The sequence below is a fragment of the Protopterus annectens genome, chromosome 5.part0 (assembly GCF_019279795.1).
Source record: "Protopterus annectens isolate FY-2018-M chromosome 5.part0, PAN1.0, whole genome shotgun sequence".
NCBI lineage: Eukaryota > Metazoa > Chordata > Ceratodontiformes > Protopteridae > Protopterus > Protopterus annectens.
In genome coordinates, this window is record NC_056735.1 from 830215299 (window position 1) to 830287387 (window position 72089).

The following is a 72089-nucleotide window of genomic DNA, read 5'->3' on the forward strand; positions in this document are numbered from 1 at the left end:
TCTGTAAAACCTGGCAGAAAACCAAATCTCTTACCCTACTACAAAATTACAGAAAAATCAGAAACATTACCAAAAAACACATTTACCAGGATAAGAAAAAACTTCTATAACACAGCACCATTTAACCACTTCTCCAACCCTAACAAATGTTGGTTCACTATCAATAACATTATTCACCCTGGTAACCCAATAACCACAAATCCCTTCCCTAATAACTTACCGCTGGAGACTGCTACACTAATTAATAAATACTTCATTAACACTATCCACAGACTCACTCAGACCATAACACCAACCCCCAAATACTTCCACTTCTCCTTCTCATAATATCAAAAATCCCTTATCTCTGAAACCTGTCCCTACCTCCTATACCAAATATCTTCTTCTTAAACTTAAACCCTGCTCCCAATCTGCTAATAAACTACGTCCCCTCTTTCTCAAGCTTGCTACTGAATCTATAGCCTTCCTGATTTCTATACTAATAAATAGATCTATTCTAGAATGCACAGTTCCAAACACCAGGAAATATTTCTACACTATGCCACTGCACAAAGGAGGTAACTGCACAGACCCATCTAAATTTAGACAAATAGCCATTCCATCACTACTTTCAAAAATTCTTGAAAAGTGCATCCACTCTCAACTACTTAAATACCTAATCCATGAATGCTTCTTAACCACTACCCAATTTTGGGCAAACCATAGTATTGCAACTGCCCTCTTATCTTTTATTCATACAGTTTCTGAGGCCAGAGATAATAATCAACTATTGTCCTTTCTCTTTGTTAACTTATCTAAAGCATTTGATACAGTGTCTCACTCTAAACTACTAACAAAGCTAACTGATCTTAACCTCTCTGCTCCCACTTTGCAGTTATTCTCCAGCTACCTTACTAATATACAACAGTCAGCCTGATGACTCAGCTCTTGCTCCCACTTCTTGCCTGTAAATACATAGGTCCCCAAAGATCTATTCTAAGCCTCCTTCCATTCAATATATTTAGCAACCACCTCTACTGTTCCTGTGGGCACTCAACTCTTATCCAATATGTGGAAACTCAATCATCATCACCAACTCTGACAAAATTTCACATCTCCACTCACTTACACAAAATACACTCCTCACTGTAGAACAATGGCTTAATGAAAACTAGCTTATCCAAACCTAAAACAAATTAAACTCTTGCTCTTCCTACCAAAATCACTCTCACACCACAAATCCATCGTTTCCATCTCTTCTATAAACAAAACAATTATTAAAGTTGATACACATACTAAACTCCTGGGCACCATAATAGATGACCAGCTAAAATTTGATCAGCATATCAATCAGTGTATCAATAAGACACAACAAAAGCTGTGATTACTTTATAGAAACAAAAAAATTCTTACACCAGATGCCAAGCTATCCATAGCTAGGGATTTCCTCCTACCTTGCCTCCTCTATACTGCTCCCATTCTAGCAAACTTACAATCCCATTAATCTCCCAACATGAACAAACATACAATAAAATCACCAGATTTGCGACAACCAACCTTATAAATCACACCATTGCATTGCACTAAAAACTAAAATGGGCAGAATTCACCCATTAACTTCTTATCTCACAACTACAAGTCACACACTCCATCCTATATAAACCTACTGCCTGCCCCTCCCTCTCCTCCCTCATTTCCTTCTACACCTCCACTAGATTTCTCACAAGCTCTGACCAACATCTCTTTGGCATACATAAACACAACAAAAACATTGGTAAACTTCTCTATAATTGCAATGTGTCTATAGCCTGGAACAAACTTTCAAACTCCATTAGAAACATCCCAAATACAAATCAATTCAAAAACCAACTAAAACTTTATTTCATTAGCTGATGGATCTGCCCAGGCCAGGAACCTACATATCTCCAACCTCTTGCAACTTTCTTTAACTCACTTTTCTTCCTCTCTAATAATGTTAGGGCTACTTTCTTTTTCTTTTGAATCTACCTTTCTCACAATTTTAGGCAGCTATACTCATATAGGAATGTGATTACTATTTATCCATCACAACTATAACAATGTAATTATGTTATCTAGTTTATCTATTTTTGTAGTTACTGACACTCTTAGAGGACTTTTACGCCACTCTGCCTTGAATTTATACATTCCATGCCTCATCTGTCAATAATTATTGTGCATATTTGAAACTGCCTGATTCTGATACATTAGCCTCATTCTATTTGCTTATTGTAACTGTTTATTGTTTATCTTTTTGCCATAATCCATGTTTTTCTTTTGTATTTTTACTATATTGTATAACTTTTAATAGATTTCTCTGCTTTATGAATATTTGTATGTAATGTCCAGGAGCTTTTCTCCTCGGGTCTCCACTGAAAATGGGCTTCTATCTCAATTGGACCAACCTGGTTAACAAATGTCAAATAAATAAATAAATAATATGCTAGAAGAGGTTAAAGAGGGGAGTGGAACTAAATTCTCACCCATTGTAGGAACGGGTAACAAATATAATGACCCATATAATGCAAATAGGGAAGATATGACTAAACAAGATAATAATGGTATTATTGGGACTCAGTGCTTCAGCAATGCATATATGAATTACAATTCATATTCTTAAGGATATTATATCAAGAAACTGGAATATGTTCACTAAGATTTCAGATCTTCTAGGAGTTTTCACAAAAACTATAGCTTTTATTTTTAAAAGTGGAGAAAATATGAAAGACATTTTGGAAAGTAAAAATAATTTACTGCCTTCAAGTATTAATAAGAACATTGGTGTATATAAATGTGGGTTTTGTGCTCAATGTTCATGCATAGCAAATGTAGATTATATTTGTGTAGTAGCTAGGAGCAGATATATATATATATATATATATATATATATATATATATATATATATATATATATATATATATATATATAGATATATATATAGTATATGTGGGTCTATATTAGATGATCGATATTTTACTACTTTGAATCAGTAAACATCGATCACTACTGATCGAAGTACTAAAATGTTGAATCATCATGAAAAGTATTTTTAAAACAAAAAAGAAAATAAAACAAAGGGGTGTAGACAGGGGGGCAAGACCCCCTGCAACCCCCACACCCCCCGGCTACTTAAATATACCAACTCTGAGATCGCACTTTAACAGAGTACAGTGCGGAAAGGGAAGATTTCCCTTTCCTACACTGTAGCGCAATCTCAGAGTTGGCATATTTAAGTAGCAGGGGGTGTGGGGGATGCAGGGGGGCTTGTCCCCTGCTTTAACCCGTAAAGGTAAATTTTTCATGTTTATTTATTTTTTTTTTAATTTCACAGTTATTGAACTTTGATCATATGGTGTTGACAATATGGTATTCGATGTTCCGTAACTTCAAGATTATAATATAGAGACCCATATACATGTATATATATATATATATATATATATATACATATATAACTAACAACATTATAATTGTAATAGTAATTGCGTAATTTGCATCACTTTATGTAGTAAGTGTCCTGCTTTTTATATAGATGAAACAGAGGGGTCTATATTATATATGCAAACCCCACAAATTGAGAACGCTCATAATATCGAACGTACTGGATCTCGAACTTCCTATTGTGGGGGGCTGCACCCCCACCCCCCACTAAATATATATTCCAACTCTGAGATTGCACTACAGAGAGGAAAGGGCAAATATCTCATTCTTCACTGTACCGCAATCTCAGAAAAAGCACTTGAAGGTCTGGTACGTTCGATATTATGAGCATTCGCAATTTGTGTGATTCACTCATATAATATATTGAAATGGAGTGCATGATAAAGAAAAGAATTTACAAACATGTTTATGATATTAAAAAGACAAAAGATACAAATGCTGTTTATAGACATAAATTAGAATGTGAGGATAATAATTACACATTTTTGTAATAGAGGAAGTTATTAAGGATCTAAGAGGGGGTCCATGGGAGACTAAGATAGAATATAAAAATGAGACTATCAGCTTACCTTAGGTGCTGGTAGAACACCAGGTCTGAGTGATACTATATCTATATTCCCTGTTCTTAAATTAAGCACAGCTAGATTATGAAATTGTTAATTTTATTAATTTCATTGATTTTATAACTATGTGTACATAGTGGGGTATGTTTTAGCTATGAATATTGGCTATGGTGGTTTATAAGATATCAGTATTAGAGCTGTCAACCTTCTCATTAGTTTTTATGCTAGATGGTTAATGTTTTCCTGGATTGTATTTAAAATATTAAAAATATTTGCTTCAATACACAGGTTTATTTATACAAATTTATTTATATCCAAATTAACTTAGTTAATTGATTCAGAACAGGCTATTTTTTAGTGTTTATAATATAACATTTGTGTATTTTAACATTTTTATGTTTATGTTATAGGATGTTACTACTAGCACTGTTTTTATTCATGTTTGTCTTAGTTTAGAATTTTAATTTGCTACACTTTTAGATTAATTGGCCATTATATTAGATAACTGAAATGACAAAGACATGAAAAGCTATTTAAGTGCAAACCAGAGTGAAATGATTTGTTCTGATGAAGTCCTCGTGGGAGGATGAAAATGCTGAGGTTATTATTGCATTAATTCCATTTTTTGAGTTTTATTATTTTTTTGTACTATTCAAATAAAGTTTTTTAATTTACACTTTATGGCTACAAATGATCAAGGTGTTCCTGCCATAGCATAAACATACACATCATATAAGCAGTTTGAGGAGGAGTCATTATAGTAAAGTTTTGGTGATTTGAATGGTCATGTAGGTTTTGCGAGTATGCAAATTACTCATTTTTGGCTCAATAAACTAAACAGAACTTAAATAAATATCCACAGTGGAAGGTACAAGGACCTGGTTTCTACCTTACCTTGCTAAGTGAAGATCTGAGAAAGTATGGTTAGTGAGCAGGAAAAATAAACAAATACAAACAACCTAAAGCAAGTAATTATGGCAACAGTTACAATGATCTGTCCTTTTTTCTTTCCCACTGCTAATCAAATCTCAGAGAAAACTGTAGCTAGCCAGTAAGGAAAATAAATAAATAATAAATTAATACACACCTAATACAAGTGTAGGCACTAGCAATAGCAGTAGTAGGTATATAATATGGGAGTGCATGGTGCACGCGCATGCACGTGTGTGTGTGCCTGTGTGTGTGTGTGTGTGTGTGTGTGTGTGTGTGTGTGTGTGTGTGTGTGCACGCATGTGTCAGTACATGTGTGATGTGGTATGTATGTGACTTTCTGTGTGTATGTATATCTGACTTTCTATGTATCTGTGAGAGACTGTGTCTCTCTCTGTTTCTGTGTCATTCTGTTTGTGGGTGTCTATATGTATATACATACATATATCTATTTATCTATCTAGCTAGCTAGACATCTATATATGTGTGCATGTGTGCATGTCTGTGTCTCTGTGTGTGCAAATGCTATTAAATACTTACATAACTTACATATTATGCATAAAGTACTTCCTCCAACAACATTTACATGTCCCACAGTAAATATGAATCATTTGAATCATTTGACAGAGGAGGTGGAGGAACTATTTTATACAGTATATATATATATATATATATATATATATATATATATATATATATATATATATATATATACAGAAAGCAAGAGAGATATTAATAATAATAATAATAATAATAATAAGAATAACAGTAAAACAAATACAAAACAATTTAGCAGACAGCTCATTCATTCTGTGTGTTAGGGCTGGATAAAGGTAAGACAGTGTATACTGCCTATCATCATCTGGCCTAGGTTTTTGACAAAATCCTTCATGCAGGTATCAGTGAAAAAACCTCCAAGCTGGTGATTAAGCCTTACAACAGTTGATGGGTAACCAACTGGCTCATTGACATAACACATCATGCGAAAGTTGGTGAATCAACCTGTAGCACTAGAGCTGTCACCATAGGCAAACCTCAGGGATCTGTGCTTGGCCCTTCACTGTTTGAACTCTATTTCTCTACTTTGGAGCCTAAAGTATATGGCCTTTAGCTTACCAAGTTTGCTGATTCTTGCATATTGTGTGCAATCATTGAGTGCATCAATGGTGATAACATAGTACAGGAGGAGCTAACACACACAACTGAATACTGACAAAGACACACAATCTATAAATAAATACAAAAATGTGAGTTTGTGATGTTGTCCACCTGAAAAGTAGAATTCCATGTTAATCACATCACAGGCAATAGTTCTTCTATGCAGAAACCAAGTGATGCAAGCGCTGGGAACACATGTAGATAGCAATCTGAACTTTGACTACCAAGTGTCCATAGTGGTATTGAAAGCCTATGTTGTGCATACCATAACTCATGCCATCATATTGAGATCTTAGGATTGTATGACAGCAATGTAGTCAGACTTCATAACAATACTAATAGAGTATAATGGTTACTTTTCCATGTACCTCCCCAGACATATATAGCAGCTGGAGAGACCACAAGCCTTTTTAGAAAGTTAACACAGGGCCTACAAACCATGACACGATGACTGTGGACAGATTAAAAGCCATGCCACTGTAATCTTTATTGCATAGGATGAGTTGATATCTGCTGACCCTGTCCTATTGGGGGTACAGCATATCCAAAAATCTGATATAGTTGATAACATCAGCAGTATATGTTAGGGAGAAAATAACAGTGCCCCACATGCTAGTGTAAAATGCTCTCTGTTATGTCAAGCAACAGCTCACAGAAACACACAGTTGTCTGCAGTGAGAATAGAATCTCTATCTATCTAAATACACAGACTACAGAACTCAGTACTTTATGCAAGTGCCACAGCAGAAGTCTAATTTATCCACAACTGCATGTGCACTTATAGTAGATGATATCAGTAGTGCATGATGGAGAGAAGAAGTTGGGAAGCCTACCTGAAATGCATCTGTAGGCATGTGCAAGTATCAAAATAATGTCAATTCATGAAATTGGGTCAGTCACTGATAGACACACACCTATACACAGTTGAATGCAGTGAGAACAGAACTCCTACCTATCTAAATACACAGACTACAGAACCAATAACTTTACAGAAGTACCACAGCAGAAGTCTGGTTTATACATGAATGCAGGTAAACTTATAGTACATGACATCAGCATGCCATGTGGGGGACCACAGGTCGGGAGGCCTGCATAGGCACATAGCTTCATAGGTTCTTATGAGAACATTACCCTAATAGCACTAGGGTGTGTAGAAGCCTAGCTGATTTAAAACACAAGTACCATTATTGAGCATAGTTGGATGGTCATTTTCAGCAGATCAAGTTTGTGAGCAGCATTGAATGGCCTTATCCATGAAAGACATATATATACCAGCCCTGAAATGACTTTACAATCATCCAACCAATTGTCAAGATTACACTTTTACAGGGTCATTGAGAAGCACTACATCACACACAGTTTAAGCCTATAACAGAGGAGTATGAATTGTTGTGGCATATATCTGTCTCCCCAGCATGTCATGTTTATGTTACAGGCTTGGTTGAAAACCATGGGGCAAATTATTCTTGTCCCATTTGAATTCCAGATGTCCATCATTTCCAAAAGGGCAGGGTCTGAGACTGATCTGCAGGGCAGGCATAGGTCACCTTTCAGTAGCCTGCATGATACCTGCATGATATCGATTACAGTGACAGGTATGTCAGTCTTTCCATGTACATCATGTTTGGAGGCTTGGGATTCTCTCAGGCACAACCCTGTGTTTTCTCCAATTGCAGCAAGTGTCTGGTAAAGTACAGACAGATCTGAGCATTGTACTCCATTATTGGTGGGATAAGGGTAGAGTATAGCAGAGGTATGACTACTATGGTCTTGGATGTGATGTTCATATGTATAATGTGTGAAACACAGATTGTGTGTGTCACCACTATGGGCACATAGTGATGAAACTGTAGCGTGCTATACACATGTGTTCCCAAGTTTCACAGCACTGTGTTAGAGCTTTAATCTTCAGTCTGTGAGTTTTTCACCAATCATTAGTCTGCATCAGCCCCTTCTTTAATATGTTACCATCATTTGTGGACTCTATATGAGTGCCTCCAGTTAATGGTCATCTGCAAACCTGGTAAACCACAGGCCATCTATTGTTGATTGTGCTTCAGGGATGTATTTTTCAAACAGTTGAGGGCCCAGCACAGATCTCTGTGGTATTCCACTGGTGAGTGGGCTAGTGGTGGAGGTGCAGTCCTCAACTTTGATAGTGTGTTGGTTCTGTCACTGAGCCAATTGACTATCCATCTAGCACTGTATGGCCTAATTCCCAGATGGGAGATCTTCACTATGACATGAATGAGGGATAGTGTGAAAAGCCTTTAATAACTCAACATAGGTGTTGTGTCCTGTTATCCCTTATCCAGGTCTTTGGAGTCAGTATCCAAGAAGTCCACAAGGGTCAATAAGCAAGATCAATCCTTGACAAAAGCAAAATGGGTATGGTCAAGTGTGTTGAAGGTCACCTATAACCTGTTGCTATGGTCCATGGTGATTTCTGAACTAGCTAGCCTTGCAGATAAGGGTTTTTAGGCATATGGATCACTAGTTGTTTTTCTGCATGTTAAGAGATTGATGTGCATTGCATAGCACACATTTGATATTACATTTTGTAGTGTGGTTGATATATGTATGGGAAAAGTACTGAGACCCACAGGGTTGCAGTGCTTGAGTGGATGCAAACACAGGGTTGTACTGCAAATATGTGACATACTGTTAGATAGGGCCCTCAGTTTGTAATGTTTACAGATGTAATTTCATGTCATACACATTAAATGAAACTAAACAGCAGTAAAACAGCATAATATAAACATTTCCTTAGTGCAGAGAGCAGCAGGTTTGCATGACACATGTTTCCACATAGGTAAACAGTGCACAAACATGAGCCACATTGGTAAAGCCTGACAGTTAGTAGTGAGTCTATGAAATACATCTGCTGCTTAACTTTTACTTTCACACTGTTTGTAAAGCTTTTTAGCTAGATTCACTGTGTGAAAGGTATTAACAGGAAATTTTCTGTACTTGTTAAGCACCTATTTGTTTATTCTGATTTCCTGCCAAGAGTGTATCATATAACTGATTTGTTTGCAGTTAAACGTATTCTGTAGAGTCTCCTGGCTCCTTTATCTGATTAAAACTTTAATTTTGTGGCTCACTGCTGTTCTTCTGCTGTGATAAACATTTCTGTAGTGTTTTCTAAAAGAGTTGTAGGCTAGTAGCTTTAATATTGTCCCAGTTCAGATTTGCTGTCTCTGGGCTTGTTTGCTTTTGCAGAGATTGTTCTGAGCAGATAACCAGGCCATCTTGAATTAGCAGAAGCCTTTGTTTACCTTCATTGCAGGATTGTGTTGATTGGCTGCTGGCTGGTGGGGGGTGGATGGTCTACGGCTTGGAGTAAGTACTCATTGGTTCTTTTGAGCTTTTTTAAAAAAAAAGTTGTTTAAGGTTGTATCTTCTGGTATTTAAGCCCTAACTTTGAGAGGATTTCTGTCTACACACAATGAGCCGAGTGGAGGAGGGGCATTGACTACAACTCTGATATGAGATATATAACAATAAGTATCTTTTTTTTTGCTTAGTTTTACTGGTTATTGCTTCTAGCAATTTATATATAGCACTTTTTATTGCCTGCTGCATACTTTTTACTGTATTTTATTGCTATTAACTAATCTGCATGGTTAAACTAAAATTGTCTGTCTTACAAGGCCTGATAAATAAGTTTTTTACTGTCACACTGTTTGTAAAGCGTTTTAGCTAGTTTCACTGTCTGAAAGGTATTAACGGGAAATTTTCTGTAATTGTTAAGCACCTATTTGTTTGTTCTGATTTCCTGCCAAGGAGTGCATCATATAACTGATTTGTTTGCAGTTAAAAGCATTTTGTAGAGTCTCCTGGCTCCTTTATCTGTTTAAAACTTTCATTTTGTGGCTCATTGCTGTTCTTCTGCTGTGATAAACAGTTCTGTAGTGTTTACTGTCTAAACGAGTGTAGGCTAGTAGCTTTAGCATTGTTCCCCAACCTCCCTGCCTGTTAGTGTCTTGCTGTTATACTTAGTGGATTTGCAGTTGCCTGCCCCTACTGTAAATTTGATCTGAGACACTCCTCCCAGTCTAGTGTCATTAGCTCATTTGACCTAATACAGAGAGAACATTTGAGAAGCCCAACCCACTTAGTTTCCTAACCTTGAGTTATCTTCTGCTTCTCCTCTCTCCCTTGCCTTTACAAAAAAAAACGTTGCTACAATCTCCCTGTGTTCTGCTTAACTATAACAAAAAAGTTACACTTGTTTCCTTCCTTTCTTGTAACTAGTCTAGTCCAGATACAGATTTGCTATATCCAGAACTGTTTGTAAGCTTCTGAGCCCCCCAAGCCTGTCTGTGTTGGAGGGAAGCCTGCTAGCTTATCAGTGGGAGTGGTAAGCACTGGGTAGCCTATCTGCCACATAAGGAGTGGTTTCTGGCCCAAAAATTGTAGTTATTGGCTGTTTGGGCAGTTTTTCTATATCTCTCAACTTCCTGATTTAAAAGCCTGCATTTGCACTTGTTTCCCCCTTCCTGTAACTAGTCTAGTCCAGATACAGATTTGCTGTATCCAGGACTGTTTGTAAGCTCCTGTGCCCCCCATGCCTGTCTGTGTTGGAGGGAAGCCTTCTAGCTTATCAGTGAGAGTGGTAAGCACTAGGTAACCTATCTACCACATAAGGAGTGGTTCTGGACAAGAAATTGTAGTTATTGGCCATTTGGGCAGTTTTTACATCTCTCTCAACTTTCTGATTTAAAAGCCCACATTTGCCCGTGTTTCCCCCCTTTCCTGTAACTAGTCTAGTCCAGATACAGATTTGCTGTATCCAGGACTGTTTGTAAGCTCCTGAGGCTCCAAAGTCTTTCTGTGTTGGAGGGAAGCCTGCTAGCTTATCAGTTTAAGTGGCAAGCACTAGGTAACCTATCTACCACATAAGGAGTGGTTTCTGCCCTGGAAATTGTAGTTACTGGCTATTTGGGCAATTTTTCCATGTCTTTCAACTTTCTTATTTAAAAGTCCAAATTTGCACTTGTTTCTTTCTTGTAACTAGTCTAGCTCAGATACAGATTCTTAGTTTTAGCACTTGAATTTGCTTATTCCTGCTTTGATAATCACATCACCACAGTAGTCAGGAAATCCTTATATGTTGCATACCTCATCACAAAAGGGTTCTCATCCAGGAAAAAAGAGGTCATTGTTCCCATCTACTCGACTCTCATTAGACCCATTATAGAGTACAACACCCCTTTTGGAATGTACCTCACAAGACATCTTCAGCAGCAGGAAAGGCCACAGAAGTACCTCACAAAGAGGATTACTGGCCTCAAACAGATGCTCTACACTGATCGTCTCAAAAAAACTCCAGCTTTACTCCATAGCATATTGCCTACTCCGAGGTTATCTCTGCCTAACATATAAAGCTATGTCAAACCCAGAGCTGTTGGACATGCTACACCTAAAGAAATCCCAATCCCTCTGAGCTACACTCTCTGGGGACCTAAACCTTGTCACCACAATAAACAGGACATGCTGGAGGGATATATTTCTGTCCCAGAGACTTCCCATACTTAAGAACAAGCTACCCATCTATGTCAAGCAAAGATCCTCATTAGCACTCTTCAAGAAAAATCTTGATAAGTGGATGGGAAATAGGAAATACAGCCCGGGGATCACTTCTGTGGCTCTGCTCAACAGGGGCACAGGAAAATAACTTTCTTGGATGGCATAAGCCAGGGAACCTTGTTGGCTAGGCTTACTTAGGCCCTTGGGCTGATAGCCTAGTACCTACCTATGAACCTATTAACCTATGACTCTGTGGCAGCATATGTTAATGCATTGATACATTCCTTTTTTGGCCCAAATGGTACTGGGTTCCAATACAGATGTATCTAATACTTTAAAATACTTTTCATTACAGATTGATAATGCAATGACATGAATTGTTTCTACAAAATGTGTTATTGTATGTTGGCATAGAGCAGTGGTGTTTTGCCATTGCCTACTGTCACTGTGTGATACACACCTCCACACACACATCGAGACCAGAAATCGAAGGGATCCATTGCTTTATCTACTACTTATGGGTGTTGTGTATGATTTTATTTTGACCAGATTAAAGGTGTCAAACTGGGGTAGATAGGAAATTGGTGAAAGGTGAAATGGAGAACAAGCAAAGGGAAGAACAAAGGGAAAGCAATACAGGAATATGCAGGAGGGAGATAGGAAAGAACCATAACCATCCATTTCTTCAACAGTAAAAACTGATCATATGTGCAGAATATTAGCTGAATTTGGATTGTCACCTCAAGAGAGAGGGGTGACCACAACACAATCATGTTATATAACTAATTGGACCGAATCAAGTGTGTCAAAAAGACACATGTGAAATGGAGAGCTATGTATGAATGATTTTTTTTTATTTTGTGTGCGAGATTATTACTTTTTTTTTGAGAGACAGAGAGAGGAATGCTGAAGGGACATAGGAATGTGTGGATGAGGTAAGTTAGGTAGACAAGGAAGCAAATGTAGACAGACAAGACAAACAAGACAAGAGAGAGGAGCAGTGATGGACACAAAAGGTTGGGTGACAACCATGATTGGGGTGAGGGTAGGGACATCATGAACCCATGGTCATCAAGCTGGGTGACAGTGAGAATCAAGTTCTCACCCACTGGACTGTCATCACTGTCACCTCACTTCACCTCTGCCTGGAGTGCCTGACATTTGCATCTTCTCCTAATGGTATTATGTAAAATGAGGGAGACCAGCCTCTCCAGTTGGCTTAGGCATGTACTGATAATGTGGTGAAAAACCCTCCTTACCATCCCTGACAATTCAGTATGGGTGACAGAATCACCACCTCTGCCACTGCTCCTGGAGGTTGAACTGGACCAGCCTCCAGGGCAGGACTACATGAGGGGGCAGGTAGTTCAGGGGCAGCAGATGTAGTGCTGCCATGTTGCCAGATGTGCTGGGCAATGGTACTAGAGTCGGTGGAATCAGGGCAGGCAGATCGTGTGGGGCAGGCCTACCCTGCTGTACTATGGATCATTTAGTGATGTGGTACATGGATGCAATGGACACAATTTGACAACACATAAAAAAAAAAATAATAATAATAATAAAATAAAATAGAAAGAGAAAATAAGGGTTGAGGTGAGAGAAAAAAGAGATAAGATTAGTACCATCAAATGTGACATACAATATACTGATACTAATAATTGACTCTATTATCTCAACTTTTCCTTTTAAGACTACCAGCTCCTAACAGATAATTTTTCACTTTTAAGACTATCGGCTCCTAACAGATGCACACAATATTACAGATTGTAGCAAGTACTCCTTGACAGATGCATATATTAAAACTGAGAGCAGCAAGGCTATAGCTTTCATCTTATATGAGACTGTAAGAAAAGGCTTTTAGGATGTAGAATTTTAAGTAGTTTTTAGTACGTATAAAGATTATTTATGAAAGTGATTTTCAAATAATGTTTAAAGGTTTTTCAAAAAAAAAGTATTGTTTATGTTTAATTATTTTTGTATACAGCACAATAACAATTTTTATGTAAAGATGATGTATAGAGCATTATAATTCAGTTTTATACAGTTGTTGTTGTTTGTCTTTCGGCTTTTCCCGGTAAGGGGTCGCCACAGCGGAACTCCGGTGCATGAGGGAAGACCTGTAACTCTCAGGTATAACACTAAATCAGGAGTGGTAAGGAGAGCTGATGAGACACCTCCCAAAGCCTTTGTAGAAAAAAAATGGTAAAAATGATGACTACAAAGGTGTGCAAGATTTTAAGAAAAGATACCTGGACATTTTGAAACCAGACAAGCATAAGACCACTGGATTCCCCACGTCATAAAGAATACCTCCTTATCATCATCATTTGTAGGCCTGGACCTTCAGAAACCTGATCACAAGAAAGTTGGCAGTTACTGAAAGGTTTGAACTTCTAAAAAGACCTTTAGTCATTCTTGTGGTGATCTTGTTGGATATCACAAAAGGATCCAAGTTAAAGTCAGTTCTAAATATGCTGTCAAATTATAAGGAAAGCAGGATCCTGAGCTGTTACAGTAAGAAAGTCTGTTTCACTGTTCTTTTAACATTTAAGGTGATCGGTTGTTAAACATATATTGAAAGGTCAAGGTGAAATACTCAGACAAAATGCTGTCAGATGCCACAGATGAGATTTTAAAAGAGAGTGTTGAAACTGGCCCAAACTGTCTTTAGAGTAGAGAATAATGTCACTAGATGTGGTTATAATTCTATAGATGTCAGCAGCAAAACCTCTGAGACCACAATCAGCAGTTATGATTGGCTGAATTGTATCCAATGGCAGAGGATGTTAAATGGCAGCCTAGTATGCATACATACACATCTGAATAAGGAGGTAATGAAGGAAATAGAGTTAGTGAAACAGCTGTTTTAAAATCCCATTTCAAGAAATAGTAGAAACCAAGTCAAACAGTAGACTTTTTACAGAAAGCAAAATCAGAGCAAACTGTTAAAGACATTTGAAAATAAACATGTATGGAGAGGTGACAAAGGCACAAGGCAAGAGTATCTCTCTCTCTCTCTCTCTCTCTATATATATATATATATATATATATATGTGTGTGTGTGTGTGTGTGTGTGTGTGTGTGTGTGTGTGTGTGTGTGTGTGTGTGTGTAAGGTCTCTCCCTTTCAGGAGGTAGCCAGTACTGACCATTACTCCTTTCTTTTTTGATTAACTGGACAAATGCTTCCATTCCTCACTCAACTTCCCAATCACTGTTTCACATAAGAAGTTATGGCTAGTGTGATATTTATATCTGTACAGTGGAAGACATCCCTATGTGCAAGTTTTTATCTCTTTCTCATAGCTGTGTAAGTGTGTGTGTGTGTGTGTGTGTGTGTGTGTGTGTGTGTGTGTGTGTGTGTGTGTGTGTATGTGGTGTAAGTGCACATTCACAAAGTCTTTGACTTGCTATTTGCAAAAAGTCGTTTTTATAAAGGATTTGATAATCTAACACTTCAAGCTATTTGTTTCATCCTTTCAAAACTGTCATCAGTTTTAAGTCAAGGAAGCACAGGTGAGGTACATTGACTATGCCTCCAAGTTTTGCATATCTATCTTTTATTTCCTTCTGTACTCCCATCTATATATGTCTTGGTAGGTAAACTATTGACAGGGAGAACTAATTCAGCCTAAATGGATGAGAGACTTTTCTCTAGGTTACATGTTAGAATTCCAAGCAATTCTGCATGTATGGACATTTCTCCAGACCCTCAGGGTGAGTGGTTTTGAGATCTAGGCATGTCATGCCTATGGCATGCTTCTGAAATAGTATTAAGAGGAACAGGGAGAGTGATTAAGAATTTTTTCTCATCCCCAAAAAGGATACACTATGGAGGTGCATTCTGAACCTTTCCAGGCTAAGCAAATGTTTGAAAATGGGAAAATTCATAATGCTGATCTTATCATATTTCCTGTTACTGATACCAAAAATGACATTTACCTGCACATTTCCATTCCAAAGGTCACAGGCATTTCCTCTAGTTCAAAGTGGACAAATTTCAATTCTGTTTTGAACATCACTCAGTTGGAATGCTTATGCCACCAATTTTTTCACAAAGTGCTTTGCTCGAGTATGAAAGGAATCTACATTTACCCCATCTGGGAAAATGACTAATTCACTCCCATCAATGGAAAGGATAAGCAGTTCATTGTTCACAAATATGGATTGTGTAACCAAATCCAGCCTTTCTTTAAGCAGTCGGAAATCAAGCCTACTACAAAAGAGATCAAAAGCATTCCACTGAATTTTCCTGTATACACTGGGTAAGAATTACCTACTCAAAGAAAGGACCCACCAATCCAAATGCTTCTTTGCAGGGATGACAAAGAAATCACATATAAAGTGTATTTATTTTATTTATTTACATTTGATAACTGGGTATTGTCCGACTGGGCAAAAAACAGAAGCCCATTTTTAGCGGAGACCCAGGGAGTAAAGGTCCCAAGTAAAGTTATGAAAAATACAAATACATAACGGTTTTAACAAGTAAAACCCCATACATAGTACAATAGAGCTCATAATGTTCACATAATTACAAGTAAAGATAAAAAAGCAGCTTAACATTTATTTATTTATTATTTTTTTTTAAGGTTGGCAGGCTGAATAATGAAGATGTGAAAGCAATAAGAAAGGAGACAGGAGTAAGAGAAGTCAGGAGCAGGACTAAGGGAGAAGTAAGAGGACACAGGAGCGGGGTAAGGAATCAGCTTAGCCAGAGGAAGTGCAGGAGTATAACCAGTGATTAGAGAAATGTTTTGCAAGGAGTTGTTTGAAGTTATGAGTATTAGGAATAGATAGTAGGTGCTGTGGTAGGCAGTTCCAAGATTTGGCTATGGTATGGCTATACAGAGAATCACCATGGAAGTTGTGGGTTTTGATAACCTTGAGCAAGATTTTATCAGCAGACCTGAGTGAGGTAAGATTAGTGTAGGGTTGAACGAGGTCAAATAGGGCTGGGCAATAGTCAGGTTTAAGGATAACAGAGTGGGCTACAGTTAATTGGTTTAGGGTGAGTAATTAATGATCAATGTACTCTGCACTTCAGTACTCTGAAGATGCCCTAATGCTTTTCAGGGTGAAAGCGCTAAGTAATTATTTCCATATATTTTCAGTTTATTTCTGTTAGTTTCGTTTTGTGTTTTCGGTGGATTGTGAATAAATATATTTTGAGTGAACTACTGAGGAGCCTTTGTCGTGGTTTACCAGTTTTTACAGTTTGTGGATAAACTTATTTCCATGTTTTTACATTGAGGGTATCCATTGGATAACCTGAATAAAATGAAGACTGAGGTACTCAGTCATAGAACAGACAAATTCCAACCAATTTTAGTTAGTGGCTTTACCCCCAAAGTAAAAAATCAAGGGGAGAACACTAAAATGGACTGTGCCTTTGTTATCCCCATTTGTGTGGACTCTCAGGACTTTAGAAAAGCCATTTGCAATAACTGGAAGGTTATTATTGGCAATAGGGATTTGGCCAAGATAACTGGTGACCATCCAACAATTACTTATAAAAAAGTAGCTAGTGTTAAATCCATGCTAGAGACATGGGAATATTATCCAGTGCCCTCCAACTTTAAAGGAGCTGTTGGCACATATCCTTGCCATAATTGTAAACAATGTAGATGCATTGACTCTTCTAAGAGTATTTATTTTCCTCACATCCAAAAATTGATTACTAGTAAAGGCAGATTTAACTGCAAGAGTTGTGGTATAGTGTATTTAGCCACCTGCACAATTTGTCCTAATTTTTACGTAGGCAAAACCATTAGGGCTCTGTATAAAAGAATATATGAACATCATCTAGCCATCAGAAACAAGGACATTAATAATGCCTTAGCCAAGCATGCTATGGAATGTCCTGATTTTAAGAAATGTGTCTTTTTTGTATTGGATTGTATTAATATGACACTGTTTGTTGGCAATTTTAACACTGACTTAGAAATTAAGGAACTTAGATGGCAGGTATTTCTTAATGCAGAAGTATTTCCTGGTTTGAATGGCACTTTGAATGTTAAATGCCTTTTGAATGACAGGCATTATTATTAGATTGTAGTTTTCAGATGGTGTCTTGGTTTAAAATTCTGTAATTGTCACTGCTTGATTATCAATCAATCAACCATTTATTTATATTAAATGTATTTAAATGGAGAATGTTTGTAGTTGTGCTGTTAAGAGTTCTGAAGACATTCGTGTTATTAAAGCGAATGAAAGTGCTAAACTTATTATTTGTGTACTAGCAGTTGATTTTGAGCCTTCCCCTCACATATTTTTAAATAGTTACTTTGTTTTCATGTAGTTGTGGTGTTTTTTTATTTTCTATATTTAATAAATGCTGCACTATTGACAAAACTTGCATACTTACCAAGTGTGTTTATGATACTTATAGAGTATAAAAAGGAATTGATTTCAATTGTTTTCATTTATATGGGGTTCCAGGTTAAATCCAGTGACTAAAGGTGTGTTATATGTTAAAAAAAGTGTTGAGTTTGATAAATCCGGTTGTTTTTGCAGCTTCATTGAATTTATATAAGGTATTAACATGGTTAAAAATAAGTTCTTAATAAGTAAAACAATGAGGGGAAAATACAAAAAATATGGGGTTTGATAAGTAAATTTAGAAGAGAGAAATAAGGTTTGAATGGGAAAATAAACATTTTTAAGGAACATATATGTTATGGAAAATAATGATAGATGATATAGAACATAATAGGAAAGCAGTATTTAATTATACTGAATAAATATTACTATTTTTTTCATTTGGAGAAGTTGGATGGAGAAAAAGTAAAAGCTATACAAACAAGATTATAAAAAATACATGGAATGCAGAGATTTTCTGCGGAGGTGTTATCAATAAAGAAATTAACTATGAAATCAAATATACCATATAAAGGAATACAGGAAAGAACATGCAATTATTGTGGAGAAGTTGAAACAACAAGATGTTTTTTAAATATGAAAGGGTAAAGAAGTTATGTGGGAAAATAAATAAAAAGAATGTCTTGAATGGTATTAAACCAATGAAGGATATCAGCATGGATATGTTGTGATATGGTTATTATACTAATAAAAGAATGGAATATGTTAAAACAAATAGAAAGATATGTTATATAATATGGACTATATGAAATGAAATATTGAATGAACTAAAATTTAATGGGAAATAGATACTGGCAGAGATATTGAAAAAAGTAAGATTTTGGTTATGAAAAAAAAAGATGGGGGTTAGAAAATAATAAAAATAAAAAGAAGAAACTATATGTATAAACTTTATGCAGATTAAGAAAAAGAAGCATAAAAGGATGTAAATAGATGTAAATAACATATAATATGAAAATATTGTAAATATGTTTAATAAAGGACCCCTATTCATTTCAACTGGTGCTATGGCATCTTTTTACATCCATCTGGGCTACCATCTACACAAGCAAATGGGACTTTGGTTTAATGTCATCTGAAGGATGAATTGGAGATTACTACCACACTATAGGTCTCTTCTGTCTGACCTCCCCCAAGGCACTGCTGCCCAATCTCATTGGAGGTACAGAGTTGAGGGTCTAATCTACGTCACAATATTCAACTGGATAATTGTAAACCATCCCTGGTCACCACTGTCAGTGATGCACTAGTGTCTGGTAGGGAGGCAGCATAGGCTTATGATTAAAGTCAACACAGACTGTACAGACCAAGGACAGGTGGGAGAGGTATCCCATGCAATGGCACACTTTTGGATACTTTCTTACCTAAAAAGAATGGAATAATGCAACAAACTACTGCTCTTTTTAAACAAAATATCATTCCTAGTTCTGTGACAGATATAGATGCTAGTTTGTTGGGGATGTCTGCAGGAGATGTGACTGTCAGATTAGAAGAGCAAATATCAGCTTTAGGCAATTAGTTAAATAAGAGAGTTACGCTGCAGTATTAATATATTTTCACACCTCTTGTTAGGTCAGTTACTCACACAACTGTGTTTGATTAAAAGATGAGTTGATAAATAATTATAATTTCTGTTTATATTGTTGTAACTGGGTTTGCCACACTTGACAAGGCAGATTTTCAGAGTGAACAGAAGGAGAAAAGCTCCACAATTTTCACAGTCCTACAGTAAACAAGTGTATCATTTTTTTCATACTAGTATTACTGATGGCTTTAATTGCACCATTATGGCCGATTAGCTTCACAAAGCTACAGTGTGAGATTTCTTTATGCTTCCAAGTTATCCATTACTACAATACAGTTGTATTTCACATTTCCTGTTTTAACGCATATGTATGCAATATTGTGGATTAGTAATGTAGTTATGCATTGTTTTTTATTGCGTTAGATAAATATAACTGAGGTAAATATTACAAAGGTGTGCTATTAGCTGTATAGTTACCATTTGTAAATGACAAATGATCAGTATTCCAAAGTCAATAAGGGATTATTTGTAAGACCACAATGTGTCATATGTCCTGGTCCTGTTTTTCGATTACCCATAATATAAAATGAAAACATCATTAGCTTCAACATAAATCTCATATACGTATTTTATATTAATGCTATGCATTGCTGCAATGCAATTTTGATTGTTTCCAGAAACTGCATTGAAGAAAAACATGCATCTTGGTCTCTAATGTCCTGAAGTCAATCCTGGACAAAAAGTATTTCTGTCTCCCTCAGATATGCTAACGTAAGAAAGGTAAGAAAGGTATCCTCCAGTTTCACATAAACTAAAATCAAATTCTAGGCCCTGAAATTGCTTCAAAAACAAAAGGCCTCTGGATTGGATGGATGACTTTCGTCCCTTTCTTTTAAAGGAAGAAGCTCAATGTTCAATACTGTGAAATTATTTAAAGCTAACTAATTTTTGTCCATTAATATACACTACCATATAAACTAAATTGTTTCTGTGTAAAAATGAACAAGAGCTTGAGGGACAGTAATACAGCTCAACTCATTTAATTTCTCTGCTGTGCAACTTTCCATCCATTCAGGAAGAAGTTGCCTAACCTTTCTTTCATCCTAGGTCATTTCCCAAATGTCTGCCAGCCATGCATTCTGGCTTTACTGTGCAAATTCTGATTTTTCAGGACTTGTACCCATCTCCATCATATGTGATTTTTGTTTAATTTTTGTTGTTTCCTCTTAAATAATTAAAATATTACTTTTCAGGTTTTCAAAACTAAGGCCCATGATTAGTTGTCAGCTGCATCGCAACTTCATAAAAAAAGCTGCTTGCTACTTTGCTATACCATTAAATTACATAATTATTCTGTCGTCTAACTAGAGTTTTACCTGAAATGTGCTAATACGCTAATTTGTCATATTTCTAGAGAATTTTAAGTACACATCTCTGAATTATTTTGAATCTGCCTTTACAAGAAAACTGTTCAGCAGCAGATTGTGGGGTCTATTAAAGTATGGGGCATTCAGTCTATCAACCAGAATGAGTTAAGGGATGGGTACTGGGCCCAAAAAACTTATGAACTGTATGTCATGCAATGCTGGGTCATAATGACAAGCAAGCCATTACAGGTGCAATCTCTGTGGACCTCAAGAGAGCCACTGATTTTACAGAATATATTTTCCCCACCAGCCAGCCTGTAGAGCAGAGAGATGAATTTAGTCTGGTACATTGTCATTATACTATCAGGTCACCAGGATGGTAGAGGTGAAAAGACACATCTAAGGCTTCAGAAGGTTCATTTCTGAGCATTCTAAGCATTCTTCTCATCTCCTTTTTTCATGAATGATTTTTGCTCACAGCTCTCTAGATTCCATGGAACTGTGTATGCAGTTGTCTTTCTCCTACTGAAATGTGAGAAAATTCTTGGTAGTATTCAAAAATCTTTGAAGGAATATTACTATGTATCAATCTGGTTCAAATAGAAGGAGTTAAAGACCAAAAAAGAGAAAATCATGTGATGCTGTTCAGACACCTCAGAGATCAGCCATTAAGGGCTCTGTGTTCACAATGGGCTTACAGGACTCTCATAAGACCAAAAACCCTGAATTACTATATCTGGGAATGTAGTCGGTTCCATCTATTTTATTCAGTTTTCATACTGAGTGGGACATCTGGAACTTACTTATAAATTTAAATAGATTTCGTACTACTGAGGCTTGCAATACTACTATAAAAATGTCATCTTCTGAGATTTGGACTAAGTCATAACAAAAGGCTGCTGGTGTATAAATTCTCTACTTAGCATTGTTTCTAATAAGTGAAATATTAAAGGAAAACATCAAATACCGTCTGGCAGTTGAAGACAGGCTCTCTCACATCCATCTGGTTATCACTTTTTCTGGACTAACATGGACATCTGGCATTCCATGCATGCAGTTGTCACCGCTTGTGGACTACAAATGAGGCCCTGGGGAGTTTGGTTTCTGATCTTCTCCAAAGAGCAGGTATTTCTCCTTATAGCTAGTGAGACACAAGTATGGTCATTTTTCAGTCACAGACACACACACACACACACACACACACACACACACACACACACACACACACACACACACACACACACACGCACACACGCACACACACACACACACACACACACACACACACACACACACACACACACACACACACACATACACACACACACACACACACACACACACACACACACACACACACACAAACACACACGCACACACACACACACACACACACACACACACACACACACACACACACACACACACACACACACACACACACACAAACACACACCCACATACACACACACACACGCACACACGCACACACACACACACACACACACACACACACACACACACACACGCACACAGTACAAAACACACACAAAGCCAAATGCAGTACACATCCTCTACCTTATACTGTACTGAACAGCTGATACAAGAAATGGAAAACACTGACCCTTTACATGAGCTTGAACTTAGGACCTCATACATTCTATACTACTGTGTCAGTGTCCTGACAGTTAGTGCTGAACTGCTAGGAAGCCATAAGTATGATGACTTCTTACACACATAAAATGTAGCATATATCTAGCGCTTAGCATAAAAGGAAAACACTTTTTCTTGTTTGGAAACGGAATGCAGGACTTGGTGCATTCTGTGCCACTACCTCTGGAGTAATAAGGAGTCTCTGGATATCTATATACACGTATCCCTCATCAGTATTTCTTTCTTCTTCCTGTTAGAAAAGCAACCATATGATATTTTATTACATATACACATATCCAAATGCAATACAGATTCTAACTAAGCCTAAATATTATACAGCAATACAAACACAAAAACTGAAAAGAGTTATTTTTTACCCTCCCCTCAGTCACAGAGTGTTACCCCTAAAAGACCAATTTGTTCATTTTCTTCATCCAGGACAGGAGGATACTAGGTGTGAGATATAAGACCCAAGAATCACAGCCATTATCCCACATGAGAAAAGAGGATTTTCCAGTGATGACATGCCTTCCATCTGCTGACCTGCAAGACCATTGTAAATACAAGAAAAAAAATCAATTTAACTTATTCCAAAAATCTAAAATAAAGCTTATTGAATGTAGGTCTTTTAAAAAAATGTTTTGCCAAGGCATTATTACTATTCTTGTTTTTTATAGCATATATGACTTCAGCAATACATTTATTTAATTTTCTAGTCTACATGCCAATTTAGGAATCATCACTGGTAGAACAAGTTAAAATGAAAATGTGAGAGAGACTAGTTTGCATAATGGTTAAGGTCCTTGCCTCCCATACACAAGGTTTAATTCTAACCTCTGGCCAATGCCTGTGGAGTTTGCATGTTCTCCCTGTGTCTCTGTGCATTCCCCCACCTCTAAAATATATGTTGATTGGTTCCATCTCAAACTTTGGGCAGCAGCACAAACTCTACCTGGTCTCCTGTAGGGGAAGAGTTGTATAGATCAACTGTGTAAAATATGTCTCTAGGTGATTCAGTCATATTGACTATTGCTAATGTCACCAAAAAGGGAAGTGGATGACGTGTTGGTATGGAGGTGGAATTGGCTTGGGATTTAGAGTCTACTAGAGAGAAGGAGGATGGCTAGAAATGGTGTTGGAATTGTGGTGAGAGACAAGCTTCAGAAGGTAGTTAGGGATGTCTTGCAGTGTAATGATAGGGCAGTATCCATAAACTCATTCTATGCCCCACAATCTCAGCCTATGCATAACAGCAGTGTTGTGAGAGTGAGGAAAATAGTGCAGAGAGAACTTAAACAAACATTCCTACTACTTTGATATAAAGTCTTTAAGGGAGTGCTTTAAAATGTGAGTGCTTACAGCTTTTATGCAATCATTATAGCAAAATTCTTACATTAATTAAATAAAAACTAATTAAAATAAACTTTTAAACATTAAAGTTTCCAATGAATCCCACTGTTTAGCTGTGAGAGCCTTAGTGTACTGAATAGAATAAAAAATGCACAGACTTCTTATATCTTAATAAAAGATCTATGGAATTACCTCCTTATTATCCAATAGCACTAGTTCCATTGTACTAACATATAGAACAGACACACCCTTACTATTGGGTGGCACAGTGGTGAAGTGGTTAGCATTGATGCCTCATTGCAAGATGTTCTCTGGTTCGATTCTTAACTGGAGTGTCTTCTGTGCAGAGTCTGCATGTCCTATATGTGTTTCTGTGGGTTTCCTCTGAGTGCTCTGGTTTCCTCCCACATTGCAAAAACATGCAGCAGGTAGAGTGGACACTCTAAACTGGCCCTAGGTGTGAGTGAATGTATGGTATGAATTAATTATCGCAGCAGGGCGAGCCACCTGGTGGTATAAACCAAAATGGGAAAAAGGGTTGATCATGGATGGATACCCTTATTATGCACTGTTAAAAATATTCCCGCTGCAGGGTTTTTTGGTGTCCCATTATGATTAAATCTTAAATGTTCTTGTATGCCAAGTTTAAATCTTCTATTGGTCTAATCTGCATAATATTTATTTAAGGTTTAATGTGTTTTATGGGTTAATTGCAGTCCAAAGGAAAGCACTGAAAGTGTATATCCAGATTAGCACAGAAAATATGACAAAGAAAACAACATTTTCTAATGTACAGATTAGTGAAGAATGAAGTTAAGGTTTAACTACTGAAGTAGAAAATATAAGAACAAGGTAGGATGTGAGGTATATTGTACCCTGCATGCATAGGGGAAGTAATGGCAAGGAACGCATGATGAAACCTGGGGTCTGGCAGAAGGATCCTTGAAGTAGAAGAGGATATGTGGTACAATGATGCTCAGACATTAGTTGCTAAGGTGCAACATATTGATGGCTGTCCCTTTAAACTTAAAGAGGCAGGTATTCAGACACTATATTTCAATAGAAGGAATATGTGTTGGAAAAGTAGGATGCTACAAGTAGTGATGCAGGAGGGCAGGGCGGTCATTACTGCTATGATAGAAATGTAGACTAATAACCTGTGAAAGTGGGACATCGATGAGTGTTATTATAAGCTGTTCAGGAATGCCAGTGGTGGTGAAGGGGAATTAGTTATTTACAGAAATAATGGCATGAAGAAAAGAATTTCATCCAAAGGGAATGAGTTGTCTTTAGCTCTCCCACTGAAAAAGAGATAGCTAAACTCCAGCTTAAATGAGTAAGCTGATGTGGTCTAGTGGAAAAGATTGGGTGTTGGGAATCCCCTTTATCTTTATGGCTCACTATAACCCAAGAGGAAACCCTGTTTATCTTTGTGGCTCACTATAATCCAAGACAGAATGGGGCTCGGTGTTCCCATTCTGTAGGCACAGTTTTGGTTTCCCAAGAGTGGAAATGAATAGACCATTTGGGAAAAGGAAGCAGGGATCATTGGGTTAGTCAGTCAAAAAAGGGATAAACAATTTAGATGGAGGGGATAAGTGCTAGTGGATAATGAGAGTACAATGAACCCCATACATGTCATGTAGGAGGATAAATCCAAATCATAACATAATTTGAATATGGGGTACTCACAGCTCTAATGACCATAAAAAAATACAATTTTTGATAACTGACATCATATACAACTAATAAAAAGTATATTTTAAGATCATTATGATAATATAAGATAAATAAGCTTTGTCTGCTATTTTTAGCATCTTCCAAGTCATCAAACATGACATCAGCATAAAAGGTCAAAAAGCATTAATTCCTCACTTAGAAATTCAAAGCAGTGCATACAATATAAGGCATACAGAGCCAATTAAAATACTGCACAATGAAGTCTATCAGATTGCTCCCTAAAAATGCTGCTTGTCATAATGTCAAATAAATACATACATACATACATACATACATACATACACACATAAATAAAAATAAAAAAAAATAACATAACAGCAATGTGCCAGGTAGAAGATGGCTTACTTGATCACATTTGAACAATGACATAACAAACAAAAAACACTGCACACAGTGTAAGACATAGAAAGATAATTAAAACACTATATAATGGAATCCACATACTGACAGAAAGTGGTGCTCACCAGAGAGTCCACATGCATATTGAAAACTGATAGCCCTTTCCATGTCAGTTTAAGAACTTCTACACTTGAAAGGCTGACATGCTCAGAAACACTTCTGAATCCTCCATTTTTTTGAAGAAATACAACTTAAATAAAAGAAAGTAAGGAACGTTTTTGCAGCAATTAACATGTTTGTGACTTACTAATTGAAAACTGATTAATAAGCTCATTCAACTTCATTTGTCTCAGTATATCATCAGGTAATTTTATAATTATCTGAAACTGTGGACTGATAATTTGCATTTCTATTTTTTTATGGTGTCCTATATAATGACCTTATTTGATGTCAGCCTTAGTGAGATTCTGAAATGTTAAAAAGCAAACATCATTCATTCTGTCTTAAGAAATGTATCAAGGAGCTGCTTTCTACAGTTTAGCAGAACTCTGGTAAAGTTTCATGAGCCTTTATTGTTGCAAGAAGTTACATTGTTAAATTGTAACAAGGTCCTGCTTGCTTCAGGGAATAAAATAGCCTGGATGTCATTGAAACAACCGTGATCTACATTTGAATGTAACTGTTTAATCACACTACCATTACAGTCTATTCTATTGCAGGCATCTAGTCCAGTGACAGATAGGGAACTATTCAATACCTAGAATAAAGCACTGATCACCTTCCCACATGATTACACTAGAGGAAGTTGCCCCTCCTACCCCACCAGTCCTATGGTTATGGCTACAGTCTACAGAGAAATGCAGTTTCTAATTTTTACACATGTTGAGAACAGAACATGGCTTCATATCTTTTTTTGCCATTACAGAGATTTCATGAAGGGAACTTTCAATTTTTTAATAAATGTCAAACTGATCTCTTGGTGAATCAGTAGCTGCAGATCAAGCTTTATTTTTCATTAAAGCTGAGTGCTTTATGAGCTGACTGTATCACTTATGGTTATTTCCTTGGCTGGTGCTTTTTTTTTTTTGCAATTTAGCAACACTTCCAGAGTTTTATTTGGATTTACTGGTGAACATTGGGACATGGAAGGAGTTAACAGTGTACTGCTTATGGAGAAAAGCAGGTACAATTAAATCAGACAGACTAGAAAGCAAATTGGTCAGCTCACCCAGTTGATTGACCTGCTTATGCCAATCAGCCAATCAATGGTTGAAATTCTTTTCAAAGCTCACTGTGAATGGAACCAGGATGTGACCAATGGATTTAATAATTCACAAAGAGAAGCAAATGGAGGATGTGGTGTTTTTTCACAACACAAACAGGGTTGTGATGGAAATAATCCATTAAGGACTGATATGGAGTTTGAGCAGACACCTGCATTATTAGGTGGGACAGAAGGAAAAATTGGGAGAAGTGAGAGGTGTGAAACTGAAATACCGCCAGCCCAAGAAAACCGAGATGACTGTTCTAGTTAACATAGATAAAACAGACTTAAAAGACTGGCTTTGTGTTAATTTTACATCTAAGTTTAATAATAATATTGTGAAAGAAACACCATTATCAGATGCTTCCAATAACAAACTTAACAAATTGTCAGATTTAGTGTTCGAATATGGACTATTAGACATTGAAAATGCATATTTAAAGCAGTGTGTGATTTCTGGTATTGTGCCAAAAAGCTGGCAAATTTTTAAGTACCCTAATAATGTGCAACCAGGTAGTGATTTTCACAAAGAACTCTTGAACATGTTTAATAGGTGTGGGCATGACATAATGAGAGCAATTATTAATGAAAATGAAAGACTTAAGGAATGGATACATAAAGAAGTAGAGATAGTGAATGAAAATATTAAGAATGACTATATTCATAACTGATGGTGAAAAAGAAAAATATTTCAACATTAGGAAGGGTATAGATGAAAAATGTAAAAGTTTGATAAGTAGCAAACTAAGAAAATTAGAAAGGGCTGTATTAGAATATAAAGAGAACAGGAGTTAGCCAAAGCCTAAAAATTTTAGAAAGAAGGAGGAAGGGGATTTACATATTTTTAACAGTTTTAATAGACTAGAAGTAAGAAACTATTTTTGGGGTGAAGAACCGAATGAGGAGAATAAAGGAAATATCAATGACACTTTAGAGTACCCCACAAAGGTTGGAAAGTTTAAGAAACAAGACCACACCTCAATACCAACAAAACTTCCAGAATTCGAGGAGAAGGAGAAGGGGGAGAGGCAGATATTTAGTCCTTCGGAAATATCTCGCACCACCACTAGCAATGCAGTGCAGCTTCAAAATGTGATTACTAATAATAATTATAGGTATACTTGCAACAATTTCAATATTTACAACTTCAGTAATACTGAATTGGTAGTGGAACACTTTAGTTTACTGTCCAAAGGATTGAAGTTTATTCCCCAGAAAAAAGGTGATCTTGCTACAATTATTTTAGATCTAAAAATGTTTGTGAGAAAAATTAATTTAAGTTTAGTTATGCCACAGCATTTTAAGGTGAATGAGAATATTTTAAGATAGAAAAGTACATTTAACCCTTAGTTAAAAATTTCTGAGGTTGTAGTAGAGAAAGAAATGAGAAAATACTTTTCAAAAGCTATAGACCCAAATTAAACACCCAAGAAAAAATAATTTTGGAAGATTTAAGGAGAAATAAGGAAATTAGGGTCATGAAACCTAATAAAGGTGGGGGAACAGTTATAACGGATGTCATATGTTACGAGGGTAAAATGAATGAAATTTTAAGTGACACAGATAAATATATTAGGGTGTCTAGGAACAAAATTAATATTTCATGCAAAAAAATAGACTTTGCTTTGAAAGATATGTTATTGGAGGGATTAATAGATCTGAACACTTATAATTATTTGTTGAATGATAAACCAAGAATTTCCTCTATTTCTGGAATCTCTAAGGTCCATAAAAATTAACTTGACCCACCATTAAGTCCGATAGTTGCTGCAGATGCAACTAAGATGGCACCATTGGCTAAATACGTTGGCACCAAATTAAAAAAGTTATGGATTAATTAAAAAAGTATTTTGAGAGACTCTTGGGATTTTTTAAGGTATATTAAGCAAGAATTTTTTGACAACAAAATCATCTTTGTCACAATAGACATAATAGATTTATTTACAAATATACTTCATAATGAAGGTATACAATTATTTGAGGAAGCATTATTTAAAGAAAGAAGCCTTCGACATAACAAACAGTTTACTTGTTTAAATTTAATGGACTTAGTTTTGAAAAACAACTATATGCACTTTAGATGTGAATTCTTTCAACAGGTATAAGGGGTAGCCATGCATGCTGCCTGTGCCCCTACTTATGTCAACATAGTTTAAGCAACTTGGGAAGACAGACATATATTCCATTCAGAATATACTGACTATTGGTTACTGTTTAGGAAGTTCTTGGATGACATAGTTATTTTAGACTGCCTCTTTAGATAAGTTAAAATAATTTATTTTTTTTCTGGGAAACACTACGAATTTTTTAAAATTTACTTTTAATTACTCTCATGATGCACTTCATTACTTAGCTGTAGCAATTCATAAAACAAATAAAGGCTTTAGTTCCAGGATATAAAGGAAAGATACATTTTCCAATTCCTACCTTCATTTTGAGAGTGCTCATACATTCCACTATAAAAGGTCAATATGTATGAACTAGTAGAAAGATCTCCTCAGACACAGACTTTGAACAAGAATGTATGTTTTTAGAGGGTTTATTTAAAGAAAGGGTTATCCTATAAGGCTAATTCATGAAATCAAGAAAGACTTTATAGAAGAGAGAAATTAGAGATTTAGACTCATTTTGGTGGAAGACATTCCACAAGAAGGTTCAGAAAGGAAAATATATAATAATCAGGAAAGGGCTTTTAGTAAAACCTTTATAACAGAATACAATGGAAATGTAAGCATTGTTACAAACATTATACAAAAGGAATGGGAAATATTTATTGGTTTAACAGATTTACGAGACATCCCAAAGGAGCCAGTTAAAGTTATATACAAGAAAGCATAGAATTTAAAAGGTATAGTAGAACACGACACTAGCAACAAGAGAAATAGAATGCATATAAAAAAGGAACATTTAAATGCGGTGCTTGTCCCCAGTGTGCATTTATTTCGAACAAAGAGAAGATATATTTGTCTAGTAGAAACAGACTGATTGAAGGAACACAGTACTTCAATTGTCAATCTTTTGGTTTAATATACCTTGCAACCTGTGATGAGTGTGAAGGTTATTATGTTGGGAAAATGGAGCATAAGCTTAAAAAGTAATTGTTGAACATCGCTATGATAGTCAAGAAAAAGAGAAAACAATGCCTTATTTAAAAATTCAAAAGAATGTGTTAAAGCTCGGTTCTCATTTTTTGTTCTTGAGGAAGTTAAAAATTATATAAGAGGTGGGCTATGGGAGGAAAGAATTGGATATAAGGAAATGTGGTGGCAAATCACACTACAAGTAAATATTCCTCCTGGTTTAAATGAAAATATATCTATAGCCCCCACCCCACTAAAAATGAGACCAGCAAAATTATGATTACCAACATAAGAACACTGAATGCAAAAATATATATACAAACATTCGTATTATATTCACCAACACTTTAATTAGTTATACAGTTCTACAAATAAGAACAATCTAAGCAGTGATTTATTATTAAAAATACAGGTCACAGATATTTTATATTCATTGTTATTCTTATATTATTTCTTGATATCTTTTTAGTGAACTAGTGATTTATATATTGGAAGGTTTGTGGTTATAATTTAGCATTGTCAGTAGATGGAGCCCTCACACTATTGAATGTTTAGAATATGCACACACCAAAATAGTTATAATATAGTTTTAATATAATTTTAACATTTGAACCATTACTTCATACTACTTGGTTCACAATAAAATATTTAATAGACAAACTGAAAATGTATTTTATTTATTTATTTATGGCATAATTTTAAGCTTATAAAACCTTTTGGATTGTGTTTTGGTGATGTAACAACTTTTTAATTTGTTTTAATTGCATGTAATACGTTTTTGTATGGGTAAATGACACACTATATAAGGAGCATTATTGGTTCATTTGAATGCATCTGATGATGGGCAGGATTCACGAAGGCTTGCACGGAGTCTAAGAGTAGTGAAAGACTCCATGCAGGCTTCGTGATCCAGGAACAGCCCAAAGTCCGTGCAAGAGACCAGCTAAAATGTCTCTTACATGGAGTGGGCGTGGATAAACTAATCACCTCACTTGCAGCCAAATAGCAGGCAAATGAGGTAGATTAGCGATCCAGGAAGTCCAAAGCAGCCCGTGTAAGAGCCATTTTAGCTGCAGAAATGTACTCAGTTGACAACTGAGTACGTTTCTGCAAAAACCACAATGGAGCCATGTCAGCTCCAAATAAAGGGTGCATATGTGTCAGGCAGCATGCCAATGGCCAAGTATGTGGCCATTGGCAAGGTAACCTGATGCAAAATTAATAAAAATATATATATTTTTTTCGGCCGATGTTTAAACCCAGCGCAGCCCCGCGCAAATGGGCTGCGCTGTATAAAACATAAAAATGAAGGCTATAAACCCACAAATGTGGGTTTTATGCAATACATGGATTTACAATACAGGGATCAGCAGACCAAAAACAACATGGCCACCGTGTAGTGGTTGCTAAGGGGGGAAGCTGAGTCTAAGACATGTAACTAAGCATTAGTAGGCAATCTAATGCAAATGAGTGTTAGGATACTGAATTCCACTGTCACATAGCAAATGAGCACATTCTGAGTAGTGTAAGAGTTACAGAAAGGGGAGGAACAGAGTAGGAGATAGGTGACATCACAGGAAGGAATGGCAGAAAGAAATGCAGTTCAGTGGAGGTCAGAGTTACATGACAGATGTCAGACACATATCATGGAAAGAGGAGTGCCACAACATAAGCATGGGAAAGCCAAGAAATGGAAGGTGTACACTGTTGCCTACACCAAAGTTTCTTGCTGGGCGTGCGCACGCAGCGCCATGAAGCGCAAGTAAGACAGTGTGCGCGCGTGTAAGGCAGACTGAGCATGTGGGAGCGTGTTGGGAGATGTTTAACACTGTTTGCGCGGGTATGCACGCGTTTTAACCCGAATAAGCAGATTCTGAACCATGTAAGCATGTGTGCACGCGTCTAAGCCACTGTGAGCGTGTTTCTGCTGGTTTGCATACGGCTCCCCCCTGAGGAAACAGAGAGGAAAAAGGAAGCAACAGATTTAGTAAGAAGCTAGCAGGGAATACTGCTGGAGCTAGCAGGTGAAAACAATTAGAAGCAGGCAATTACACAGGCAGAATAGTAGCCCAGCCCAGCACTTAAAACTCTGCAAACAGCAGTGCAGGATGTTTCTCTCAAGAGACACTGCAAGACAGGAGTAAGCTATTAGAAGTGAAAACTGAAAAAGCTGAACTCAGAGCATAAATGTTAGGGGCTGCCATAGCTGTCATAATGAGACATAGGTGACTTACTGAGGGTGGTGACAATGCAGATGGTGCCAGACAACCCACAGTGAGGAGACGGAGAAGAGTGTACAGGCCCAGGGTCACCTACCACGGGTTACATGAGCTGGAGATAGTAGAGCACTAAAGAGTGGACAGAGACCTCCTGCAGCAAATAGTGGAGCTGTGCAGGCCATGCCACACACACAGAACCAACAGAGGGGAACCCATCCCAGTGGAAACCAAGGTATGTGTTGGCCTAAGAATACTAGCAACAGGTACCTTCCAGAGACCAACTGGTGATATGATGGGGATATCACAGGCATCAGCCTCCAGGGTACTGCAGCAGTTCCTGGATGCCATGTCAGCACATGTCAGTGATTATGTATATTTCCCCAATGCCCGTGAGGTATTGGCCAGCAATATGCATCTCTTCCAGCAAATAGCGGAATACCCTGAGGTAGTGGGTGCAATAGACTGCACACACATATGCATCAAAGCACCAGCCGGTGAGTGGGGTAGGGCCTACATTAACCGCAAGGACTTTCCCTCCATCAACTGCCAGGTCATGTGTGATGCCCAGGGCATAATAATGAATGTGTGTGCTGGCTGCCCTGGGAGCTACCATGATTCCCACATCTGGCATTTGATGCAGCTGTACCAGACATTTGCCAATGGGGACATCCCACACAGACACCTAGTGGGGGATGCAGGTTATGCACTGGAGCCGTGGCTGATGACACCCATCAGAAACGCACACACACCTGAACAGGAATGCCATAATGAGGCACAGGCACAAACACGTAATGTAATAGAACGTGTGTTTGGGCTGCTCAAGTCATGGTTCCGGTGTCTGGACACATCTGGTGGAGCCTTTCAGTACGCACCAACTACATGTACACAAATTGTCATGGTATGTGCTATGCTACATAATATGATCTTGCGAAAACAGCTGCAGCAGGACCAGCACAGGGCCGGGCCAAACAGCCCCCCACCATTGCCAAGGCCATCACAGGCAGAGCGTGACTCGGAGGAGGAACAACCTGAGCCTGCCCCAGTAGGCCGAAGGAGGAGTGCCCAGTATGCCCTGGCCTTGGCAAAGAGGCAACGCATAGCACATACACTGGCTCAGTAGGAACCCTGGGAATGATACCCCCTCTGACTCACTCAAATAATAACAGGGATGCCTAAAATGACATGACCTGCTCACAAACATGTACAGGGAGTGTAATATGTGCATCCGACAGAGGCAGTCCTGCAGCACCACCTGAGGCATGAATGCCATGTGTTAAGTAATGTAACACCATGTACTATGTCCACACCTGAGGACCGTGACTAACATCCTACCCTCACCAAGCAACATGCCACAATATGACAATGAGATGATCAAGTGCAATAATTGGCTGAAGTATCTCAGTTAGTCAAAGGGGATCCAATGTTTGCCAGACTGGGATGACATGCTGAGCATGACATGATGCCCCACCTGCTAGGACTTGCATGCACCTATCAGTGCAGGCCGTATGGATACTGGCAAAGGTTGTTGTTACCCACAGCGTGCCCTGAATAGCTAAGGCTCAAAACACAAACCTACCTCCACAGGTATCAGAAGGGATAAGAACCTAGATGTAATGCTACCCAATGCCAGAAGTCTAAACAGCAAGATGCATTCAGTCTAAACTCACCCAGTATGGAGAATGTTGATATCTGTGCTATAACAGAAAACTGGGTCAAGGCTCACAACAGCACCCTAACACTACCAGGTTACACCTCATGCTGTGCTGTACATCCTCAAAACATGGAACAAGCTACAAAAGGAGGGTGACTAGCAATAATTGTCAAGGATAACCACACCCCTATGCTGGTACCACAACAAGAAGCAGCATGGACTAGTCATGGTCAAGTAACAGTGGCTAAAACTGCCCCCCAGTTTATAGCCTGCTACAGACTACCGTCCCAACACCAGGAACTGCACCTGGCCTATGCTGGAATACATGAATATATCAAGTCCTCCAAACCACATTATATTGGGTGACTGAAAATACCCAGACATAGACTGGGAGCATTATACTAGCTCCAACACTGTAGGACAAAAGTTCATAGAATCCATAAACCAAAATGCCCAGGAACAATGTACCACTCCCACAAGAGGGGTAAGCATACTGGATGTGATAATCAGCAACATGGGTACTGGATGGCAAGACGAGAAGTGTATTGCTCACTAGTAAAACCAGACCATAGAGTAATCACACTGGATATACAAATCCTGACCACAGTCCCTGGCCAGAAACCCACAGTGAAAAACATGCGTAAAGCAATATTTGCACTTCTCCAAACTGATGTGGAATCCATTAAAGGTCCTGTGCAGATGCAAAATATAGGCCACACCTCAGAATCTGTAATACAGCCATTCCATGAACACTGCCAGGAATGCTTGGATTATGCAATCCTAAATTAAAACAAGACACAATGCCATACACGCAGGCATCTGGCATGGTGGACAGCAGCCATAATCAAACCATGCAAGAGAATGAGGAATCTACTACATGATAGAGCAAACATAAAAAAAGAAGTAGTCACTGATCAGTATTATGGCAATAAAATATGTCCACACATACAATCCACTAAGGCGAGCCACAACAAGTTGAATCTGTGAATCTTGAGGCAATGTTACACCTGCCCCAAGTGCACAGACAACCCCCAACTCTCCCCAAGAAATACAAATATATGTGAGAGATGCAACCATCTATCCAAACTGGAGGCTGAGCTCCCTCAACTCAGTACTCCCAAAACTAGTCAGGAGGAGAAGGTAACCACACACACCACAAACCCAGTCCCACATAGACCTATCACAACTGCAAACCAAAGAAATAAACACAGAAAAACATTCCCGGAGGCCTGAATTACAAACACACCACACCAACAGAGGCCTCCAAAGCAGACACCCAATCAAAACACCTCCAAACATAGCACATGCAACACATAGTACACAAAGCTGGTGTGCCAAACAGTCACAGGCCAGAAGGAGAAACAACATGCCTGATACAGTTGTAATAGGTGACTCCATAGTGAGACATGCTGCTGTCCCACACACCAGACTGAACAAGTGAAAGGGTACAGTAAGCTGCCTGTAGGCTGGTACAATACGCCACATAACACAAGTATGCAGGTCACCCCAAAGCAAGTAGAAATATGATGCAGTCATAGTCCATGCTGGTGTGAATGACCTGAGATGTACCTCCCCAGACTACTTGAAAAGAGACATAAATGAGATCTCCAATTATGTAGTCCAGGCCGGTATGACACTGACCGTTTGCAGCATCCTACCCTCTCCAAGAATGATGCCACAGTACAAACACGGAATGATCAGTTATAACAACTGGCACAATTACTGGTGTCATTCCAAGGGGATCCAATGTCTGTCTGCTTGGGATGTCAAGCTTGACAAGCCACGCAGCTGTTCCAGGGATGGCTTGCACCTGTTACCCCTGGGCATCTGGATATTGGATAAGGCTTTTGCCACCTCCATAGAGCCTTTTGTAGGCAAGGCTGAAAAGACTAACCCACCACCCTACAAAACATAAGTGGAAAGAAACATAAGGGTAATGCTGACCAATGCCAGATGTGTAAACCCCAATATGCATGCTCCCGAGGCCATCCCCAGTATGGAGAACATTGATGTCTGTGCAGTGACAGAAACCTGCTGCAAGCCTCCTGACAGCACACAAGCACTACCAGGTTATACCACATATCATGTGTCATGGCCCCAAAACCTGGAACAAAACATAAAAGGAGGGTGAGTATCCATATTCAGCACAGACACCCATATGTCCAGGTAACTGACAATGCACAAGGCATTGGAGTCCACCCATGTGCAACTAACTGTAGGCAAGACTGCTGTACAGTCTGTAGCATGCTACAGACCACACTCTCACACACAGGAACCCCACCCAACCGTCCTGAAGACACTGGACAGTATGAATGTCCCACCAAATACCAAACAAGGTACTCACAAATTACCACATAGGTGGTAAACCATTATGTATGGAAGGAGTAATCAGGGACCTAGGGACACAAGTGGACAGTAACCTGTTATGTGACACTCACATTGCCAATGTGGCTAGGAAGACTGTCTATATTGGACACCGTATCATGAAAGGATTCACATCTACGTCAACAGAGGTCATTGTGCCCCTATACTGTTCTCTTATCACACCCATAATGTAGTACAATGCCTCATTTGGGATGTACCTTACCTGACACCTGCAGCAGTTAGAAAGACCTCAAAGGTACCTCACCAAGAGGATAAAGGGTCTTAAATATATGTCATATGCTGCCTGGCTGTAGACACCCCAGCTGAATGCAGTCACATACTGCCTACACAGAGGCATTGCATGCCTGTTGTACAAGGCCATGTACACAGGAGTAATGGACATGCTCCACCCCCAAAACCTCAAAGCCATCGGAGCTGTGAGAGTGAGAGATGTCAACCTCAACACATAATGAAATAGGATGTGCTGGAGGGACAGATACATAACGCAGAGGCTCTCCACACCCTGGAACAGAATACCACTCCATGTTAGGCAGAGCCCCTCAGTGACACTCTTCAACAGGAATCTTGCCAAGTGGATGGATGATCATAGAGTTACACTGGGGGTCTTCACTGTGTCACATCCAGACAGAGGCACAGCAAAGCAAATCATAAATGACCATAATATTCACATAGCAAGGGGTGGCAAAAGACACACACACTCTGGCTAGGCTTACAAATGCCCTAGGGTGGATAGCCTAGTATGAACCTATGAGGATACAAATTGTACAGGACACTAAGGATAATCCCAAGGCTTCCACAACTGATGTTAGGAACTGTGTTGGGAATTCACATATATGCTCTGAATCACACAAATATTACAAACAACATACCAAACATACACACATATTGCCAACATACATCCTGACAGGTGCAGTGCAACCCCTCCCCCCCGAATGCAAAATATCTATCCCAGCAGACTGCTGGCCCCCTGACATTGCAGATGCTGAGGTAACAGCCAGCATCTACAAAGCAAAACACACAGCAGCAATGGTATGAGATGGTGTCCTGGGCTGAGTCCAACATGGACTCTAAGAAGAATGGAATGCCAAATCACACTACTGCTCAATGTCAGCCTTACCACAGGATATGTACCCAAAGAGCAGTGTACAGCAACAGTCGTCCTTCTCAACAAAGGTGTTGCCTGAATGGATACTGAAAACTACCACCCCATAATCCTGAGAAGCTCGGTCTGCACAGCTATGGAAAGGATCAGCATGTACCGCAGATATAAAGATATTGGCGACCTACTGACACCGGACCCTACCCAGTGTGGCTTTCTTAAGTGCAGATCCTGCCCCTAAACATGTTTGACTCATTTGAAACAGTCATTAAGGTCATTGATGAGGGCAATGTGGTCCACACAGCGTAGCTGGACCTTGCAAAGGCTTATATACAATACCCTACATGTTCATTATAGATATGCTCACCAGCTTAAATATAAACCCCTATGTCAGTAGAGGGGTTGCAAACCAGACCAAGGACAGAAATGACATGGTCAGACATGCTGCAGCCATGTCAGACTACAAACCAGATATAACTGGCATCCCACAAGGCTTGGTCCTGGGACCTCCCTCGTCTGGTATATATGTCCCATAGGTACAGGCCAACATGGAAGGACTGTGTCTGAACATGTTTGCAGAGGACTACAAACTGCTCACCATATGTGACCCTCCAGCTGACACAAGCATCCCACAAAAGGGCCACATAGGAACAGACAACTGGTGCCATAGTCATGTCAGCAAGCTAATTGCAGTAAAATTGTATAGTCAACTCCCGTGGATATACAGTAAGTGCCCACCAATTACCACATAGATGTTAACCCATTACGTACTTAACATGTAATGGGAGACCTGGGGACACAAGGTGATAGATATCCTGCATTGGACAAACATGTGGCTGTAGTGTTTACAGAAACATACCATATACCCACCTAATCATGAAGGTTGTCAGATCTAGATAAGGGGAGGTCACTGTGGCTCTGCAGTCATCCTTCATCAGCATTACAATTGACTACAATAGCCCCTGTGTGATGTACCTCAGCAGACACCTCCATCAACTGTAAAGTCCCCAACAGTACCTCACCAGGAGTATCAAAGAGCTTGCACAGATGCCATGTGTTGCCTGATTAAACAAACTGCAGCTACACACTGCCATACTGCCCACCCAGAGGCAAGCTGTGCCTGATGTATAAAGCCATGTCCAAGCTGGTATCAATGAACATGCTGCACCTTGTACAATCTGAATGGCAGTGAGCTATGCACATGAGAGACCTGAACCCCAGCACTGACATACATAGGACAAGCTGTACTGCATGATCCATAACACAGAAGCCACCCCCACCCATGAGTAAACTCCCAGTACAGGCTATCCATAGAATCACTCGTCGATTCTCCTCAAGAGGAATCTTGATGAGTGGATGGGAGATGGTAGGTTTACCCTGGGTATCACTGTTATGTCACAGGTAGACAGAGGCACAGTATACTAACCATGACATATGTCATGGCAAACTCCACTTACAATGTGTGTCGAAGGACAAACACACTCTCCGACTAGCATTAGAAATGGCCTAGGGCACATCGCTAGTGTTTGCAAATGTACACCTATGTTGTGGAATACACTACCAATGTTGGACAAGCCTGGTTTAAGTAGTTCATATCTGAACATAATGCAACATGGTCAGATGTGCACAACTGGCCCCTAACCAGGCTGTTGTGCTCACTATGGAAATGTAAAGCAGTGATAGGACTAAAGCCCAGGATACTGTCCACCACAGTCAAAGTACTGAACCAGTACACTGTACAGTACAACAGTGTTAGGTCAGTATGAAAGGATGTTGACAACTGTATGCAAAGTATCCCATGCAAACCCTGCAGGCACAGTATAATCCCTGTTGTGTTCACACACAAAGCAGTTGGACAGCAACTACACAACATGACACACAACACACAACCATAACGGGAGATTTTTGTTGAAGTTCACACTCATCCACAAATGTGGTGGGCTGCAGAGTTCAACATATGGAAAGCTCACACTGGGCATGCTCACACACTTTGATAAATGAGACATATGTCAGACAACATGCCATGGGAAGGCTGAACTGGGCATGCTCACACATGACCAAATCTCAGTTTAGCAGTTGGCCACACATATCTGGTATTTGTACATGTTATTCCAGGAGCCAACCACATTACAGCAATCTTCCCAGTGCACACAGTTAAATGACTACAGAGACATACGTGATATAGTGGATCCCTCCCATATGCAAACATCTTCCACAGATACACAAGTTGTTCATACAAACAGGGAATGCTATGGCAATAAAGACCTGCAAACAGTCTATCAGCAACAAATAATGTGCATTTGACAATTACACATATGGGTGTAGAAGTCAACACTAGGCTGTTTGCCCTAGGGAATGACAGCTTACCCAGAGTGTGCTTGGCGTCTGCCTCCCCACAGGATGCACATTCCCCTTTCTAAACACTGATGATGTCAGCACCCTATAAGTACAGCAGGAGAAGAGACACCTCACAGTAATGTGAACTGCGCGCTCTGCTAATGCGTCCGTCTCAAGTGTCATAACATAGTTAGGTAGGGGTTTGAATCCTGCAAATGCTCTGTGAGTGAGGTTGGTGTGTGTGCATGTCTGTGTGAGGGAAATGTCCCTTTTGGCAACTGGGAAAACACACTACAGGATGCACATTCCCCTTTCTAAACACTGATGATGTCAGCACCCTATAAGTACAGCAGGAGAAGCGAAACCTTCAAGTAATGCGAATAGTGTGCTCCGCTAATGCGTCCATCTCAAGTGTCATAACATAGTTAGGTAGGGGTTTGAATCCTACAAATGCTCAGTGTGAGTGGGGTTGTTGTGTGTGCAAATCTGTGTGAAGCAAATGTCCCTTTTGACAACTGGGAAAACACACTACAGGATGCACATTCCCCTTTTTAAACATTGATGATGTCAGCACCCTATAAGTACAGCAGGAGAAGAAATACCTCCCAGTAATGTGAATAACGCGCTCTGCTAATGCGTCCATCTTGAGTGTCATAATATAGTTAAGTAGGGATTTGAATTCTGCAAATGCTCAGTGTGTGTGTGAGTGGGTTTGGTGTGTGTGTAAGTCTGTGTGAAGGAAATGTCCATTTTGGCAACTGGGAAAACACACTACAGGATGCACATTCCCCTTTCTAAACACTGATGATGTCAGCACCCTATAAGTACAGCAGGAGAATGGAAACCTGTCAGTAATGCGAATAGCATGCTCCGCTAATGCGCCCGTCTTGAGTGTGATAACATAGTTAGATAGGGGTTTGAATTCTGCAAATGCTCAGTGTAAGTGGGTTTGGTGCGTATGCAAGTCTGTGTGAAGGAAATGTCCCTTTTGGCAACTGGGAAAACACACTACAGGATGCACATTCCCCTTTCTAAACACTGATGATGTCAGCACCCTATAAGTACAGCAGGAGAAGAAATACCTCCCAGAAATGCAAATAGTGTGCTCTGTTAGTGCATCCATTTCGAGTTTCATAACATAGTTTGATAGGGGTTTGAATCCTGCAAATACTCAGTGTGTGTGTGTGTGCAAGTCTGAGTGAAAAATGTGTCCCTTTTGGCAACTGGGAAAACACACTACAGGATGCACATTCCCCTTTCTAAACACTGATGATGTCAGCACCCTATAAGTACAGCAGGAGAAGAAAAACCTCCCCTTAATGCGAATAGCTCACTCTGCTAATGCGTCCGTCTTGAGTGTCCTGCAAATGCTCAGTGTGAGTGGGGTTGGTGTGTGTGCAAGTCTGTGTGAAGGAAATGCCCCTTTTGGCAACTGGGAAAACACACTACAGGATGCACATTCCCCTTTCTAAACACTGATGATGTCAGCATCCTATAAGTAAAGCAGGTGAAGGGAAACCTCCCAATAATGCGATTAGTGCGCTCTGCTAATGCATCCGTCTCGAGTGTCATAACATAATCAAGTAGGTGTTTGAATCCTGCAAGTGTGTGAGTTTGGATGAGGGGGATTAGTTTGTATGCAATTTTGTGTGAGGGAAATGTCCCTTTTGGCAACTAGGAGAACAGACTACAGGATGCACATTCCCCTTTCTAAACACTGATGATGTCATCACCCTACAAGTACAGCAGGAGAAGGTATGTGGCATGGACAATGACTGAGTCATATGTGTCCATGCCTCTGACTGACCTGTATGCTTGTGTTATGTGGTGGACCATAGTGCCCCACGGGCATATCACTGTGACCTTCGCCTTGTCCAGCCTGGTGAGTGTGACCACACTGTACCGGACAATAAAGGTAAATAACACAGCTGTGGCAGGTGTGTTGTCTAGCCTTACAGGCTGTGACTGTTTGGCACACAGAATTTGTGTGCTATGTGTTATGCGTGATGTGTTCAGGCATAACGCATGCCTGTGTGCCAGCTGCAGAGGTGTGTGCCGCTCAGGCAAGATGCTATTCTAAGGCTCCACAAATGGCCCAGTGTGTTCACATGCTTGTATTGCTGTCAGTGTAGGTCTACATCAGACTGGTATTGTAGTCACTGTAGTATTGCATGCCACCTGACAGGTTATGCCAGTACTGGGTTCAGAGTGCTTAGTCCCCAGTTTGGCTGTGTGGTTCCATCTCATACATGTGTTTTACGTCCATGTGTAGAGGAGAGGGTTGACTGTGTACATGTGGCAGCTGTGACATTGCCACATGACCCACATATTCCACAACTGTACCATAGAGGTGACTGACAACTGACCTTTGCACATGCTACCATAGTATTGTGATTGCCATGGTGATTAACAGCACATAGGGCCAATGGGGAACAAGGTACATAGGTTCATAGGTTCATACTAGGCTATCTGCCCTAGGGCATTTAAGGACCTAGCCAGAATGTGTTTGGCTGTCGCCATCCATTGTAAATATATCTTGCCATGCCCTTTTCTGAGGTTAGTATACTGTGCCTCTGTCTAACAGTGACACAGAAGTGATACCCGGGGTAAACCTACAATGTTCCATCCACTCATCAAGATCCCTCTTGAAGAGAGTCAATGAGGGACTTTGCCTAACCTGGACTGCGATTTTATTCCAGAGTGAAGTGAACCTCTGGGTTATGAATCTGTCCCTCCAGCATGTCCTATTTATTTCAGTGCTGAGGTTCAGGTCTCTCAAGCGTGTAGCCCGATGGGATTTGGATATTCTCAGGTGCAGCATGCCCACTAATTCCGGGTTTGACATGGCGTTATACATTAGGCACAGAACGCCTCTGAACAGGCGGTATGCCATTGAGTAGAGCTGGGGTTTCTTTAACCGGTCAGCATATGGCATCTGTTTGATCCCTTTGATCTCTTGGTGAGGTACTTTTGGGGTCTTTCCAGTTGCTGCCGATGTCTGGTAAGGTACATCCCAACAGGGGGATAGTACTCAATTATGGGCCTGATGAGGGATGAGTAAAGAGGCACAATGCCCTCCCCTGATGTAGATGTGAATCCCTTCATGATGGGGTGGGCTATATAAAATGTCTTTCTAACCACTTTGGCCACGTGGTTGTCAAATGAGAGATTGCTATCAACTTGGGTCCCCAGGTCCCTAATTACTTCTTCTGTACGTAATGGAGTACCACCTATGTGGTACTTTGTGGGCACTTTGTTTTTGCCAAAGGGGATGACTATACACTTGTTTGCATTCAGCTGGAGGCCATGGCTCTGGCACAAGTAGTCTGTTTCTATGAGGCCCTTTTGGAAGATGCTTGTGTTGGCTGGAGAGTCAATTATGGCGGCCAGTTTGCAGTCATCTGCATATTTGGTCAGCCACAGTCCTTCCGTGTTGGCCTGTACCTCCGATAAATATATACCAAACAAGAGAGGTCCCAGGACTGAGCCTTGTGGGACACCACTTGTAACTGGTTTAGAGTCTGGCATGGCTCCAGCAATTCTAACCATGTGGGTTCTATCCTTGAGCCAGTGTGCAATCCATCTAGTGACATAGGGGCTTATATTTAATCTGGTGAGCTTCTCTAGAATGTCCGAGTGGGGTATTGTATTGAAGGCTTTTGCGAGGTCCAGGTAGGCTGTATGGACCACCTTCCCCTTGTCAATGGCCTTGGTGACTGTTTCAAAGAAATCATCCAGGTTTCAGAGGCAGGATCTGCCCTTAACAAAGCCAAACTGGGTATGAACCAGTGTCTGTAGGTCCCCAATATCTATATTTATGTGGTCCATGATGATCCTTTCCATAGCTCTGCAGACCGAGCTAGTGTGGCTTATGGGACGATTGTGTCCAGGATCCATTGAGGCACCACCTTTCTGTAGAGGGACCACTGTTGCTGTATGCCACTCTTTGGGCACATATCCTGTAGTAAGGCTGGGATTGAACAGTAGTTTTATGTTTGGTTGTAGCACGTCTTGGAGTTCATGTAGGACACAGCCTGGGACACTGTCTGGTCCCATTGATGCAGTGTGTATTGCTTTGGAGAGGGCGGCTCTTACCTGAGCATCTGAGATGTCAGGGGGGCAGCACTCTGCTGTGATACATATTTGCACTTTCGGTGTGGAGGGGGGAGAAGTTTGTGCTGAACCTGTCAGCTAGAATGTTGGCAATGTCTGTGGGTTTGGTGTTTCTATTGGCATTTTGGACTATCTCTGAGCATATCTGGGAATTACCACCCAGGTTTCTAACATAACTAAAGAAAGCCTTGTGATTATCCTTAGTGTCCTGTGCAATTTCTCTCAAAGCTGGCCTTAGACAATCTTATGAGTGCCTGTAGTTATTTGCTAATACTGATCAGTGATGCCTTACCTTTTTGGGATTTTGTTGTATCATTTAGTAGCTTCCTCCTTCTATTGTGTAGTTTGTTTATGGCTGGGGTCCACCAGACAGGACGTCTGCCTTTGGAGGATTGGGTCTTGGTTTTATTCGGGATCACATGATCCTTGCATTCCTGAAGGTGTCCATAGAATGCGTTTATAGAGGAATCTGCGGTCTGGTCTGTAGTTTCCACAGGCCCAGGGGCATTGAAGGTTTCCACCTCAGTTTTGAGGAGTGTGAATTTGCTTTAGAGAAGTTGTTCATTGTGCTGTTCTGGGCAGGGGGTGGGGTCGGGATGTGAATATCCAGTGAGATTTGTTTATGGTCTGATCTTACCAGTGAGGGATACACTTCTGGTCTGGAGCATAGAGTCCCCATGTTGGTGATGATCAGGTCCAGTATGTTTCACCTTCTTGTGGGAGTGGTAACAAGCTGTTCCATAGCATTTGAGCTCATATATTCTAGGAATCTTTGGCCTAGGGTGTTGGAGCTAGAGTTGTGCTCCTGGTCTATGTTTGGGTAGTTGACATCGCCCAATATAATGGTGTTTGGAGAGACCTTCATATGTCCACTGTTCACAGGACGGCCGAGTGCAGTTCTTGGGTTTGGGAGGATGGTCTGTAGCAGGCTACAACCTGGAAGGCAGTTTCACCCATTGTTAGTTGCACATGGATAGTCTCTGATGCTTGATGCTTTTACCACCAACCTGGAGGTGGGGGTATCTTTGATGAATATCAATACTCCCCCTCCATTTGTGGTTTGTTCCAAGTTTTGCGGTGAAAAGCATGGTATTAGGTATAACCTGGTAGTGCTGGGGTGCTCTCAGTAGCCCTGAACCAGGCATCTGTTACTGCACAGATATTGATGTTCTCCATGCCAAGGAGAGCTTCGGGTGCATGCATCTTGAGGTTTAGACTTCTGGCGTTGGGTAGCATTACTCTTAGTTTCTTATCCCTTGTAATACCTATGAAGGTGGGTTTTCATTTGAGCCTTGCCTAACATAGGCACTATGGGGGTAGCAAGAGCCTTTGCCAATATCTGAAAGCCCAGGGGTGACAGGTGCAAGCCGTCCCTAGCGAAGCAGGTGGTTCAACAGAAGATGAATATGTAAGAGTGTAGTGCCTGTGATTAGTTAGCAGTAGCATGTATGACTGCTCACGTGGACAAATGCCAGGTAAGTCATATGCAATGTGTCACAGGCAATGTACATGTGAACAGGACAAACAGTGACATTCTGTCAAGTAAGACATAGACATACATATAGTAAGCTATGCAGATGTCACTAGGAGTCCACAGAAGCTCTGTAACTATGCATTGCAGGTGGGATCAGTATTCCAGGGTAATTGCAAGCAAACATGCATGCAAACACAGCTACAGTAAGCAGGGCTGCATGTAGTCCATTGTACAACAAACAAACTGTACCACTTCCAGTAGGGAACACTGCAGATATGCAAGCACTATGCACATGTACATGGAAATACACAGGTCAGATGGCTAGGGTTCAGTCTCAGTGCACACAAGTGTACAGACCATGTACTGTCAGGATGTACAATAACTGGATGGAAACCCATGTGCTCATACCTGCAGTAATACACATGTCAAATAACAGACACTGAGCCTTCACTCAGTGGTTCCATACTTAGTAGGATGTATGCTACCTGGCCTGCCACCACAGTATCCCTGACATGTATTGGGACTCTCCCTCCTGTGACAGTTAGTTTTGTGTGTTGGGGCTGTCTAGCATGGTATGAGATATGAGCTTGCAGTGCTAGGGTGCTCCTGTGTGTCCTGTACCAGTCGTGTAGTACTGCACACATATCAACATCCTGAAACATCTGCATTGCAGCGTCCAGTGTGGGCAACATACCACTTGCAGTTTGCATGTCCATCATTGCGTATTAATACATTCATAACCTTATCCCCTGTGCTACCTATGTATGTAGCCTTCTATTGACATCCTTACCACCAGTATGCCAACATGTGCAGATGATACACTATGGTACTTACCATGGGTGTAGACAACAGTACATGACAATCACACCCTTACTGCATCAGGCATGCTGTGATATACCCACAATTATTTCAGCACACAGTACTGTTAACAACATGATACTATTACTACACGTCTATGTAGTCACCCTGTGCATCAGCAACATGTTAACCTGTACCTGCACTGATGTTACAGATTGCAGGAGGTGGCACAGTTTCATCATATGCACAGGGTGTGAACTTGGTATGCCTGAGTCAGCCACCGATACCACCGATTGACATGTATGTGTATGTGTGTTGGTGAAGGACAGCAGTACAAGGTGGGGCAATGTTGATGCAGTGTGTGCATGTATGTGGTAGCACTAGGTGTTGTCAATTCGCATGTGTGTATGGATGCACACAGTTCCACCTCATGGCTGCCATATACTGGTGTTTGTGGACAGCCACAGACTGTACCTGCCAGGTCAAACAGATCAGTGTCTCTGGCCATGGACACGGTACCTGTGCCTTGCAGGGGTGCTATGTACCGTATCCAGTACCAACCCAGACTGGGTACTGTCATCAGAAGCAGGTGTTTGTTGACTGGACACAGATCCCTGTTGGGCCTGGCCAGAGCCATGTGCACGTGGTCTCCTGGGGCGGTCTAATGACAGCAGAGACCCAGCATTGCAGGGGCTGCTGCTGGCACTATGGTGGCGGCTGCGGCCCTGTTGTCGCCCGCGATGACTGCCAGCTGCTGCTGTTGCTGGCATATGCCCACATCGATGCCTCAACCATCCACCATCTCCCTGGCTCATGGACATGTAGTTGTGGAACCGGTCTAATATGTCCCCACAACGTCTGTCTATGACATCAGTGAAATTACGGATGGTAGCAGCAATGTCATGCATACTATCAGTCATGGCTGTGCGACATGCTGCCAGCTGCCTCAGACACTGTCTGGTGTACCATTCCATACGTGACTGTGCCTGCATGACAGCCCGAAACATAGCTGAGGTTGTAAGACCTCTGTGGGCACGTCTGACAGGGGCAGTACGCCCACGGATGCTCCCACGAGAACCCCTGGACATCTGTCTGTGTGGTACCATCTCTGGGCCATGCCCATGGCTGCTGTGTGGGGAGGCATGTGCCACAGATACCACATTACCCTGGTCAATGCCCACTGTATGCTGTCCATCACCTAGGGACATTGGTGACAAAGGGTGTATTGGCAGGATAACTGTGCACATTTATGGGGTTGACAGCTGTGTACTGTCAATCGGCTGACCAATGATGGACCCTGGAATACCTTCTTGTGCCATTACACAGATGTCATCATTTTCAGTACCCATGGCACCTGATTCAGGTTCCCTGCTGCATGACTCCAGAGCAGCACCAGAACCTGTGGGAGGGAAACAGGAAACACAGTTTACAATGTCTACACATTACCAGTGATGCACACATCCACACATGCACAGGTCCAGACATGCACACATGCACACATGCACAGGTGCACACATGCACACATGCGCACGTGCACACATGCACACATGCGCACATGCACACATGCACACATGCACATGTGCACAGGTGCGCACATGCACACATGCACACATGCACAGGTGCACACATGCACACATGCTCAGGTGCGCACATGCTCAGGTGCACACATGCACACAGTTGCACACAATTGTACACTACTCAGTATACGTGATATCAACACACAGACACAGACACACCTATATGCATACAAAGAGCACTACTAAGTGAGCCTAATATTACTATTACTATCAAGACTATTACAGGTATTATCAATACACACTCACCAGCATGGATAGGCTGTATTGCTGTTACACCAGAGGGACATGCAGACGTGAAGAAACTAATGTCAGTGGGCACAACTGTGCCATTGTTACTGAGTATGATACAGGTCAGTAGTACAACAGTCGCCTTTCACAGGTCAGCTGCTAATATTGAGGATATCACACTTGCACATTAAATACTATGGTGACAGCTACAAACCAAGGACACACCTCACACATGCATTAACTACCAGTGTACACAACAGTCAACTATACATATGGCATATTACCTGCACGCTCATAGTCTTGCTGCTGCATGGCTCCAGCCTCCATCATAATGCATGTCTGCTGCTGTTGTTGTTGCTGGTGGACTGGAGCCACTACACTCATGAGTAGTCCCTCCAGTCTGGTGAGTGGGGGATGTGTAGCCACCCCACCACCTGTGGTGACCTGTTGCCTGAGGATATCCAACGCACGCTGACGGACATTTCTGATTAAATCACTGCAGTGATGTCGTACCTGCTCATATGTCCTATTATGCGTGCCTATGTCATTTACCCGACGGACCAGGTCTTGCCACAGTGCAGCCCTCTCCTGCTGATTCTGGCTGGTGTGGGAAAAGAGTCTGTCTATGAATATGTATCTACATATATCTATATCTATATCTGTATGTGTGTATTACATATATATGTTTGTACATATTCTATCTATCTACATCTGTCTGTGTATTCCTACATCTCTCTCTCTATGTATGTATACATATATGCATATTATATATATATATATATATATATATATATATATATATATATATATATATATATATATATATATATATATATATATATATATATATATACATACATACATACATATTCTGACATACATACGTATCCATATGATAGACAGGTATATCAACATGTTTGTCTACCATACTGTATACACACACTAACATACTGCTAAATATACATAACTGTGAAACCTACTTTGTACATTGCACTACAACCTATAGTCAATCTACATTGATATGTGCACATAGATGCTCTCACATACAAATGTATGTACAGCCTTCACTGATAGTTGCTGTATGTCCCCTGCCCTTTGCACATCTTCATATACATATGGATACAGACCAATGACACATATGGAGGCTTCACAATACGTAGACCTTTATAGTATTAATTTACATTACCTGTGTTTGTCACAGCTGCTTGTGTTGCTGTCTGGTTTTCTGTCCTGCTGCTCCACTTTCCAGTTGTCAGCTTTCAGGTGGCTGTTGCTGAACAGTTTTGTTTGTGTCTGCTTAATTTCGATTTTCTCTGTTTCTGTCTCTCTCTCTCTCTCTCTCTCTCTCTCTGTGTGTCTGTCTCTCACGTCCTCCTCAGGGTGCAATGAAAGTATTGCATGTGTGGACTGGGAGTACAGCATACTTTTGTAGGTATCTGCATATGTCCATGTGATGGCCTCTGCACTAATTGTTAGCCAGCATTTGCTAATTGCATGCAGCCAGTTGTGAACTGATTGCATTTCTCACTGTGATTTCAGAACAGTGCTATAGAAAGGTATGTGAGATAGGCGTAGCCCTTTCAGATTTTAAGGGCAGGGACCATGCTGGTATTCTGTGGACAATGATCTGTGAGTGTAAAGGTTGGTATCTCTCTCATATTTCCAGCTGTGCTGTAGATTAACATTCCACCATTCATTTCTCCAGTTTCCTGTACTAACTGTGTATGTACACTGACACCTACAACTACTACTACTTTTAATGTGTGTGTGTGTGTGTGTGTGCTTTCCTTGCACTTTTGCTTGCACTTTGTTGCTAAGGCTTCAATATTTGCCCTTTACAGTCACTACTTGTATGCCTGCTAGGTGTTCTGACTGTAGTGTGCTGCTGTGGCTTTCCTATTTTCCATGTACATTCACACATTGGAATGCTTGCTATATCTGCTAGGGTGATACAGCATGCAGTGTTGTCTGGCCATGGTGTGGGCCTTGATATCTATTAGGGTATTTGAGTATGCTGCTGAGCAGGCCCCAGAGACTCTCAGGTGCATCTGTTATCTGCCTCATGGAATGGTACATATCAGTGGGGTACACCCATTAAATTGTCTGGTATGCTGCAGTTGTGAGTGTGTGTTAGCATGAACATATGTATTACTACACTTTTTCTGCCATGCAAGTGGTGCATACTTTCAGGACTCCATAGTTACCATTGCATGTGTTGTTACACCTTTCTGCCTACTGTTTGTACATTTCACATGGAGTCTGTGGAGCATCCCTGTAACTCATTCACTGTTGCTATGTCTAGGCTCTTAACTATTCAAATATGGTGGTGTCAGACCTTTCATATGTACAAATATTTGTAGGTTGTCCACATTTCTGCCTCATATTTTGGTCAATATCTCATGCACAGCTTTTTATGGCAAATCGCTCTGGGCTCAAGTCAAAATATAGTGACAAACATTCAAGTTTCAGACTTCATATCCTTCCACGCATCCCACAAAATGCAGAACCTGTTACTCTCTGAACTGTCTGAGTTTGTTGTAACATTATTTGTAATGTGTCCCTGGTTTTGGCCCTTTGCTCCACATATTTTATTACTTGGTCCAGATGTGTTCCTGTAAGAGGTTGTGGGGTATGGGCAGTGATTATCCTGCTGTGAGTATGTGTGTGGCTTGCAAGGTGCTACAGTGACATTATTACCTACTAGCTACAAACTAGCATGGCTGTTTCTGTTCACACACTACTATTATGGAAATCCACTAGTTTTGACAGTAATTCTAAATGACATGCTTTGTGTACTACACATCCTATATTCCCTTTACATTCATTCCTACTATTAAATGATATATTTATTTTAGCACAATGTTCTTGTATAACAGTCATGGCTTAGTGGTAAGTCATGCAGGCTACTGTTTTCTGGGTTCGGGACTGACAGTGGGATTTTTATTTTGCTTTTGAACTGATTACAGGACCTGTCAATCAGAGTGACTAAGGCAATTTTAAGCAGTTTTCACCAGGTTAGAGCTGGTTTGCGTGGAGCTCATGCATGCGCACTGGCGTTCAGCTCCGCGCACACACGCGCACACCTGCTTACAACCGCTTAAACGTGCTTACTCTTGCGCACACCCGCGCTATTTTCTTTGAAAGAAATGAAAATGGGGAGACAGGAAAGTGGTGAAAAAGGGGTCACAAAGAGGGTAAGACAGTAGGGAAACAAGCTTGGGTTTTGCAGGAGGGATGTAGGTAAGGCCCATAGCTGCCCATTTCTTCATCAGCAACAACTGTGCATATGTTTGTAATTTGGTGTGACATTTGATACCTTCCACCCCTGAGAGAGGTGTAAGGACAACAATAATACTAGTTGTACAGCCAATTGTAATTGATAGTTTCCATGTCTGGTAGACATATGTGCGGAATGGGCAGCTATGTATGGGGCATAATTTTTTTGTGGGTACAGAGTGCCCCCCTTTTTTTTTCAGGTGAGAATGGTATGTCAGGTGAAGGAAGTCAGTATAGCTGGGGAGGTAGGTTGGGTAGGTCAACAGACAAGACAAACAAGATGCATACAGGGGCGGTGTATGACACATGTGGGGGGGTTACACAATTGACGGGGATGGAGGTTTGGATATCCAGAGCCCATGAGCCCACAGATGGCAACAGTTTAACTGATATCCCCACCCATGGGCAGTTTCCACTGTTCCTTCACTGCCCAGGACGGGGCTGTGCTGGGGGCTGTGTAGGCCGGGCAACAGGCATGCCCGTAAGTTGTGCCACCTGTGCCTCAAGCTGGCGTAGGGGCTCAAGAACAGAGTCCCGGATCTCCCTATGCACCACAGTCCGGACGCTATGGAGGGTGAGTGGTGGTTCTCTTCCGGTCACGCTTGCAGAGGGTGGACGGGCCTCATCCCCTGCAGCGCTTCCACCCACAGGTTGCATAGGGCCACCGGAGGAGGGTCCAGACTGGGCACTAATGCCAGGTGCACTCGCCAGCTGAGGTGGGAGAGGTGGGTCCGCTGGAACCTGCCTTCCCTGTCGTTCTATGTTTTGCATTATGTCATGACAGTTTGGGTTAGTAACATACAATACCATTCGCAATTAGTTGTAATAGCATGCATTAGTATTCCCATTAACCAAATGCCCAGATATTCACACCATTGAACAGCAAGCATAACACATGCATAATTTGAACAGCAATACACAGTCCAACAACATGCAGGGTTGATTGATGGCAACAGGCCATCAGGTTTGGATGTATGAACAGGGCAGATGCATCAACGGACATGCAAATATTTATGACCCATCAGGACAAATGTCCAGGGGTGTTAATTGTGATTGCACATACCAATTTCACGTGGAATGGACTATATGTGGTTATAGGGTGGGGTGAAGAAAATATTATTAACACCTTCGAATACCACTACATATGCTGTACATTTCTAATAGCTACAGATATATACACACTACTGTTCTAACTACAGTTTCCTATATGATAACTACTTCAATTTGGTGATAGGACTGTTACTGCTACATCAATATACATTTTATTGTTATTCATACACGTTCATATCTGGCTTTGTTCAGCTACATCATCCTGCTACATTTGCTTTATATAGCTATAGACAACTGTGGATGTTTGATATTTCAGACAATCATACTATCTGCATATTGCAGACTGAGAGCAACATATCCAGATTTTGGGATACACATTCCAGCTGCAGCAACACTTTGGACACATTTCGCAGTTTGGTTCTACTTGTCACATTCATTTCATTCTGTACTGACTGCAGTATACTTTATACAGGGTTATTACTACTTTATTGGTGGATTCATAACTCTTTCTCACACCCTCTCACTTGTTTTCATTTTACTATTCAGGATGGTACTTACTTCTAGGCTTTATTGACATGTTTTACCTGTAGTTATTACAATCCTTTCCAGCAGTCTCACTTCTGTCATGTTTCAGTATTTCAACAGGGATATATTTCACACATGTGAGTTGCTCATCTTCTGCAGCTGTACTTTTCAGCCTGCTGCAGGTTGTGCACTATGATATTACAGGTGGGGCATCTTTATTTCAGACTTTATTTCAGACATTTTCATTTTTCTGTTTGGATTTCAGACTGCAACACACTTTTGTAATCAAGCAATACTTGCAAACAATTTTACACTGTTACTTGCACATTTTATTACTTAGTGACTACACTGCACTCTTTTGATAACTGTCATACTTTTATATTTCTTTACAGTTACTGGGAGTGGATTACTGACCTGCCTGGTGGCGCAACCGCACCAGCCTATCGCCATAGGCTCTGTGGTTCGCAGAACAGACACCTGCAGCTGTAATATAAATGAAGTAATATTGGAATACACATCTCTATAATATCAGCTAATTTAATTTCTTACATACATGATTAAATGTAACTTACTCAGTAGTGGGGCATTGGGCATTTGCCAGGCCTCCTGGATCCAAAGGTTCAATTGGTCCTGCTTGCATCTCTTCAGGTCCGCATGGTGGTGACGGACCTGCTCACCAGTCCTTGGAATCCCTGTGGCACTGGTAAGATCATGAGCCAACCGGTCCCATGCCTCAGCCCTATATGCTCCCCACAGGATCTGGCCCTGCATGAGTTGGGCCTCATGATTGTGGACTAGGAGCCAGACCATGTATCTGGACTCCTCAATGCCCCACCTCTGTGCTCGAAAGCAACTACCCTCATCTACACCTGACATTCTGGCTGCAAGTCAGTTCTACAATCATTTATGCTGTGTATTCCTGCCTATGGGGCTTATATATGTCGTTTTTCCAGCACTTATCTGTGATTGGCCATTTTGGAATTGTATCCACTTCACAAAACCTGCTTTGTCATGCTCCACTTTCTATTCATTCCTATATTCTTGCTATTACTGCATTTCTAAGTGGTTCAGTACCTTGACTACGGTGCATGGTATCCTGAGTTCAAACCTGGCCACTGCTTTTTATATTTTATGATGGTCTAGACAGGCTAGGGGTGTGTCTGTGTAAAGGCAGTTTTGTTACAGCTTGCTCAACGTTGCCCGTCGGTTAGCTTGTTGGCGCGGTACATAGCTCCGCGCAAATGGGGTACGCTGGTTTAAGCCTCATTTGGCTATCAGCACGCATATTACGCTCAGCTCAGCTAGGGTCACACAGTCTCAGGGTGTAAAACCCCTGCTCAGCTACGGGCACTCATTTTGCACCTGTTAAACCACTGCTCACCTTCGGGCAGATTCACTCACCTTGTTAAACTGTAGCTCAGCTATAAGCACGTCTGGCATTTTTTATTGTTTTGTTACCTCACATTTCTTCAAAATAAATGGACTATTTCATTACATTTTACATAAAATGTGATTTTATATGTGTACATGTTTGTCAGGGACTTGTTTCGTACTTATTTTGCTAAAAATAAAACTTGGTGTTGTGGGGGCTCGAACCATGAATGCCTGCTTTTCAGCTGACGTCTCTACTGCTACACTATTGCTTTTTGGCTTACTTTGCATATTTAGTTCTTATATGCTTTCCCAATGACTGCTAACTGTAGCTGCACTACGGGCACGCCCGCGCAAACGAGCGCACTCACGGGCAAACATCTTTACAATTTAAAAAAAATATATAACATGTTCATTTATATATTTTATGTTCATAGTCTGTGGGGGCATGTGTTGTGTTGTGTGTATTCACATTTCCGTGAACTCTGTCGTGGATGTTTACTTTGGGCACTTTGACTCTTCTGGGGGCGTGTCCGCTTGCAGGGCTCGGCCTACGGACACGTCCCCTACTGTCTTACACGGACCATGTTAGCCTTAGGTGTGATTCAGCATGCTCTCATGAATATGCAAAGCATACTGACATCATTCCGTTTAACTGCAGCCTCCGTGTAAGAGTTATAAATTTTACACGGAGGCTTCGTGAATCCTTGCCGATGTCTTTGTTTAAAGATAAGATAAAACGCAGTGATTTTTAAGTTAAGCCTTTATACTTTATTTATTATTAAAGCTGATTGATTCATGAGCTAACCGTGTTGTTCATGGTTATCGCCTTGTTTGGTGCTTTTTTGCTTTTGGATTTATTTGGGTTTTTTCTTTTGATTAACACCACTTCCACACTTTCATTTATAATTTAAAGATTCCCTGCAGTCTGCTCTGTCAGAGATGTTGAGTGAGCCAAATTTATGTAACTAAGCAAATGATTTTTTTAGCTATAACACAGAATTGGAATAGACATAATAAGGCCTTACTGACTGAATCTAATTATGGTGGCTGCCAAAAAGAAAACATTTACTAGAAAATGTAAATGAAAGTCTAAACCAATTTTACTAAAAGCGGTGAATAGAGTAAAACAACTGGAACTGAGATCTTTAGAAAAGGATATGGTCAGATTACATAGAAAAAAATGGGAATTCTGGGAACAATACATGCAGAGGAGGAATAATGTTTAAAAGAAGGCAAGATATGAATGAGCTGTTTAATGTTTGACTGACAGTGACTGGATAGATTATAATTATTATATAATGTTTACAAATAAAATTATGTCAATATGGTTTGTGATGCATAATGTTTACACCTAATGTTCATGTTAATATTAATGTTTACAACTAAAATGAGGTCACTATGATTTGTTTTCATTATATAATGGGTGGTGCAGTGGTACAGCAGTTATTTTTGTCGCCTCACACTAAGATGTTCTCCGGTGAGATTCTCGGCTGGGGTGCCTTCTGTGTGGAGTCTGCATGTCCTCCATGCATTAGAGTGGGGCTCCTCTGGGTGCTCTGGTTTCCTGCCATATTCCAAACACATGCATCTGGAGCATGTCTCCCAGGGCCTTCACTTAAGATAGACTCTGTCCCAGTCAGACTTTCCCATTAAGCAAATGTTAAATTAAATAAAATATAAAGGTACAATTGTGTATGTCATATGTGATAATTTAATAAAGATGTTTCTTGTAAAAAATACTGCAGATTGTGTAGCTGTTATAATAAAGATACTCCTGGAATAAGAAAAAAAAATAATTTGTGTGGTGATCAAATTTTGTGCTGCCATTGTTGTAAACCCAGCAGCTTAGCATTACTGACTTGTTCAGTTATTGTATATTGTCTGGTGATAACATATAAATGGAAGAATTTATTACATGAGTTAATTTTTGTTATGCACTAAATACTAGATTATTTTCTTTTAGTCTTATTTCTATATGAAGAAAGAATACTTGATTAATAGTCTGTAGCTTTGCTGGGGCTGCCACTCATTTAATTAAAGTGGAATCACCTGTATGGTGCATTAATGTTGAATGAGCACTGATAACAATTTTGTACTTTTCATTGTTAAGTATGTTAAATGATAAAGGTCTAAATATTGACCTTTGAGGGACACCCATTGTTACTGTCTGGAAGCATGAGTATAAGTCTAACAAATGGATTCTTGGACTAAGTTCAGAAAGATAACTGTTAAGCCATCATATTATTTTTGTACTTAGGATCAAGTGAGACACTTTGTGCAGCAGTAATCAATATGAGGCTATGTTGAAAGCCTTCAAGAGATATAGAAACAGAGAGACAACAATCTGGCCCTGATTTTTAGAATTATTGTCTGTTATAAGAAATAGAGTAGGACAGCAAGTATATTGTTTAAGGCCAAAATCCATGTTGTGTAGAAGTAATATTATTTTTTGCTTAGCTGTATAGCAATTAATTTCTAAATAGATTTTTCAAGTATTTTTGACAGAGGAGATAGGGTAGCTACTTGCCTATAGTTTAGCAAGTTTGGTATTATAACACCATTATGTAGACATGTGATCAATGATTTAAATATAATTTGGGAACATAGTTTCTTGGATGGACCTATTTATAAGAACTGTAACCTGATAGGTTATGGCTTCTCCAGCTATGCTGAGGTATTCTTATAATAAATTATCAGGTGCTAAGGAAGTAGGCCTTAGTGTCTCTGGGAGTATCTTTATTTTTGTCTACAGAAAACCTTATGTAGATTAAAGGAGGCTGGATTAAATCCTGATGTGTCACACAGTGTAATAGGACTGCCAGTTTTCACCGAAAGTACCCTTGTGAATTATATGTTTAATCAACAGGCAATATTAAAGAAAGTCAAACTCAAAATAAGATTAACAAGGTAATTTATTGAAATGTGTTGCCTCTGCAATAGTCTTATTTTATATAATGTAATTTCCAAGTATCTTGTTAATCTTACACATTATGTACTTAAATAGAATATTATTATTGTTATTATAATTATTATAATAATTATAATAATAATAATTATTATTATTATTAGTGAGTATGCACTGATGTGTACACATATGAGCTTGCTTGTGTGTGTGTGTGTGTGTGTGTGTGTATGTGTGTGTGTTTGTATAAATTCCATTATGTTACATTGTGAAATCAGTTATTCAGCCATTCTTTCCTTCCCTTATTCATGCTGCTTACTGTTTGTCCTTTACATGCTGCTGTTTTCAAGTGAATGGTCAGGATTCAAAAATATTTCCCAATTTCCCAGGGGAGAGAAGAGAAAGAGAGAGAGAAGTGACATTATGATGTTAGGAGTAGCATCTGCATTAGATATACAGCATATTTTAGTGGCTGTTCTCCCAGCAAGTTCCTCAGCATTGTCAAGGTCTCACCTTCTCTACTTTACCACCAATATATCAAACAGAAGGGTCTGCGCTCTCTCACCTGCAAGGTGGTGTGTGATACACAGAGTATAGGTTGTAACATTCATGTGCACTATCCAGGCAATTTCCATTATTTGGCACATGTCCAATCATATCAGTGATATGTGTGGTGTGATTTTACATAGGGACCTCTTCTTTGCGTTACCAGATAAGCCCGGGATACATGCCTCATGATACCAATATGTAACCTGCAGAGCATGGCCCAGTGGCCAAGATGTCATACAACTGTGCAGCCTAGCCATATAGAGATAGAAATATCTCTCTGTGTATGTACATCTGTATGTATATATATATATATATATATATATATATATATATATATATATATATATATATATATATATATATATATATCGATAGATAATGATATATTTATATATCTTGGTAGTTCATGCAGACAGAGTTTTGTAAAGATAATATTATATGTGCAGTTTGTTTTTAATACATTTCCACTTGCATAATTAACCAGAACTTTTATAAATTGACTCTATCAAAAGTAACTTCTAAATCACAGGACAGGGTATATAAACTCTGGAAATGATCTTTTGCATGCTTTTTTTTAACCTAATGAATTCATTGACAAATGTATTTTACTGACCTTTATCTGTTTGTATATTGTATCTGTTGATATATGATTTCCTTGTTTATAAATTGGTACAACAATTCTCCTAGGAAAATAATTTAGAATTTGAAAATCTTTTTTATCTATCCAGTGTTTAAAATGCTGTATTAAAAATTCTGTCCATTTTTGTTGCCTTATAAATATATTTAATTACAGATCCCATCTGGAAAAGAGACTTTCCTTTCTTTAATGAGTAATACCTACCACTATTCTTTAACCAACATTTTTTGGGTCTATATTAGAATGCCAAAACCTCACTTATGCAAATCCCAAAACACCAACACATAAACAGCGAACCGCAAGAACACCGAACATCCTGAAGCACGAAATTTTAAATACCGAAGTGCCATAATTGTCCACACCATGTTTAGTGAGGTAAAACATCATTTGGAGATTCCCTTATTCGGTATAGCTCCCTAACGTAAATGTGCAATAGTTACTGACCTTAGGGTTAGGGTGCGGGTTAAGGTAAGTGCATATATAGTAAAATATTCAACCTACACCTTAGGGTTAGAAGTAGGGTTAAGTTAAGTGCATATATAGTAATACAGTTATGTAGCAGAATAGATATGTAAATTACACTTTCCCATACTTGGGTGTTGTTTGTTTATATTCAGATACATTTGTGTGTAATGCATGTTTGATTAGGATATGGGATATATGGGTGAAGTGTATGTATGGGTGAAGTGTGGATTATTTATTTTGATTGGGTAGGCAGTATGTAGCGGGCGGTGGAGTTGGCCAACTATGGGAATTCAATATTTTGAATTTCACGCTTAAGGACGTTCGCTGTTTTTGCGGTTTGCTGTTTATGTGTTGGCCTTTTGGGATTCGCGTGAGGTTTTGGCTTTCTGATATAGATCTAATTTTTTTGACCAAGCCAGCAATTGTTTGAAACAATAATCCAGGACCCTTTTACTATAGTATTTCTTCAATAATTCTCCAACAGTGTACCAGCATTCAATTGTGTACTTCCTTGACAATTTTATATTTCACTCATAAATACTTTGTTATTGTTTCTGTTGATTATACTAGTTACTGTTCCCAGCTGTGGCCTGCATAAGCAATTTTTTTCTTTATATAGAAAATATAGTTGATGCTTAGAATATCCTTTAGGTAATACAAGTTTCTGTTTTCCAAATCCATGAATAAAACATGTAAAGATTCCAGACTGTATAAACTGTATCATTATAAATCTCCATCTTGCTGAACTTTCATAGATTATGCGTGCTGCTGATGCCACAGTAAAACATGACAGTAGACATTAGCCTTCTGTTGAAACATAGTGGGGATGCTACTGTTTGTGTTTACTGTCATGGACATGTGGTGACTGGGCATCTATGAATCTTAGAGGAGTATCTACCAAGTCCCGAGTACAATGATGTAGATGCTGAGTGAACTAAATAAAATTCTATAACCTTTTGTAAATTCAGTTAGCTGAACAAGAATAGCATTCTTATTGTGCAGATAATAAGACAAATATCATTCTATTAGAGATCGGTGACATATATTTGTAAGCAACGGCCCATGAATGCAAATTTCAAATGCAGAAAAGGGTAGACTTCATGCTATATTCCTCATAATTTACTGTTGGAAAGCAGTTTTTGCTGAACACTATGGTGCTAGCCAAGGGGGTGGTGGATTACAATGGTCGGTCTATAACTCAGTGAGGGTTTAGTAGTAAAGACATCTAGTTTTGAACTCTTACACTGAATGCTAGCAGTCATTTTGTCAAGATAAAATCTTGTGACCTTAATTAATTTGATACAGCAACAGACTCTTCCCACTATCAACTACATGGCATCAGAAAATATGGAGTCAAAGACCTTAGGTAAATTAAATCCATTTGCACCTTCTGACACTGTTATTAGCAATCATGACATTTCTTTGTCCAAAGTGATAGTTGAAATCCACAGTTGAATTTTAACAGGAGCATTTAATGATGAGGACTTGGTAATTTATTGGAATGTATATGGGAAATGGTCCCACTGGAAGGAAATAAGGCACAGCTTTGGTAAGTTCATACATCAGTATGTCCATAGCCAGCCTTAGGCATAGGCAACTAGGTGGCCGCCTAAGGCACCACTCTACTGGGGGGGGGGGGGTTCCAGTATTTATTTAGTGTAGTTAGATCAGGATAGGGACACCAGGTGGATTGGTGAGGGGCGTCATGCAGCCCTTTTGCCTAGGTCACCTGTTGACCTAAGGACACTCCTGAGTATGTCTCCCTTCTTGAAGAAGGTAGTGGTAGTTTTAATCTTTATATTTTCTGTAATATTCCCACTGTTTCAGATGTGGACAATGACTTTACTGTAAATACATATCTATTCCTTAGCCTTTCTTGAGGTTGCCAGCAGTTAAGCCTCCCTGTTCTGCAGCACCAATGTTTTTATCATTCACAATAACATCTTATTCTTGCGATTTCCAGTCACTCACATCTGATATTTGCATAGTTATATGCATACTGACTGCTTATCTGGATCATTAATATCACCAGGCAGTCTTGCACCAATCACTCTGAATAGAGTGCTCATGGTGTTAAGTACATGCTCTTCAAATATGTTCACTTCAAGAATGTATTTGGAATCCTGGAATCTGAATTTTTGGTGGGGGTAGTGATTAGGTATTTACAAGTTTATTATAAATAAATGCTCTTAATATTGTTATTATCTTTCAGTGACACTGCACAGGCACTAAAAGCTGTCACTAATGACTGTTGTAAACTTTCTCTAACTGAACTTGATGCACTGAGTTATGTGATAGTTAAAGATAAGAGTCAAGAGTTCAGTAAACTCTTGATGGCACATGTGGCATGAGTGAGCCTGATTTTAATGAGATCCACTTTGAAGAAATACCACGCAGTTCTCTCAGGTAATTGTTATCTGTTCTATTTGTCCTAATTAAGTTTGCAGGTTGCAGTGTCTTTCTTGATAGCTAATATATACTTAGAAATGTGGTGAAAGAATATAAATAGTTCAAGTTGTGATCATATAATTCTGTCATGCATTCCCAAGGACTGTGTGTAGTGTATTCTTTATTTATTTATTTATTTATTGCATGCCTTTTATCACTTTAGAGAAATCAATAAAGAATTTGGGCATGGGGGGAACAGGCAACTATGTCACATCACAAACCACAAGATTTTCAGTGTTATATTTATATAATTAGGAGAAATATACTCCAGAAACAAAAACATAGTCTGTAATTGCAGTATATTGTGCAAGACTCTGCTCAAACACAAATGAGTATAGTCTATGCAATGAAAATGCACCTTTTCTTGCTTTGAAATCACTTGCTACTCATAGTTGTGAACACAGGATCATGTAATCTGTACTTTAAAGGAATGTTGGGAGAGTAAGGTGCTAGTAATGTATAGCTGGGTAGGAATGATAATACACAATCAATACTGCAGAATATAAATCATCTCTAATAAAGATAGTATGATATTAGTATTAGTATAGATATGCTGAAGGATAGAGAGTGTAGAAACTTATTAAATTTTGTTATTCTATCCCTGGTAGACTGTTATGCTATCAGATAATGCTTTTACTAGACATTTTCATCTCTTCTAACACTAAACCTCTCTACTAGCCTTGACCCAAAAGCATTTAATTCTAATGAACAAATTGTATGAATAGTGTCCAGATATACAAAGCAACAGGAATGTGTACATGAGATATTTAAAAAAAGATATACATGTGTTTTAAGCATATTAAGTAACTCAGCAGATATTACATGTAATATATTGACAAGCACTGGATAGAGTTTGACAGAGGAATCATTAAAAAAGTTTACTTTTAATTTCACACTTCTTTCAAATCAATTGTTGTTATGCCACTGTACTGTAAATTACTGCTAGTTGTGTTACTTTCTCCTCTGGGTCTATGAAACAAACAGGCTATTTTATTTAATTACTTCAGGGTATTGCTGTTACCTTCATAAATAGCTGCAGCAAACTGATTGCCATGTTCAGAAACAAATGCTTGTTACTTCTCATAACTTATTATCAACTACTTCAAATCATGCCGTAGAACAAATTAAGGTGAGTGATAACTTAAAATACAATGTGTTTTCAAATGAGGTATGTCACAAAGAACTATAAATATTCAATTTTGTGATGTATAGGAGTCACCTTTTTAAAGAAATGCCTCAGAAAGCATACAAAAATCAGAATAAACAAACATATTTAGCATGACCATTTTGCAACATTTATGTAAGAAATACAGCAAATGCTAGTTGTGGAGGCCTATGAGTGTAATAAAAACAAAATAATGCATATCTCATTTTTAAAATGAACAACTATGTGTTTAATGCAACTGACTTGTGTAACACTATGCAACAAAATAGTATCAAATATTGATCTGTTTCTGTATAAATTTTCTAAAACAAAGTCACAGTTTTCTTCACATATTAAAGCTTCTTTTTCTTCTTCCAGCTTTTCCCAGCTAGGGGTTGCCACAGCGGATCACCTGTCCGCTCATGACTGGCAGTGGAGTTTTACAGTTTCGAGTTGCCAGCCCGGCGCCCAACCTTCCACAGAAGGCACATACACGCACGCACTCATGCCTAGGGCCAATTTAGCATGTCCAATCCATCTACAGCATGTCTTTGGGATAAAAAGTTAATTTAATAATACTAATAAATTGTACAATATATGACAAAATGAAAGTACACATCATATCAATTCTAGAACACCTCATTTTTAAATCATTAATTGATCTAATTTCATATATTATAAAAGTGTATATTTATTTATCCATTTGCTTACTTACTTATGCATTTGCATTTGTTTCCTGTGATAAACAGCCTGTACAGAACCCACTTTCAAGCAAAGGTCTGTACAAATAAGCACTAAAACAATACAATAGTTTTCAAGAGCTAATTGTAGACCTAATTATAATTACAGCAGCATTTATAACTAAGCATTAAAAATGACAGTATTCAGGTATTTACAATACTTGCATACAGTTATGCATGAAAACATGATTGTAGTAGCTTTCTACTGAGTACAGATAAACTCATATACTGTAACTTGCAATATGTATTAGAAATGAGGCAAATTTTCACTTTTATTGTAATATAAATTTAGAAGAGAAAAGAAAGTGTGATATGACTTGCAATTAATAATTTTGAAACTAGAAGGTGTTTAACCACAATACGAAAAGATAGGATCTATAACATAGCTGCTGTGTTAAAATAGATAAAGTAGTAGGGTCTGTATTTGTTAGCTATATTGTAGCAGTAAAAGGTTGGTAGAAATTATACTATTTGATTAGACAGAGTGCTATGTGGGGTCTATATTAGATAGTCGAAGTTCCGTAACTCCGAACACCTAATGGTCGAGCCATTATGTCCAAAGTTGCAGAACTTTGACTATCTAAAAAAAAACAACTACACAACACACAAAACAAAAACTTGGGCCAAGCCCCTCCGCACCCCCACACCCCTCGCTACTTAAATATACCAACTCCAAAATCAAACTAAATTGAAGTGAATGGAAATCTCCGCTTATGGAGATTTCCATTCAAATGCTAGATCTTTTACAAATTCAAACGTATGGTCTTGACCATATGTGGCTCGAACTTGCAAAAGTTTGACTACATGAGAGGAACCCATTCTGTGAGGGTGGGTAGGGAGAGAATGCTTAAAGATAGACAGGAAGAGACTACAGCATTTGTTTAATCTGTAGATTATGTTTATTTTTTGTAGATTTGTTTGGATGGAAGAGGAAGTTTGAGAAAGAGATTATGTGTCAGCGTTGCTTAATTGTGACTTAATAGCTTCATTATGATGCAATAGAAAATATTGTAATGAAAATATACTGCATTATGTATTTATATTAATATCTCATAAAGATAATACCCAAATACAATGATACAAAAAAAACCTCACAGTAATGTGCATTTCTCATAAATATAAGCATTTCATGTGTTTAGATGACCTCATTAAAAGGCCAAATTGATGTGTAGTTGAACTATCCATCTTTAATGTTTCTGGATCACAAATATGATCATGTTTAGTGCACATGGTTTCTCTATGCAGTGGCTGCTATCATGTATGAGTTTTCCATTTAAATAGAATTCAGCTGTTATGTTTGTTCTGTATATCCGAGAAAAAAGAAAATAACATTTTTGAAAGAGTTGACACCTAATCAGACTAAACATTGCAATGTATATATTTTTTTCTATCAAACAGCACTGGAAAGAGTGTTATAGTCACACCTCTGTCTTAACACATATTAATTATAAGCTGGACTGATTAAAGAACTTATAAATATTAATGGATTTCATACTTAGAAGAAGTGTTCTCTTTGAGATTAACCAGTGAGTAAATCTATGCTTTATGATAGGTAGATTCAGCTTTAAGACAGATTACTTATGACAGTATTTACCTAATTATCTCAATATACACATATACACAGATGCAGACACAGAACCACAAACATATACATATACTCACACATGCACACGCACACATTTGATAACTAAGGGGAATAGTTTTGAGCCGTCAACCATATATTACAGAAACCAGTCATATATTAAATATAACCCACAATCAGGCATACATTGTAAATACAAAACCAAAACATAATACTGGTGTGTGTAGCACACAGAATATAAATATATGTAGCATGATAGTGTTAACAGCTTATTGCTTGACAAGAATAAAGTAAACAGCATGAGTAATGTGTACACATATATGTGTGTGTGTGTGTGTGTGTGTGTGTGTGTGTGTGTGTGTGTGTGTGTGTGTGTGTGTGTGTGTGTGTATTCTGTTTCTTCTGATCAAATATCAAAGCTAAGAATCTGATAGTTATCATATACATTAAATAACCAGATGGAATGTGGTTCCATACACAGTTCTGTTTTAGAGATGCTGGGTAAGCAAATGAGGAATGATGATGTTTTATTACTTTTCTCTTCAGGATAGTTATTCAAAAGCAAGAGGTGTTGTGTTTTAACTGATTGTCTTAAGACTGTAATGTACTTTTAAATGGAACACTCACTTCTGTCAGTTCAAATGCAATGTTAACTAGCTAACTGATAAAATATTTTCTGTGAAGAAATTGTGTTATTGTTCTATTTTGGTGCTGCCAGACTGTCTAAAAATGCTTTCTACTGTGTTTTATTTTCTTTCAAAATAAAGTAACTGTTTTTGGACTGGTAGTTTTACTGCCATTGTGTTGTTTTCCACAGGATAGAGACAACATTTTCTACTTGACCATGATTGTCAGCCTAACAGTCAGTCCTTCTTCCAGCCACAGAAAGGAAAAGGTAAGTGAACAGTCTTTGCATCACAGCAGTCTATAAATTTGTCTCAGCTACAGATGTGTGACTCTGCTGTGGCCATTTGTTGTACCTCAGCTCAACTTGTCTGTGGCATCAACAGTCACTATGGACTGGGGCTAAGCCTCATCTTCTGTGGCTTTTGGGGTGTCCACAGTGGATAAGGGAGAAAATCTTGTTAGTCTTAGGGGAGGGAACAGAGAAGGTTTCCATGTTGTGCTAGAATGCTGTGCCCATCCCTGGGGAAGCAGCAGCTGCCATTAGTAACATGGTTGGCCCCATTTTTCCTGTCAGAAAGAAACAGAAATCCGAGCATCCATCTACTCCTCAAATTTCTTTGGCTAGAAGTAGTTTACTGTGACTGGCTCAGGGTTTGAGTCAGGCAATCGATCCTTCTTAAGAAATTTAAGAGAAAAGGCATTCACACCCCTATAATATTCTCCTGACAAATTTGTTTGAGAAGCTTTGTGAAAAGAACATTCATCAGTTAAGTCAGACTACTTGTCAATATTTTAGGTACAGTTTAATTCATGATGAAAGGAAATTGTTCTACTAGTTGAGGGGATAATTTCCTAAGACTTATCAAACCAGATAAGGGTAGGGGGTTAGGAATATTATGTGATTCTAATAAATATGTCCTTGTATCGATCAATGAGATTAATGTTGTCTGCCATAAGGTTTTTATGTATTTGAAAGAACTTCTTTTAAATGGTCTTATTCCCTATCTGCATTCCAAATTATTTTTATTGAGATGTCAGTTGTTCCTGTAATATTTGGCTTCTCAAAAGTACATAAAGATGTTTTTGATACTGCTATGAGACCTACTGTGTCAGCCAGGTGTTCTAAGACTTACTCACTGGCTGTATGTATTGATCATAAATTAAAATGATTTGTGAAAGATTTTTCCTATAATTTAAGGGATTCTTGTGATTTCCTGAGATGTTTTACCCCAGAACTATATGTTTGATACATTTTTTGTTTGTACTGATATTATAGACCTACAGTATTTGGTTATATTCCCCTTTTTGAAGGTATTGAGAGTTTTTCAGAAAGACAGCTTACTTGCCAATCTTTATCATCTGATGATATTGCTATCTTGATGAATGTTATGAAGTATGTTCTGGTGAATAATATTTTGTTTATTTTGAAGGGGAATATTGCTACCAAATACAGGTGGTGGCTATGGGTGCAGTTTGGGCGATTTTGTATGTGAACCTTGTAATGTGGGCATGGGAACAGAAAAGTGTTTAAATCCAAATTTGCTAACTATTGGTCACTTTATATTTGTTACCTTGGCAATATTTCTATTTTATTTTATGGAACAATACTAAGGATAAGCTTGAATAATTTGTCATATTGGTTCAACAACATAATTCCTAAGTTTTACGCACAGTGTTTTCAAGGAATCCATTAATTATTTGGATGTGCCCATTTATAAGAAAAAATGGCCACTATGAAGCTAATATTTATAGGAAAATTTTCAGTGTCTCAATAAAGGTTATTGGCAAAAGTCCAATTTGACAGGGTCTCTAGAATGATTACAGATGATGCTATGTTTCTGGATGAATGTACAAATATGGAGAGGATGTTTTCGGAGAGGGACTATCCTGGTTATTTTATTAATGAAATTAGGTCTGAAATAGAAACATCTAGACGCACCCTATTTTGGGACAAGGTATTGTTCGTATAAATCATTCTTCTACAGCTACAGGTTTTAATAGGGGCCTTGTTCTTAAATACCATCCTTTGAACAAGAAGGTTCAGAAACTGTCTCAGAGTATTGGTTTATTTTTGATTCTGACAATAATGATTCAGAAGAGATTGGTGATAAACCATCTTTTATCCATAAGATAAGGAATTTAAATGGCTTTTTTGAGAATCACACCCTTAAGAAACACGCTTCTATTAGGGGTATTAGAAAATGCAGCTGGTGTAACCAATGTCCCTTTATATTAGAACAAGAATTTGTAGAGTTAGGGGGTCAGCAGGTAAAGACTGTATTGGTGGATGTTTGCAATTATGCAACAAAGAGCATTGTTTATATGGTTGTTTTTGATCATTGTAATGCACTCTTCATGGGTAAGACTGAAAGAACCCCCAAGTACATGCATTTATGAGCACAATTAGGATATTACAAAAATAAATTTGAATAATGCCCTATTTAAACATATGATAGAGTGCAATGGCTATAAAATGTTTTTATTTACAGTTTTAGATAAGGTTAACAAGAACCCAAGGGGGTGGACTTTGGGAAATGGTGATTGAGTTTAAAGAGTCTCTATGGCAAATTAAGCTTAATGCATTAGACCTACAAGGATGAAGTAAAAATGTTTCTATTGTCAGTGCCCTCAAACTTCATGCAATGAAATTATGATAATTTTATTGTATACCTGTATTTATATTTAAACTTTTACATATTTATAGAATTTTAATGTGGATACATTCATAATTACATATATTTAAATTAGATTATTTATTAGGTTTTAGATATTTGACAGAGTAATTAAGTTTTTTATTATTCTTTTATATGGAAAATTATAATTGGGTGTATGACTTTAAGAACTTTAATTGATTTTCTGTGATGTCCACAATTAGAGTTTTTAAATATGTTAATAGAGTTACTCTTTTTAGGTTCTGAAAAAGTCCAAGTAATGGTTATATAGATGAAAGTGCTTAACCTTTTATTTTTAACAAAAAGTGGTTGATTTACATTAGCCCGTCTGTCATGGGGAGTATTGAAGCAGCTCTTGCTGGTTAACCTGAAACATGTCTTGTGAGACACCCTACAGAGACTATTCAATTTTAGCCTTAAAACAGGCTTTGTGGAAGAAAGCACTAGTTAGTTCACTTGCACAATGGCTGGCCTTCAATTGACTCAGGTAAATATAGACCCATAAGACTGACCAGTCTCATCTGTAAGGCTTTGGAAAGGATTATTATGAAAGTAATAAACAGAGATACAGGTAACCTACTGACTCTCAACCCAGCCCAGCCCAGGTTCATTAAGGTAGGCTCTGCTTAATTAACTTGGCTGATTTCTTCAAAAAAATCAGTGAGGCAATGGATGAGGGCAAATCAGAGGACACTGCATTTTTGGAAGTTTTAAAGGCATTCAACAGTATCCCAAAATTAGACTTCATAGATAAACTCTCCCAGCTAAATTTTAACCCATGTGTTATTCAGTGAATGGCAAACTGACATACAAGCAGAACAAAGAAAGTAAGGGTGGGTAGCTCCACCTTCTCCAAAATACCTACTGCTAGTGGAGTACCTAGGTGATAAGTACTTGTGGCTGGCAAAGTATGCAGATAGCTGCAAATGTAATGCTGTCATAAACTATCTGGAGGATACCAGGGTCCTTCAAGAAAGCCTGTTCCAAGCAAATAGTTGGTGTCAAAATCATGGACAAAATCTTAATACCAAGAAATATATACTCATATCCTTTAGCAAGCATGACTCCTCTTGTAACTATCACAGTGAAAATACCCACTGAAATGTGAGCTTGTAATTAGAGATCTGGAAAGACCACAATGATTTTGATTAAAAAAATCAAGGGCATAAATCATAGAAACTATACAGGCCATCTCAAAACCATGTCTTTATTCTCACTATTATACAGGCTATTAAAGGGTGACCTTTGCCTTGTGTATACAGCCTCAGCTGATACAATTCTATATTACACATCCACAAATAGGTTCATAGGTTCATAGGTTTGTACTAGGCTATCTGCCCTAAGGCATTTATAAGCCTAGCCAGAGTGTATGTGGCTTACACCACCCCTTAGGATGAGAATACTACGCCCTTTTAGAGTTTAGTTTACTATGCCTCTGTCTAGTAGTGACACAGAGATGACCCCCGGGGTAAACCTATGATCTCCCATCCACTCGTCAAGATCTCTCTTGAATAGAGTCAGTGAGGGGCTCTGCCTAACATGGACTGGGATTCTGTTCCAGAGTGTAGGAGCCTCTGGGTTATGAATCTGTCCCTCCAGCACGTCCTATTTATTTCTGCGTTGAGGTTTAAGTCACTTGTTCTCGTGGCTCTGATGGATTTGGATTTTCTGAGGTGGAGCATGTCCATTAATTCAGGATTGGACATGGCCTTGTACGTCAGGCACAGATCACCTCTAAGTATACTTTAGCAATGAAATGTTTAAAGTGTGGACTGGTAAACAGGAAACTTTGAGATTTTGTTTCCTTGTTTATCCAAAGTACTGAAATATTGAGATTTATAATTTATTCTAAAGAAATAATTCATATTTTGCTATGAAAAAAATTGCTGCTTTAGACCTAATACATTACAAAACAGAAGATGCATACCCATATTAGTTGAAAATGTTGGTAGCAATTATTAATGTACTTTAACAGTACACATCCTTTAAATATAAGAAAAAACATTCCAAAAAGGACAAGTTGTAATCATTGTTACTAGTAAGTCATTATCATCTAAAACGATCTTATTTATGTACAAACAGAGAAAAGAAATCTGTTATTTTAGGTAGCATAGTAACAATTTTATATTGCAATATTAACAATATTGTTGAGACTGCACATGACATAGACCAAAAAAGGTTCAGTTCTAGAGTCTGCAGAAGCTATGATGGCCCACAGAAGTGGGTCTATCTACTATGATTTTCTCAAACTTAAGAATAACAAATATAATGTGTGTTAATTCATTTTGTGTCAAATTACTATTTTTTACATTATAGTAAATGGGAAATGTGTTCCATACTGCAGGTTAATTGTTTCTCATTTGCTTCAAGTTGCTAATGTTTGTTAAGCTAATTGAAGACTTGGTGCTAGGCATACTATGATAGGTAGGTTTTGAGAGTTTTACTTCAGAGTTTAGTAGGGAGTAACATAACTATGGCAACGTTAGACTTTTACCAACTTTGTCGATACTCCAAGTGCGTAGCTACTCTGTTGATAGTATACCAATTGGTAGATAAATGATAATGCATCAAGAGTCTTGATAAACACAAGTTATCTACACAGGGCTACATTATAAATGGTCAGGATAGCATTGTGGATGGCACTGGGAAAACTGCAGTTAATAGTGTTGTGTTACATCATAGCACAAAACATCACAGTAAAAAAGATTGCATTTAAAGAGTCAAAACTGGCTTGGCCATACATATAGAACTTTCTTGTTGCAGGAACTGGAGAAGAAGGAAAAAATAAGTTTTATTTTGTTTTACACTTTTTTCTTCAAGTTTGTACAGCCTCAGAGTTGAACAATTGATCTATCTATCTATCTATCTATCTATCTATCTATCTATCTATCTATCTATCTATCTATTTGCCTCTCTGTCTCTCTCTGTTTACCTGTTTGTTTGTAAGTGTTTCAGTTCATCGTGCTTACAAGTCAAATACAACTACTGCATTGTCTACCTATTTGTCTGTATGTGTTTCCATTCATCATTCTTGTGATAGGTCCCTACTCTGGGGCAGCAATCAAGGAGGCTCAATCCTCACTACTGACATTGGTGAGAGATGGTCACTAAGAGCAAATATGGATACACATAGTATTTTCAGATTCAGCTCCCTGGACAAAGCACAATGTCCCTTAAGAGCACACAGGGAGCACTCCCCAGACCTGTGGCTGGACTCTCTTTCTCTCTCCAGGCTCCAAACAAGACTCCACATTGACCACTTTGGAGCATTGTGTCCCAGTACCCAGTAGCTGACACGTACACTTGGATATTTGATTTTCACACACACACACACACACACACACACACACACACACACACACACACACAGGAAAAGCTGGCACAGATTTACTAGTTGTGCCCCTTTTTGCCCAGACCACGGGGTAATCATGCTGCCACCAGTCAGCTTCTCTAAGGCTCATTCAAATGGTACCCAATTATACTGAGTAAAATCAATACTAATACAAATGGCAGAGTGTGGCCAAAGCAGCAAGGCTTTTAGGAATTCCCACAGTGTCACTAAAATAAGCATAAGTACTCTCAAGATGTTAAAAGTATTGACTAAAGGACCAACAACAATGAAAGGTATTAAAATATTTAACAAAAAATAATAAAGTCGTAAACATGAGAATAGTAAATATCTAGATGCAATGCACAACAGAGTTTCAATTACAAGAGATACAAAAAATAACACAGTTGGATAGCTTCACACAGAGGCACAAAAACAATACTTAACTACTCTCACTAAATGTTCCTGACTGACTAAAGAATTACTGTTTCCTGTTTACTTACCAAAGCAAGGCAAGATGATGTGTGCTGAGTGTCTTACCACAACAAAAGCCAGATGATGTCGGATGTG